The sequence below is a fragment of the Adiantum capillus-veneris genome, chromosome 13 (assembly GCF_014529385.1).
Source record: "Adiantum capillus-veneris isolate H3 chromosome 13, ASM1452938v2, whole genome shotgun sequence".
In the NCBI taxonomy this organism is placed as follows: domain Eukaryota; kingdom Viridiplantae; phylum Streptophyta; class Polypodiopsida; order Polypodiales; family Pteridaceae; genus Adiantum; species Adiantum capillus-veneris.
This window is the reverse complement of record NC_140943.1, coordinates 14,717,071-14,789,159: the sequence shown is the minus strand read 5'-3', so window position 1 is coordinate 14,789,159 and position 72,089 is coordinate 14,717,071. Positions and strand designations below refer to the sequence as shown.

General features: G+C 42.8%; 2 protein-coding genes and 1 pseudogene across 2 annotated transcripts; 2 read left to right on the top strand and 1 right to left on the bottom strand.

Moving 5' to 3' along the window:
- The first annotated feature begins 57,294 nt into the window (after positions 1 to 57,294).
- Positions 57,295 to 58,611, top strand: LOC147443632 (uncharacterized). The gene has a single exon (XM_086526436.1). It carries the CDS (start codon positions 57,295 to 57,297, stop codon positions 58,609 to 58,611), a length of 1,317 nt encoding a protein of 438 aa, XP_086382562.1.
- Positions 58,612 to 58,620: 9 nt separating this feature from the next.
- LOC147443631 (uncharacterized) lies at positions 58,621 to 61,716 on the top strand. Its single transcript, XM_086526435.1, has one exon. It carries the CDS (start codon positions 58,621 to 58,623, stop codon positions 61,279 to 61,281), a length of 2,661 nt encoding a protein of 886 aa, XP_086382561.1. The 3' UTR covers positions 61,282 to 61,716.
- Positions 61,717 to 61,834: 118 nt separating this feature from the next.
- Positions 61,835 to 63,282, bottom strand: LOC147443630 (uncharacterized; annotated as a pseudogene).
- Between the last annotated feature and the right edge of the window lie 8,807 nt (positions 63,283 to 72,089).

Here is a 72,089-nt window from a genome sequence, read left to right as displayed (position 1 = left end):
GCACCACTTTAGGCATACATGTTGCATAAATTCCGGGCAAGCATCATCAAGCACAACATCTTTCTCTAGTTCCCATCGATTAACAATATCATCGTGAATTTTGATGTCGTAAAATCTTCAATAGTGCTACATGCCTGCAAGATGCAAGTGTAAGTAATTGCTTTTGGAGAGTTGTCCCATCAAGGCTAGGCATATTATAAAAACTGCTTCCACATCGGCCTACTGGCATACACATCGGGCACCGCACTGCATTAAGCTAGATGAATGTGACTGATCAGAATGACCAAGGCGGTTCGAACCCAACCCCCGCCGATACTTAAATTGGCCATATCTTGCCAACTGAAACCCTGATTGACGAACTGAAAAGACCAACATGCTCCTGAAAGTGATCACTTCGGACTCATGCATTCCTATCATCTTTGACCTTTTATCAGCAGGTGCTCAATCCGGCTACTGACTCAACTTAAAACTGTCATAACTTCTTACCCGTAGCTCCGATTGACGAGCCATAAAGAGAGGCATGTAGAGCTTTTTGAGTACTTCAACTTGGATTAATAAAATCCCAGCTATAGCCACTTCAAGAATACTCACTATTTGGCATTACCAAGATATCTTCTGACCCTTAGAGCCGCATCTGACACACTTTCAGCTAAAAAATTGGCTTGTTAGCAAGCGCTTATAATTGCTGACTAACCATGCAGGATTCAAATACTCTTGATCAGCATTCCTTTGCTCATTTTCTTGTCATGGGATCAGAGTGGCATGACATCACGTGCGCGCACTTTTCAGGCAGATTCTGGATCCGAAGCTTGAAAATTCACACTCGGCGTTCCGTTCTGGAAGTATTTCCAACAGGTGACCTACGGTTTTACCACCCTTTTGAAGTTGTTTATGCCCTTAGAATTTTGTTTTGAGCACTATATCAAAAGATAGGTTTCAGCCGCTGCAAAGAAACCCATCTTGTGTAGATTGGCAAGCAGGAGGTGGTCGGCATCAATATTGGCATTGACATACATCACTCATTAGTCTTCAAAGCATCATCTATAGACAAGGTACACATATATATCATCAGATATATATATTGCAGTCTGCATTGCTACTTCTTGTGCTTGCCAGGTTCCAGGGGAGGTGTGGCCATACGACGGCTTGACACCACTAGCATGTATTTCAGATTGATGTACTGTGATTGTGGGTATGTTAGTTGTGAGTCACGCTAGCAGAAAGACCGCCGCAGCTGTCATAGGACAGTGATTGGTCTATTGTAGGATGTATGCTAGTTTTGGGCAGTTTGCTGAGCCATCTGAGAGGGTCGTGTGTGAGGTTTTTTGAAGCCAAGCACTGGGGGCTGGGTTACCTAGTGTGAGGTGGATTAGGTTGTTGGAGTTTCCCTCTACGTGCATCCTCTTCGGCGACTTTTATCCCATAGGATGTATAACTTTGTGTAGACACTGGATTGCATCTTATGCATCGGGCCGTTGAGGCATTGTTCAAGGTTCAGTCTTGAGACAGATACAGGTTCTGTGATCGCCGAGACAGGAGACAGTGTATGCTTATAGGATAGCATATTACAAAGATTTTTAGATTTGTCATTGGTCAGCTATTTATGTTTGGCTTGTTGTTTACAGCTTGTTTATTGTGTACAGAGGCCAGTTTACAGGGGAAACTTTGCCGGATTTTTCCTAGAAGTAAACAGTTTGGCATATATGGCATCTTCTCAAAGTGAGACTCTTTACAACATAAAGAAGTTAGATGGCACAAACTTTCCATTCTGGAAGAAGCAGATTTGGCACGTTTTGGTGCAAAAAAAACAAGTGAAGCCACTGAAGCTCAAAGGGGAGAGACCAGAAGGTATGGCTGAAGATGAGTGGGAAGAGCTTGATGAGTTAGCTTGTTCCACAATCATAATGACACTGGCAAAAAATATTTACTTCAACGTAGCAGAAGAGACTACAGCGTATGGCGTATGGCAAAAGCTATGTGGTATGTACGAGAAACAAAGTGCTACTTCTCAGATTTACTGGCTCTAGAAATTGGTGGATTTTAAGATGAAGGAAGGGACAGCCATGTCAAATCATCTCAATGAATTTCACACAATTTTCAGCCAGTTTAACAGCACAGGAGATAGTCTTTTAGTATTCAATGAAGGCTATGTTCTCACCTTGCCAGACAGTTGGGATACTTTTTTCACAGTGTTAAGTAATTCTGTCGCGCCAGAAGGTCTTACAAGTGCCAATGTAGAAGGCAGCTTTCTCACAGAGGAAGTGAACACGGGAAGAACATTAACAAAGGCAAAGGCAATAGTGCTTTGGTTGTTCGAGGGAGACAACAATCTAAAAAGAAGAAGGGTAAGAAGGCACAAAACCGAAGTAAGTCTCGTGACTCAAAGTCAAAGGATGACATAGAATGCTACCATTGTGGCAAGAAGGGTCACATTAAGAGAGACCGTACGAAGTGGAAACAAGAAAAAGGCAAAACAAAGAGTTCTGAGCAAGATAAAACGAAGAGTTCAGTGAAGATTGAAGAGGTAAATGTCACAGGATCTGGTTCAGACAGTGATTCTGGTATAGCAGCTAGTGACATCTTCCTCACAAGAAATCTTGATTCTGTTTTCTTGACTGCAGAGGATGGACATGCTATGAGTGATTGGATTATCGACTCGGAGGCATCTTTACATGTTTCTTTGCACAAAGAGTGGTTTACATCATATGTGGCTACTAAAGATTATGTCAGACTTGGCAATGAGAAAGTTTGTGACATACTTGGAGTGGGATATGTGTAGTTGAAGTTTCAGAATGGCTCTTCTTTATGGCTCAAGAATGTTAGACATGTTCCAGCAATCCAAAAGAGCTTGATCAGTACAGGGAAGTTGGATGATGCGGGTTATGTGACAGTTTTTGGGAACATTTCTTGGAAGATCTCCAAAGGTTTGATGACTGTAGCACATGGTAGCAAGTCAGTAACTCTGTACACTCTACATGTTTCAGAGGTTAAAAACCATATAATTAATGTGATTGAGCAGCTAAGTGTGTCACTGTGGCATCGTAGGTTGAGACATATGTCAAAAAGAGGAATGGAAATACTTTCTCATTATGGTTATTTTCTTGGATTTTCATTTCAAGATTTTGAGTTTTGTGAGCATTGTGTTTATAGTAAGCAAACACAGGAACCGCACATATCAAAGAGGAATCGTAGGGACAAACGGTTAGCTCTTGTGCATAGTGATCTATACGGGCCAATGCCTATTTTGTCACTAGGGGGAGAAGCGTGCTTTTGTACATTCATAGATGACTATTCTCGCAAAGTATGGGTTTACTTCTTGAAGCACAAGGATGAGGTACTCAAGGTCTTTAAGACATTCTTGCAACTTGTGGAGAATCAGAGTGGTAAGAAGCTGAGATGCTTAAGGACAGACAATGGTGGAGAGTACGTTTCCAAGGCTTTCCAAGACTTTTGTGAAGCAAAAGGGATAAAGGGGGAATTTACTACACCATACAATCCTTCACAAAATGGAGTTGCAGAACGTATGAATAGGACCATACAAGAGAAGGTCAGAAGCATGTTGTTAAATACTGAGTTGCCTGATGGATTTTGGGCGGAAGCAGTGGCTACAACAATCCATTTGATCAACATGTCCCCTACTAGGGTTCTGGATAAGAGTGAAGTGGCCGAGATGCTATGGACAGGCAAGGCACCTTCATATAAGCATCTGAGAGTCTTTGGTTGTGAAGCTTATAGCCATATTCCTAAGGAGTTCAGGAATAAGTTACAACCAAAGAAATAGATATGAGCTACAAGTTAGCCTTTGCTCATCTAGCTTTTCCAAATCTTTGAGTCTTTCTGACAATTCATGTCCATTCCACTCAAGATTTTGTGCTACCCTTAATGTCGGAAATAGAAATTATATTGGAAGTATGGCATCAAGACCATAAACAAGGTTAAAGGGTTTAGCATTTAAAGCTGTTTTGAATGAAACTCGATAAGCCCATACAGCAGCAGGGAGATTCATTTCCTAGTTTGTCCTTCCCGAACTAACTATTTTAGTTAGAACTGAGCTAAGAATTTTATTCGTATACTTAGCTTGGTTTCGTTTGCTTGTGGGTGATCGGAGATGATTTGTTATGGATGCCATAAACTCATTAAGCAAATACTCTATTACCTCATTGAGGAAATGAGTTTCCCGATCACTAACAATCTCTATTGGCAGTCCATATCTCATGAATACATACTCATATAAGACTGCAGCAGTGGTTCTGGCATCATTCTTTTGAGTTGCTTTAGCCTCGGACCGCTTGGTCAAATAGTCCGTGATATATTGAGCTTGGGTTCTATAAGCAGGTGGTTGTATCGGTCCAACAAAATCTATACCCCATTTTGCGAAAGCTCTAGCCCCCATCATTGGTCTTAACACTAGACTTGTAATGAGCCACAAAAGGGGCTGAAGCCACAAAAATGGCTTACATCAAGATTCTAGTAAATGAAACATAACTTTTGTATATGACATCAAAATTTCATGAAACTTCTTAAATGTGTTCAAGATATGAAAAAGGTTTCTTAATACACAATTTACATGAAAATCTCAAAAATAAAAAATTTTATTTTTTAAAATTAGTAAATTTTACGTAAAATTGCACTTCAACACTTAACTTGGAGAAGTAAAAAATGTCGACAATCTTTGTATATGGGTTAAAAAAGCTTGGTACTGCTTAGCAATGATTTGATTTACTTTCAAAAGAAAATAGAAAATTTTTGTACATTCGCACAATTTAGTTGTAGAAGGTGGCAATGGAAAGACACCTTTAGACCTTCATTTAGCTCTGTACTATTTTTTATCAACTCATATTGAGTGTTGGTCATAATTCTTTGAAACCATTTTCTATTTGAATAACTAACATAGTGTTAAGAAATTGTTTACAAAAGCCTCAAAAAGCCACAAAAGTGACAGGTTTTTTATAGGACTAGTGTTAACACTAGAATGGTAACCTAACAGGACATAAAAGTGTCCTTTCAGGGTTTTGGGAAAATTTTCCAAAACCATAGTAGATCCACTCATTTTGAAAAATCCTTTCATGAGCTTATAGTTCAATAACTACTACCTATGGAAAAAATGAGAAACTTGTAATTTTTCTCATCCCTTGGTCAATACAAGCCTCCAAAGTTGATGGACCAGTGCATTTTGCCCAAAACAGCAATTTCTTACGGTTAATTGCATATAAATAATAGTGGGGATGTTTGTAGGACCTGAGATCAAAAGCCCCGTTAACTTCAATGGGTTGGTGACCAAAACATATGGTTGCTTTTACCTCACTAATTTTTTTTTGGGTTAAAAAAAAGGTACAAAAAAGTTGCATTTTTGCCATTGTGCGGACCTATCGTCAAAGTTTCTATAGTCACGCTCAATAAAGATACTATATACATGTTTTCTTAGTTCCCTGTGGGCCTTTGGATTCAAAAGGAGCCATGGAGCATGTCAAAAGGATAATGGATCTCTTACAATTGGAACCTTGGGGGCAATGATAAAGTGCTAAATACAGCAAACATGAAAAAACTGGGTTTAGCATTATGACCTCTTGAAACCCATAGAAACTACTCAATATCTAGCCAAGTTCATAGTCTATGATTAGATATGGTTACTACCTACAAAATACACACAATTGTCCTAAGAAACTAGCAATATTGAGAAAGTTATACTTGCTACTCTAAAATGTATCGTATTCTTCAGCAATCAAAAAACTCAACTATCATCATATACTATGCTATATAGCATATTAGGTCCCCCAAAACTCAAGGAAGATTAGCTTTATGTTATACATTACACTCTCACAATCAAAATTGAATTTGGATATCAAGAAAGCCACCAAAAAATTCATAAAAGTGTTACTTTTGGCCAAAAAACAGGATTATGCAATTCTTGTAAATTGGTCATAACTTTCAATTTGAACACTTAGCTCTCCCTACAAGCATCAAAATATGTTGAGAACTATGAAGGCCTAACCTCTAGCCATCTAAACCTCACAAACATGAAGTTTAGAGTGGTATAGTTGCCAAAACTTGAAAAAAAAGCCAAAAACAGGACCCGTTTTTTCACACAGTTTAGGTTCAAACATGTTGTGCAGGAGTAAGGTTAATGGTGAGATCGATACTCCAAAAAAAATGCTAAGTTTTTTTCAGCTCATAAGGAAACTTTGTGGATATATAGCACCTAGAAATTCATTTTCATACTCTTCAAATAATTCAAGAAAAATGGTCACTTAACAAGACACAAAAGTGTCCAAGGACATAAAAGTGTCCTGTTACCATTCTAGTGTTAAGGACATGTTATCTACTCGTGTTGGCATTTTTTCTCATTGACAAGCATCACATCTTAGAACATATTCTTTAGAATCTGCAAAAAGTGTTGGCCACCATATGCCTGCCATCAAGATTGCTCTTGCGGTGGTCTCACTAGAAAAGTGACCTCCAGCTAATCCAGCATGTGCTTGTTCTATAATCGGAATATATTCTTTTCATTTGCACAAAGACGCAAATGTTGATCTTTACCTCTTCGACACAATTGGTTCCCAATAAGAGCATAGTCTCTTGCTTCAGTTTCAATTGCTCTTTGACGGTGTTTACTCATATCCTCAAGAAATGTTCAACTCGATAAGTAAGTAACCAGATAATTACTCCACTTACGAACAAGTGACATTTGAAACAATGTTACATGAGGAATGGGTGTTTGTTTTTTACAGTGAGGGCAATCCTTTACAAAACATCTAACATCTCTCCTCATAGTCGGCCAAAATACTCCAAGTCTCAAGATTCGTTGCATAGTTTGGTCTTTAGCAAAGTGAAGTCCTACTATGGTAGCATGTGCTTGACTTAGGTACTGTTCTTTTTCTTCAGGATTAATGCATAAAAGCAATACTCTATCCCAATTTCTTTTGTATAGCCTTCCAGATAGTAATTGATACATAGCCGATTGCTCGATTAATCTGATTGTGATAGGAAGTGGTATTTGTGAATCCACTTGAGCTATCGTCATTAATGACACAATGTTTTCTGACCATCTAGGTATCATTTCTATGGAGAATAAATAGGCATCTGGTAGATAATTGTCTACCCTTTAGGTGATTCTCCTGAAAAAATCCTTGAAAACTGATCTGCTCGTTGATGTGTATTGTCTTTTTTTACAACCACAGTGAAATCAAATTTGAGAGGAATGATGAACCATCTCACTATTCTCCCTGTGCTGCATGGCTTGTTAACCAAATACAACAAAGCTTGGTGGTCCACAAAGAACACAAACTTGCTGGCTAATAGGTAATGTCTATACTTTTTAACGGCATAGATCATTCCTAGTCCTTCTCTTTCGGTGGTGGTGTAATTCTTTTCTACCATGTTCAATTGATCCCCTCTCCTGGTTGAGCTAGTATACAACCGATAGCAAAATTAGAAGCATTTACATGTACGTGGAATACCTTATCCCAATCTGGTTCTTTCAATATTGGAGCTAAGGTGAGAGCTTGCTTAAGCTTCATGAAGGATTCTTCACAGGCCTCGGTCCATTCAAAGTGCGTAATCAAGCTATACACGGGTTTTGCAATTATAGCATACATGTAGATGAACCATCGGTAATATCCGCAATGTCCCATGAAGGCTTGTACCCCCTTGATTGTTGTTGGTCTAGGAAATCTGCAATGACATGAATCTTCTCAATATTAGTAGCTATGCCATTTTTAGACACTATATGTCCAAGAATTTTTTCCTTGTCTACCCATGAATGTGCACTTTTCAAGATTTAAGCAAATCCTATAAAGTCTACATTTTTCGAATACCTTTTTGAGATGTTCAAAATGATCAGCCCGGATTGATGAATGTACACATAGATCATCCATATATACTTCTAAGAATTTCCTAAGATACTCTTTGAAAGCATGGCTCATCAACCTTTGAAACATAGCTAGAGCATTAGTTAACCCAAATGGCATAAACCTGTAGGTAGATATATCCCATTCTGTTGCAAAAGCAGTTTTATGTTGATCTTTTGGGTCAACCAAAAGTTGATTGTATCCCGAAAAGCCGTCTAAGAAGCTATAAGCTTCTTTTCCTGCAACTCGTTCTAGAACATGCTCAGTTATCGAAAGAGGAAAGTTGTCTCTGATGGTAGCTGCATTCACCTTTTTGAGATTAACACACACTCGTAATTTTCCATTCTTTTTGGGTACTACCACAATTGGAGACACCCAATCGGTGTGTTCAATTTCGTAAATGAATTTGGCTTCCTTCAATTTTTCAATCTCTTCTTTTATTTTCCTGGAAAATATTTCGTTATATGTGTATGGTCTCTGTCTACTTGGGTTTTGTGTCATCTCATGGGTATGGTATGTTGACAGATGTCTGGATCAACACCCTTGAGATCCTTGTAAGACCAAGCGATGATATCCTGGTATTCCTTTAACAAGCTTAGCAAAAGATTTTCTTCTTCTTCTGTTAGGTCATTCGCAATGTAAGCAGGTCTAGGCTCTTCTCCTGGTTCAGCCAAGTCTATCCTTTTAGCATTTTTAAGTCCTTCGTAAGACTCGCCCTGTTTTTGTAGTTCCCTAACACGTTGTTCAACTTGTTGAGATGTCGAGCTCTACACCTTGAGCTGGCATCCACTACGGGTCTTGGCCGCTTACGGCATTTACTCACTGGCGCGTTAGGTGACCGACACGGAGGATCTCTGCCAATGATTCTACAGTTGGACTACACTTATAGTGCGAGCCTAGTACGCTTCTAGCGAGTTCACACTTAGTGAACGCATGTACATATGTGCTACTTTTCAGCTTTAGCACTTAGTCATTTTGTACTCTCTTTTCTGAGAAGAAGAAGAAGAAGCTTTCCATCTCTGTGTGTTTTGTGCTTGTCTTGTGTAGCTCTCTTGCATCCTCATTCTTTACATGGTATCAGAGCCTGGTGCAGGCAAGAGAGGCTAAGAGAGTGCAGTATACAAAGATTTACTGTACAAGTACAGTGGTTGTATGTACGCTTGATTGTGGACACTCGTTGAGTGTAGAAAGCGTTACAGGAACCACGATAGCAGGTTCAGCAGATTTGCAGGTTTTTGCAGATTGCAGCTATTTTGTCTTAGTGCTTCAAGATGTCTGACGGTTTCAGTCAGATTGTTACTGAGAAGCTTGAGAAAAATAACTACCCTGCATGGAAGTTCAGAATAACAAATTTCCTAAAAGGAAAAGGTTATTGGGACTATGTAGAAGGAGACAATGAAAAGGAACCAGAGATTCCCGAGGCAAATGCTACAGCAGAACAAAGGAAAGCTTTGAGGGACTGGCAACAAGGCCAGAGCAAAGTGATGTATTGGCTTTCTATGAGCATCACAGATGGCATGATGGGCTATCTACAGGATGCTGAAACCCCCGCCATTGCATGGAAAAACTTAGGCAGAGTGTTCGAGGTGAACACCAAGGCCAGGAAGCTTCAACTAAAGTCGGAGCTAAATCAGGTTAAGAGGAACAACCTCTCCATCAATGATTATGCTTTGAAGATCAAGAGTATCATTGAGGCTCTTGGATCTATTAAAGTCTCAGTGGAAGACGATGACATTGTCCGTGCATGCTTGGATGGTCTAGGAGATGAGTATGTACATTTTAGGTCTTCCATGAATACAAGAGACGACATCCCCGTGTTCCAAGATTTGATTTCTATGCTTATTCTTGAGGAGAAGAACCTTGACACATCTTCTTCTCATGGCATAAATAATTCTGAACGGGCCTTCTATTCTAACTCCAACAGAGGTAGAGGTAGAGGTCGTGGTCGAGGCCCAAGGGGTTGCAGGGGCCAATTTCTGGAAGGTCAATCAAATCAAAACAATACAGGTGGCAGGGGAAACCAGTCTCAATGCAGGGGGAGTCAAAGAGGTCGTGGTGCAGGATCAAGCAAGCAGCAACATACTCCAAATAGTAGAGAATTTTGGACTTGTGGTGAAAGAGGTCACATGTCACGTGACTGTCCAAAGGGAAAAGCAAGTAGAAAGAGAGAACAGGGCAACTATGCATCTACTAGCAGAGATGCAGATGACAGCAAAAACGAGCGCATGTTTGTTATGCAACATGTAATGAATACAATGACTGCAGAGAATTCCACCCAAGATGATGTTTGGTATGTGGATTCAGGTGCCTCTAATCACATGACGTCTCGTGGAGAGTGGTTTAGAGATATGCGCAAACCAGATGTGTCAGGCTATGTGCAGACAGGAGATGACACAGCTCACCCCATTTCTCATGTAGGGGACATACCTCTAAATATGAAGAGTGGGAAATCAAAGTACTTAGCAGATGTACTTCATGTTCCAAACATTACAAAGAATCTTGTTTCTGTTGGACAAATGGTTGAGCAGGGTTTGCAGGTTCGCTTCAATCCAAATGGCTGTTATGTAGAAGATTTCCAGAATGGCTGTAAGCTGATCACAGAGGGCAAATGTGTGGGCAGAATGTTTACGTTGAATGTAGACATGCCTGAGGTAAAAGCTGCATTATTTGCACAGGGCACAGGTGTTGTGGCTGATGTTGACATTTGGCACAAACGCATTGGCCATGTCAATGAGCAGAGATTGCGCAACATGCAATCAAAACAGATTGTAAAAGGTTTGCCCAAATTCAAGGTGGATGGTATGCATAAAGTGTGTGCAGCATGCCGGTTTGGAAAACAGTCAAAGGGCTCATTTCCACATGAGCGCAATGTATGTAAAAAGCCACTTGAGGTGGTGCACACAGATGTTTGGGGTCCAACCGATACTGCAAGTATACATGGTTGGAGGTATTATGTCTCTTTCATTGATGACCATACAAGGAAAGTATGGGTCTACTTCATGCGTAACAAAAGTGAAGTGTTTGGTCACTTTCAAGACTTCAAAGTCATGATTGAGAAGGAGACAGATATGAAAATCAAGACATTGAGGTCAGATGGAGGGGGAGAGTACTTCTCCAATGATTTTTCAGATTTTCTGCGAATGCATGGTATACACAGGCAGTTTACATGCAGATATACTCCACAGCAGAATGGGGTCGCAGAAAGGAAAAACAGGCACATTGCAGAGGTTGCACGTGCATTGATGAATGAGAAGAACATGCCTCATCATTTCTGGGCTGAAGCTGTAAATACAACTGTGTACATTATGAACAGGACACCTACAGCTGCGGTGCATGATGTAACACCTGAGGAAAAGTTTACAGGTACAAAGCCTGATTTGGCTCACCTGAAAGTGTTTGGCTGCATAGCTTACGTGCATGTACCAGATGAGTTGCGTAGGAAATTGGATCCTAAAGCAGAGAAATGTATTCTTGTGGGATATTCCCTTGAACAAAAGGGGTACAGGTGCTACAATCCTACTACACGAGAATTACGAGTGAGCAGAGATGTAGTCTTTGATGAGATGAGCAGCTGGTACAGTAATGCACATGGCACTATTGGGGCTGATGTAAAAGATGATGTGGTTGTACAAAATGTGAGGCCACAGTCACAGGTTTTGAGTGGACCACAAGAGTCCTCTTCTCGTGGCTCTGTTGAGAAACCATGGAATGGTAGACTACGTACGCAGGTTACTCCACCAACAGGTACAGGGAATGTATCACGAAAAGGAAAGGAAAAGGTTGATGAACCTCCCTTTATGGTTGATGCATCATCAGGTTTTTCACATGTAGACATGGATTCAGATGGTTCTGAACAAAGTCTTGATGAGGAATTTGGAATTCCGGCTGTCAGGACACCTGGTGTAAGGAAAGTACAAGAAGATGCTAGAGGGCAAAGGAGTGACCCAGGACCGCGCAGATCTAATAGAGTCAGAAATCCAGTTCAGAAATTGACTTATGATGGGTATCTAGCGCATCACCAAGCCTACATGGCTAAGGTGATACAGGATGTGGAGCCCACATGTTTTGAGGATGCAGTTGGAAATGTGCATTGGGATGATGCAATGAATGAAGAGATGGCTGCATTGGAAGCAAATGACACATGGGAGTTGGTGCCATTGCCAAGTGGCAAGAAAGCTATTGGCTGTAAATGGGTGTATAAAACCAAGCATAAGGCTGATGGTAACATTGAGCGTCACAAGGCAAGGCTGGTCGCAAAGGGTTATGCACAGACGTATGGCATAGACTATGAGGAGACCTTTGCTCCAGTGGCAAAGATGACGACAGTGAGAGCTGTCATAGCAGTGGGTGCATCTAGAGGATGGATTATGCATCAAATGGATGCAAAGAATGCCTTCTTGAATGGTGAGTTTCAAGAGGAAGTGTATATGGATCAGCCACCTGGTTATGTCGATCCAGGTTACCCAGATTATGTATGCAGACTTCTCAAAGCTTTGTATGGTTTGAAGCAGGGCTCTAGAGCATGGTATGACAGGATTGCCAAGTATCTTGTCAGTATTGGTTTTAGGAGAGCTCATGCTGATCATTCACTCTATGTACGTGAGAGTGATGTGGGGATTGTGGTCATTACCATATATGTAGATGACCTTATTATTGTTGGTGACAATGCTATGGAGATTGACCATGTGAAGGGTCTTCTCAAACAGGAGTTTGAAATGAAAGATTTAGGCGAGTTGCGCTACTTTCTTGGCATTGAAGTGATCAGGACTCCAGAGGGTGTATGGCTATCACAGAGACAGTATGCTTTGGACATGTTGTCAAAGTATGGTATGGCTGATTGTAAGCCAATTTCTATTCCCTTGGATGTGAATGCAAAGCTGAGTGCAGAGAAGGGTGATGTTGTTGAGGATGTCAACATGTACAGGAAGATTGTGGGTAGTCTAATCTACTTGACTATCACGAGGCCAGACTTGAGCTACACAGTAGGCTTGGAGAGTCAGTTCATGCAACTTCCGAGGAAGCCACATTTGGATGGAGTACGACGCACACTTAGGTATGTGCAAGGTACTCTTGACTACGCATTGTTCTATGCAGCAGATGCACCATTAGCATTGTATGGGTATACAGATGCAGATTGGGCAGGTAGCATTGTTGATAGGAGATCTACGAGTGGCTTCATGTTCTCTTTTGGGAGTGCTGTTGTTACTTGGAGCAGCAAAAAGTAGCCTACGGTTGCTTTATCGAGCACAGAGGCCGAGTACAGAGGTGCAGCAGTTGCGGCGTGCGAGGTAGCTTCGATATGCACATTACTTGAGGACTTGGGAGTGCAGGTGGACCAGCAGATTTTCATCCATTGTGACAACCTCAGCAGCATGCAGTTGGCTAGGAACCCAGTGTTCCATGCTAGGACCAAACACATAGAGGTCCATTACCACTACGTTCGAGAGCGAGTGTTGGCGGGCGACATCGACTTGGTCTACGTCAGCACAGAGGAGCAGATAGCGGATATCTTTACCAAGGCCCTCGGAGCTAAGAAGCTTCGACGTTTCCGGACTATGCTTGGACTCTGCGACATGCAGAGCTCGAGGGGGAGTGTTGAGATGTCGAGCTCTACACCTTGAGCTGGCATCCACTACGGGTCTTGGCCGCTTATGACATTTACTCACTGGCGCGTTAGGTGACCGACACGGAGGATCTCTGCCAGTGATTCTACAGTTGGACTACACTTATAGTGCCAGCCTAGTACGCTTCTAGCGAGTTCACACTTAGTGACCGCATGTACATATGTGCTACTTTTCAGCTTTAGCACTTAGTCATTTTGTACTCTTTTTTCTGAGAAGAAGAAGAAGAAGCTTTCCATCTCTGTGTGCTTTGTGCTTGTCTTGTGTAGCTCTCTTGCATCCTCATTCTTTACACAACTATGATTTTCCGATCTTGGAGAGTATACTTTTTGTAATGGGATGGAACATGCATTACATCCTTACCATCCTCTTCCATAATTTCCATTTTGGTTGTGTATACCTCCTTTAGAGCTTTTTTCAACTCTTGGTATTTATTTTTCTGCTCGACTTTACTCATGAGTGGTTTCTTATCCTGTGATTTTTCTTGAGTACCCGTCCTTGTCTTTCTCGATGTTTGAGACATTTCTGAGTTTTTGTTTGAAGGATATCTGCCAGTTATTTTGTCCTTGACACAATCATTAGCATCTATCTGCAATTTTGGTGTCTCTCTTTCGTCTATACCATTTTTTTCTTCTTGATTTTTGGTTTGGAAAGTCAAAAAACATTTCTGCCCCTCCTTTTAAAAGTAACTTAGCTCTTGTATGCTCTTTTTCTGACCCCGAATCTTTTGAGGTAGCTAAGTGTTCATCTAACTCATTAGCTGCATCGTAATAGAGGTCTGAAAATACTTGTTGAGCTTTCATTAAGTCCTTGGGTTCCTCATCTTCATTCTTAATGTTGAGGATTGAAATCATTTGGATGGGAATTATCTCGTAGCCATCCTCATTGCAAAATTGAGTAGGTATAGACATATTCACACATACATCCATTGTCACTAAAATTTGAGTCCACTCGAATGGCTCAAATAAATTCTCTGGAAAGGGTTCAGGTACGTAGGCTTCGTCTGTGCAGCCCCTTTCTAGGATACATTCTTCTCGTCTTAAGCTTCCATTTTTTGAAGCTCCACACATTCAAATAGGAGTGTCGATGAGACTGAATCAAACTCTTGGATTGGTGTTTTCAAGACATCTCTATAAGTGTGATCTTATAGATTTACTCTTGTTATAGATCCCACTTGCTTCAACTACAGATAGTTGTTTCCCCAATCTTGGATAAGCTGTACCTGTTGCATGAAAGGTCTTTTCAATATGATTTCATAGTTGAGTTTTTTCCCAAAGTCTACTATGGCAAAAGTGTGTAGATATTCAATTCCACAGGAATTGACTCTCACTTTTTCAAGCAGCCCTAATGGTCTCTCAATGTGTCTGTCAGCCAACTGCAATTTCATTCGAGTTTTTCTAATGGCTGGCTGTCCCCGGGATTCCCATACTGCTTTAGTGTCTATGGCTATGCCAACTCCACTATCCAGTATCTCCATGGTCTCAATGTCATTATATTTCACTCGGAGGGTGGTGTCTCCTTCTTCCCCTTCATAATATTCTCCAACCTTGTTCATAGGAACTGATCGAATCTCTTCTTTTTAAAGTTGTAGATTTGAGCTACTGTATTATGCTTGATCCCTGTTTTGGAACAATCAGCTACAAATCCTTGAGCTAATGTTTTCAAGGCCATGATTGACCTTGGTGGAATGTTTTGGAACAATGTCAATGCTTTTCCTTTGAATGTCATTCCAAACCCCTCGAATTGAGTATGGAAATTAAATATGTATAGCACTTGCTTAAAGCTTGCTAAGTGGTCATATGGATCCCCTGATCCACTGTATTTTCTGACGCATTTCTAAAAATCAGCTGGTCTGATGCGTCTGTTTGGTTCAAGTCCAAGTCTTCTAGGAGTTGGTCCTATTCCGAGTCCTTCAAACCAGTCTGTTGAAAATAGTGATTCATGTAGCCATTGACTGCCTTAGTGTTACCGGGTTTTCTACATGATGAGGTGGTTTCTGGTTTCTTCACATTAATCTCAGATGATCTCTCATGGTGTTCATCTCTTGAAATTGTTTCTTGTCGTTGCCCCAATATCCAATCCCATATGGAATACCCTTGGTATTTGGTTTGTTCTACCTCCTCAGGCGTCATTATAACAAAGTTGTTGTTATAACAATCCCTAAACAGATAGGTTAGTATGTCCGCTGATCCCTTATCTTTGGTCTTGAAGATATAGATGATCTTCATGGCCGTTAATTGTCTTGTTTTGGCATGAGAAGTCCACAAAAGATCTTTAATGTTTCTATCTTCCCAACAATAGACTCCGATCCTAGGATTATCCGTACTAAGCCGTTTCAAAGGCTTCAAGTCTACTTGATCGTATCCCTCGAATTCTAAAGTTGGTGGTCCTTCTTTTGCTGACATATCTGGGATTATGGTGTTTACTTCTAACCCCCATTTGTCTATCACTTCAGTGTTTTTGACTTGTAAATACTGAGTTCCGTTTCGATCCATGTACATTTTTCCTTGTTTGTTTGCCCTAACCTCTTCTTCAAACTAAATACCATGGTCATCAATGCGAATAGCATACTCCTCGTTAGGGTCCAAGTAAACTTGGTCTCCTAGACGGTGTCAAGAGTTTTTTGGAGCAAGGGATTGCACATATGTACATACCCATGCATGGTGCATCGAATAAAGAATTGCCCATTTTCCATAGCCAGGTGGTTACGTGGGGCCCACATGTGTACAGGTAGGACAGCATATACATAGTGCATCAATTTTCACTATCATCAGTACCAGTGTGTTTTTTCTGTAATAATGAGGAGCTGGTAGCGTGTAAAACTTCTCAAGGAATCTGTCCGCAGGCCGACGACATGAGGTAAGAAAGTGCGTCAGATGGCATCTAGTGGCGTAAGGAGGTCGAATGGGGTCAATATCTGCACGTGGATAAGTATGGGCACAACGTGGATGTTTTCTGATAATTATGCAAAAAGGTCATCATGAGGACCATGTTATGGGGCCACTTCACATGGTGGTAGGATGCATTATTGAAAAAAGTTGAGTGCCAGGTGTGCGGATGATGCAAAAAGGTGACAACTATGCACTACGAGGTCAGTTTTTGGCCTGTTTCGGGTTCGTTTGAGGTCAACTAAAAGGCCAAGGGTGCCCAAGTAATAAAGCTAAGTGTGGGAACTAAAAAACCAGAGAGAAGACCAGAAAAAATATGGAGAGAAAAGGAGGAACAACCACAACTGTGTTTTGCTGTTTTTGGAGCCTGTTTTGGCCCTAAACTGCTCATTTGAGATCGGATTTGATCACTTTGACATTGTAGACTGGGGTTTTGGGCCGTTTCGAACACGATGGTGCTATCCATTTTTCCAAATTACTCAATGTTTTTCTGCTATTTTGACTGTGTAAGTTTCTCCTATGAGCGAAGCTTCTGCTCCAATTTGTGATTGTATCTGGCATATTTTACCCATATTGTGTGAGCTATTCGTCCCATTGGTGTTGGCCCAACCTCAATTGTATCTAAACATCAGAAATTCGCCTCTTTTGAGCTGAATTTTTGGGTGTGTGTGTGTCTCTCTCTGTGTGTGGAGTGGGCAAATGGGTAATTTCTCTCCTCTCACTCCATTGGTGTGTTCCCTGTCTCGGCCAGGTGGGTTGTATAAGCCGAGTGGTGCCCCATAGTGTCTGTGTGTATATCATCCCAAGAGTGCGTGTCGGGTCATTATAGAGGCAGTGTGTGTGTTTCCATCTTGCTCACATTCTTTTGGCACCCCCAAGGAGGATCTTCTTCGAGTACCTTCAACTTCGAGATTACAGGTTACAAGTTACAGGGAAGGTACAGGTACGTACAGGTACAGGTGATTCAGATAGGTACAGGTAGATGGAGTAGAGTGATACAGTGGCAAGTGGGAGTCACTTGCAGTTGCCATGGGTATGCATCATTTGGCGCCTCTTTGAGCGCATTGTCCGCTGGTATTGTACGTTACTTGTGGAAACTGCCATTGTACGCCTTTGTGAAGCCATACTTGGTTTTATTTGGTAGTCCCAGCCATTTCTGAGACTTGGTCTGGAAGATAGTCATTTCTGAGACTTGACTATACGATATTTGCATAAGCTTTCGTGAGAGGGTCGATAGCGTGAGATTTTATTGAGCTGGGGGATTCTCAAATGTGAGATCCTTTCGCTGATACAGGTAGTTGGAGCACCCTTTTTGTGACCTCGCCATAGGCTATGTACTAGTGATTCCTACTTGATGCTCGGGTTCTATTGTTAGCAGTTTATGCATACGTATACAGTCTATATTTTGGGTTCTTACTGCTCTACTTATGGGGAAACTCTGCCAAAATTTTTCCAAGTTATGATGGCTGGTTTTTTGGTCTTTTGAGCCATTTATGATGTTATGCTGCTGAAATTCTGGCGAAATCAGGGGGTAAGTCAGGTGTGTCTTCTTGCGAGCTGCATGGTTGACTTTAATGGATGATCAAAATGGCCCTCAATTCACTCCTTTTCATTTAACTCAAAGAATCAAGATAAATGTTCATGTGTCCAGGAAGATTTTTTTTGAGCAACGCATAGTCTTTATGTTCGGGCCAAGAAGATTAAGAGAGATAATGGAATGCCCTTTGCCTATTGTAATTCCGATGATTAACTATGAAAACTCATATGATGTGCATGTGTTTTTCCTTATCTAAAGTTGAGCTCCATTGAAGTTTCTGGAAATTGAGTTAGTAAAAATTTTGGGTTCTTGCACGTGTGGTAGAAGGGGTTCTCAGAGCATTGAAACTTGGGTAGCCATGGCTTTCTCTTATCCGGAGTTTCATGGTAGAAGTGATGAAGATGTGGAAGACTTTTTGGAAAAGATGGAGGTTGCCTGTATTAGCAACCAGATTCATGACCTGGCGCAGATGTTATGTCTTCTCCAAATTTGTTTGAAGAGTGATGCACGAGTTTGGTCCAAAGCATTTGCAGAGGAGTTGCGTTGTTGTGCAGCTCCGCTCCCATGCTAAGAAATATACCAAGAAGATGCAGATCAAGCTTATTGAAAGCGTACTTGATGAATGGTCATTGTGAGGGCTTGTTCACAGGCCAAGTTTAATGATTAATGTATGCCTGATACGGCTTAAAAGGGCCAACAGATGCCTTAATGATGTAAAAAATGATTATGCTTGATGTGAGCACCGATGGAAGATTATGATCTAAAACTGCACTGCTTGAAGTGCTCTATCGGCCAGTCTTTACGGCTCATCGATTAGAGCTACGGGGAAGAAGTTATGGCAGTTTGAAGTTTGAGTTAATGCAAATCCGTACGGGATTGGGAAAATGCAGCTGAGGTGACAACATTGAAATAAAAGCACGAACTTGAAGAGCTCACTTTGTGGAGCGCGTCGGTCTTTTCAGATCAGCGGAGTTTTGATTGCCAAGATATTAGTCGTTAAAAATTCACCGGGGGCTGGCTCTGTACTAGTAGGTCCGCTCGGTCGAAGTACCATCTGGGAATTTTATAGCCTCAACGGGGTTTGTATGCATTTATGCAGTTTGAGAAGTCGAATGGAATTTACTGCTTGGTAGGCAGAGTCCGGTGTCAGTTGTCGGCACTGCTGAGCTGGGTAATTTTTGCATTATTCGAGATGTCCGAATGGACAATAAAATTCATGATGAAATTGTCAGTCGAGGGCGGTTGAAGAAAGACGTTGTCCTGGGCAATGCTTTAACTAATATGTACATCAAATTTGATGCCTATTGTGTTGCCTTGGCCAGCATGTATGCCCAAATGTGGTGCTCTTACAAAGGCAAGACCGACCCACATTCAAATGATCATATCTACTATGAGGCTACCAGCCTTCCTAATCATCTCTATGCTATGTTGTATCGATGTTACGCAAGCTCAACTGATCCCAAATCAGGTCGTTTCCACACTCATCTCTGCACTCAAGGATAAGAGTCGCTCAGTATGAGGTCCAAAGGCCACCCGAGAAAAGGGTTTTGGGGCATTGGCCTCCCATGAAATGGGCACCCACTTTAACTAATAAGTTTTTGAAAGTGTAAAAACGAGGTAAAATGGAGTGAAGTAGAGCAGGTAGCGAAAATGGACGAGGAGGGAAGAAGATCATGCTCGCGCAGGTCGTAGCGACGCTCAGAAGACCGCGAGCATGAAGAAAGAAGCGCTCAGCTCGCCCATGGCGTCCCTTCTCGGCACAGCTTACGGCGGGTTTCGTGAAGTAGGGAACGAAAGAAGAGAGGAGGGGGATATACACGACGGGAAGAAGGAGCTGAGGTCGGGGAGCTTGGAAGGGAGGCAAAGCTCTCCTTCTTCTCTTGTCCTCTGCTATCAAAGGAAGTGAAGGTTTTCTCTCTCTCGCACTCTCTCCTCGAACTCGACTTAGTTCAATAGAAGGAAGGGAGGAAGCAAGGCATCGAGGTTCTCGGCGAGGCAAAGAGTCAAGCAAGGAGAACGAAGGCGGCTCTCTCTCTCTCTCTCTCTCTCTCTCTCTCTCTCTCTCTCTCTAGTTCTCGGCAAGCAAGCAAGGGGAGAAGAAGAAGGCCAGTATCCAAAGGGAAGAAAATGGGCAAGGACGCAAAGAGGAAGGAAGGAGCTCTCTCTCGATCTCCGGATCAGGCAAGGAGGTCCTAATCTAAGCAAGGCGAGGAGAAACGAGGAGGATAAGCAAGGGAGATCTCTCTCTCTCTCAATCTCCAAACCAAGCAAAGGAGAGTCTCTCTCTCTCTCTCTCTCTCTCTCTCTCTCTCTCTAACTTGAAGGGTTTGCCGGACGAGCAAGAAAGCAACAAGGGTATCAAGCAAGGGATTTTGCCGGATACTACGTACTAATCAGCTTATAAAGACTCTAATGGCGAGCATAAGTGGAAATTTTACAATCTTGATCTAATTTGAGAGCATTAAACTCTCCTAACTCCATCAGTGCCGTTAACGGCAACCATTTGTAATCAAAATCCACTTCGGCTAATCATTAGCAGTTTAAACCATTTCGACTGTGAAGTTTAAGTATTAAAGTGTTGACAGAATCTTTTGCCTTGTGACGTGCGTCTTGTCTCTCTTATTTTCCACAGCAAGCAGCCCGCCGGTGCTGACCCGGCTCACCTCGCGAACCCATATCCTCGGACATCTTTGGTGAACCCGACGTGAAACGAGACGGGGTGGGAGGTAAAGATGGAGATGCCAGAGCAATTAAAGCAGTTTATTGACGATTTCAATTCAAATGGATTTGATAAAAATACAGCAGTTGCAGATTTGCCAAAACTGATGGAATTGGTTCAGGGGTATCTACAAGAAGCAAAAGCCATGCAGATAAAAAAGCAGATTGATGATGCTATAGAGCTAGCACTTGATGCTTTTGAGAGCAGTATTATAATTTTCAGGGATATGATCCAGAAGGTTTTATTGCATGTTACGAAGCTGAGATGAAGAGCCGAAATGTTCCAGAAGATTGGATGATTTGCAGCTTTTGGGAAGGTTGTAAACTCGGATTTTAAAAAGCAGGTTCAAGAACTGGCAGAAGAATATCCCACACGGTGGGAGTATTTTGCAGAGGAATTTATTTACGAAAGCTCAAGGATTCTAGATCGGGAAATAAAGGAGATTACTGAACGAAATAAAGTTGTCTTCAGTAAAGGTGAAGGGGATCAGATGAAAATCCTCATTTATGATGAATTCTAGGCGCATATTTCTGCAAGAACTAAAGCCAAAGAGAATGCTAAGCTGGAAGTAGCAGATTCAGTTTCAGAGGAGCTTAATTTGAGCAAAGAAGAAAAGGTAAACAATGATTTTAAAGCTGGAGCAGATTTATATGAATTTTTTCAAAGATTGCTTGCATAGACGCTACCTCTAATAATGGTTCAAGCGAAGACATAGACTGTACAGCAAGTGGTTCACAAGCTGCTGACCTTGACATGGTTTCTTCTGAAGGAGTTCATCAAGCAGATGAGCCTCTACAGGACATTACTGAAACTATTTGCACTATAGCCGAGCAGAATAACATGTCTGCTATATAGATGATTGCATAACTAAAGCTATTATATACACAGTAGCTGATGAAGTGACCAAGATTGTGGACCCAGCACAGGATGAGCCTAAGGATGTCAATGAACCTATGATTGCTACTAACAATATGCTTGTAGATGTTGCTATCACAGAAGAGGATGCTATAATCAGTGAATTTCTGTCTAGATCTGAAGGAGATGTTTATGGCAGTATAGAAGAGCTTTCTGATGTGTATACCTCTTCAGAGGGGGTGCCAGATGAGCCTTTACAGATCTATAATGTATTGCTAAGTAACATGGATGCAGATGAGGAAGCAGAGGATGATATCGAGGAGTATGAAGATTGCTTGGATCATATTGATTGTGAACAGGTTATCGACGACAGGGATTTTACATCTATGCTTGTAGATGGACTGCATGAGGAGATAACTCTTACAGTTTTGATTAATGTTGAGACTTCCAAGGGTGATTTTCTCGAGGATATTATGGGTGAAGATCTACAAGATAAAGTTGTTTTTCATGATCAACCTGAAAACCCAGCAGGTGAAAATTCATCTGATGATACAGGTCGAGAGACTCTCAAGTTTTTTCGTGATGGCTATGAAGCTAGAGGGGGTGATGATGCTAAATCATCCTTGATACTGCATAAAATGCACAGGGTTTTTCGTTTGCTTGGACAATGTGCCAGATGTGGCTGGATTTGGATGCTATTCCTATTGATTCTTATGTCTCTGATGTCTTGGCTGCCAGTAAAAGGGAGTCAGATTTCTTTAATGCTTTCTGGTAACAAGCTTAAGTTGCCAACAGTTTATGGGATGTGGGTGCTGCACTATGCTTCAAGTGAAGCTCTAGTATATTGCGGAGCCCATCAATCCTATGTGATCTCGATGGTGTTTGATCCAGGAGATTCTAAGGATATTCATAAGAAGATTCAATATGGATGGATACTGATCAGTATGCATAGTAATTGCATGCTATTTGAACCAAGGGTAGCATATTTTCACCAGAAATGTTTGATGCTAATTGATACAGGAAATGTATGCTCATGTGGATGTTATGTTGCTCCAGTGTGTGGGAAATTCCTTATTACCCCATTTGATCCTGGGGGTTACTAAAGTGCAAGTTGCAGATACGGAGGATACCAGATGCCTGATGTAGCAGGCTGCATGATTTAAGGTTTTGTTTACTAGATCTATGCTAAGTCAGAAGAGTGTTTGGTTATGCATTCAATAAGATTATACGATTGGCTTCCAACCACCTTCTTTGGACAATTGATGAAGTATCTTCACAACTTTTGAGTTGGTTCTGCTAACAGAACTTGAAGTAAAGAACTTGATGGCCATTCCGTGTGCAGACAGAGTAAGGCATAATTGAGCTTGACAGGGTTCCTTAAAAGACACCTTAATGGTCAATCCGTGTGCATCATTAACTGGAGCACTTGAGTCTGGCAGGGTTCACTAAATAAGTTATCCATGATTGAATGCTTTGAAGATACGACAGATACAGTTCATAGATTTTTTATGTGGACAGCTACCTAATGATTAAGCTAGAACATTGATGATAGGGTATAAGCCTTTTTTTTTTCCATAGGTTTACCACTAATGTGAGTCTGATGATGGAAAGGGCTTAAGGTACCTAAAGCAGATGTAGATTAAAGTGCAGTTGGCACAGACCGGACGCTGTGCAGGTTCAGAGGGGGTGGATGTCGTGCAGCTCCGCTCCCATGCTAAGAAATATACCAAGAAGATGTAGATCAAGCTTATTGAAAGCCTACTTGATTAATGGTCAGTTTGATGAGGGATTGTTCACAGGCCAAGTTTAATGATTAATGTATGCCAAATGCGGCTTCAAAGGGCCAACATATGCCTTAATGATGTAAAAAATGATTATTCTTCATGTGAGAACAGATGGAAGATTATGATCTAAAACTGCAGTTCTTGAAGTGCTCTACCGGCCTGTCTTTACGGCTCGTCGATTGGAGCTACGGGGAAGAATTTCTGGCAGTTTGAAGTTTGAGTTAATGCAGCTCCGTACAGGATTGGGCAACTGCAGCTGAGGTGACAGAATTGAAATGAAAGCACGAACTTAAAGAGATCACTTTGTGGAGTGCGTCGGTCTTTCCAGATCAGCGATCGGAGTTCCGATTGCCAAGATATTATCCATTAAAGATTCACCTGGGGCCAGCTCCGTACTAGTTCGGTCCGCTCGGTCGGAGTACCATCTAGGAATTTTATAGCCTCAACGGGGTTTGTATGCATTTTATGCAGTTTGAGAAGTCGAATGGGATTTACTGCTTGGCAGGCAGAGTCTGCCGGTGTCAGTTGTGGGCACTGCTGAGCTGGGTAATTTCTGCATTATTCGAGATGTCCGTATGGACAATAAAATTCATGATGATATTGTCAGTCGAGGGCAGTTGAAGAAAGACGTTGTGTTGGGCGATGCTTTAACCGATATGTACGCCAAATTTGATGCCTATTGTGTTGCCTTGGCCGGCATGTATGCCCAAATGTGGTGCTCTTACAAAGGCAAGGCCGACCCACAAGTTCAAATGATCATATCTACTATGAGGCTACCAGCCTTCCTAATCATCTCTATGCTATGCTATATCGATGTTACACAAGCTCAACTTATCCCAAATCAGGTCGTTTCCACACTCATCTCTGCGCTCAAGGATAAGGGCCGCCCAGTATGAGGTCCAAAGGCCACCCGAGAAAAGGGTTTTGGTGCATTGGCCTCCCATGAAATGGGCATCCACTTTAACTAAGAAGTTTTTTGAAAGTGTAAAAACGAGGTAAAATGGAGTGAAGCAAGGCAGGCAGCGAAAACGAACGAGGAGGGAAGAAGATCATGCTCGCGCAGGTCGCAGTGATGCTCAGAAGACCGCCAGCGTGAAGAAAGAAGTTCTCAGCTCGCCCATGCGCCCCTTTTCGGCACATCTTACGGCGGGTTTCGTGCTGGTCGAGATCCGACTTTGCCACGTCATAGAGAGGGGTTTTATGCCTCCCTAGCAATGACGGCATCGTCGTTGCTAAGGGAGGGGCACGCTATTAATAGCGAGAGGCCTTTTGCATGAAGGATATTGCAAGCAAACCAAAGCTTGGAAGGAAGGGAGGAAGAGGGCTCCGGAAGCAAAGTAGGGAACGAAAGAAGAGAGGAGGGGATATACATGACGAGAAGAAGGAGCCGAGGTCGGGGAGCTCGGAAGGGAGGCAAAGCTCTCCTTCTTCTCTTGTCCTCGGCTATCAAAGGAAGTGAAGGTTTTCTCTCTCTCGCACTCTCTCCTCGAACTCGACTTAGTTCAATAGAAGGAAGGGAGGAAGCAAGGCATCGAGGTTCTCGGTGAGGCAAAGAGTCAAGCAAGGAGAATGAAGGCGGCTCTCTCTCTCTCTCTCTCTCTTGAGCTAGTTCTCGGCAAGCAAGCAAGGGGACAAGAATAAGGCCGGTATCCAAAGGGAAGAAAACGGGCAAGGAAGCAAAGAGGAAGGAAGGAGCTCTCTCTCGATCTCCGGCTCAGGCAAGGAGGTCCTAATCTAAGCAAGGCGAGGAGAAACGAGGAGGATAAGCAAGGGAGATCTCTCTCTCTCTCAATCTCCAAACCAAGCAAAGGAGAGACTCTGTCTCTCTCTCTCTCTCTCTCTCTCTCTCTCTCTCTCTCTCTCTCTCTCTCTCTCTCTCTCTCTCTCTCTCTCTGTCGACCTCAAGGAGGATAATTGAAAGCACTCGAAGGGTTTACGGGACGAGCAAGAAAGCAACAAGGGTATCAAGCAGGGGATTTTGCCGGATACTTACGTACTAATCAGCTTATAAAGACTCTAATGGCGAGCATAAGCGGAAATTTTACAGTCTTGATCTAATTTGAGAGCATTAAACTCTCCTAACTCCATTAGTGCCGTTAACGGCAACCATTTGTAATCGAAATCCACTTCGGCTAATCATTAGTAGTTTAAACCATTTCGGTTGTGAAGTTTAAGTATTAAAGTGTTGACAGAATCTTTTGCCTTGTGACGTGCGTCTTGTCTCTCTTATTTCCCATAGCAAGCAGCCCAGTGCTGACCCGGCTCACCTCGCGAACTCATATCCCCCGACAGCGTGTGGCTGATCCACCTGTAAGATTGATTTGGGACAATCTAAGGCATGGGTTGGAAGTGGAGTTTGTGAAGACAGAAGATCCTGACAAAGTGTGGCAAGAAGTACAAGGTTTTTTGCAAAAGGAAGGTGAACCAGTAGATGCATACATACGTAAGTTTTCATTGGCATGGGAGCGAATGTGCAAGGCCTTAGCACCACAAGTACCCCCGCCTAACATGATGAAGAAGGAGAGGTTCTTGGCTGGTCTTTGGGACAATATACATTGGAGAGTGGAGCTAAAGAAGCCTAGGACATATGAAGATGCACTAGAGGTAGCAAGGAACAAAGAGTGGAAGGTGAGGAAAATGAGCCAGTTAGGGGTGGAATCTTTGCCCATGAGGTTTGAATTTCAGCCTATGGACTCTTTAAAAGGTCGCATGCCAGGGGTTCATCATGAACCAGTGGTTTCTATTACTCCTCAAGTTATGCCAGCATTGGTCACTACAGCAGTGCAAGATGATGGGCTAAGGCAAGACATGAGGCAAGTGGTAAATTTATTGAAGAATCTCAGCCTAAACATGCTAGGTCAAGTGGGAAATAATCGAGGTCAAGGAAGGTTTGCAAATCAGCCAGGAGGTGAAGAAAGATCTACTAAATGGTGTTGGACAAAGCAATGGTAGGTTCTGGAGGCAGACACCCACCCACATGTTATAATTGTGGAGAGTTGGGACACATCAGCCCGCAATGTGATAAGCCACCAAGGATGGGGGGAGACATGTATCCATTGCCAAGACAGGTTCTAACTAGGTCAAATGATTGTGGCATCGAAATTAAGGAAGAGGAAGGAACCAATGGATTAACCCAAAAGGAAAAGGGAAAGACAAAAGTGATAGGTGTGGTTACCTTGGAGAAGACATCAAAGATAGAGGATACATTAGTGATGCCTATTGGGAAGAGGACCACAGAGAAAAAGGAAGGAAGAAGTGCCCCAGGTCCTAGTAAGAAGAAGGGAAAGAGCCATGAAGGCGAGGATGTAAAGGCCAAGAGGAAAAGGAGGGCTCGTTGCAAGTTTCATGTTTCAGATTTTCCACTAGGGGATGGGCAATTAAGCTATGACTTGAAGGAGGATTTGACAAGCAGAAAGGTAGATGTTACATTTGGGCAGCGTATAGAGATGGTGCCTAAGCTAAAGCGACAGTGGAAGAGGATGGTTAACCCAATAAAGAAAGAACCAGAGAGAGGTTCAATAAAGGCGTTGGCAATGGATGAGCTACCAGAAATTTTTCCAATAGTAGATGTGTGGCACAAAAGAAAAAATTTGGGACAAGGTTATGTGGATGGTGGAGTCCAAATATGTGTCATAACACACTCATGGGTTGAGAAGATGGGTCTTACAGTGACTGGGGTGTCAGGCTTCCGGATCAGATTGGCAAAGCATAAAAAAGTAAAATGTTTGGGTGTTGTAAAGAGCTTAGAAGTGGAGGCGTATGATGCAAAGGCGATGGTTGATTTTCATGTGATGCCAGCAAGGTCGGGAGCATATACTATTATAATGGGTAGACCATGGTTACGTGCAGTGGGAGCTGTTCAAGATTGGAGACGTGGTACGATTAGCCTCTATGGAAATACACGTTCCAAGAAGCTATATAATATGGACACAAGGAAACAATTGGAGGAGATTTATGAAGATGAAGATGAGTCTAGTGGATGAAGACTATTCCACAGTGTCTGACGAGGACAGTGATAGTACTACCAGCAGTGATGAGGATGTTGATGTTGCATTTCTTTTGATGGATGGACAAAGAAATCTAGGAGTCTGGTTTATTCGCATTTGCAAATGAAGTTGAGGATGAAAGTGAAGGGCCTTATGAAGTGATTGAAGGGATGATGCCAACCAAGGTTGAATTGTCAAAGAAGTAGGAATTGATGACACAAATGATCAGTGGAGACCTCTCAGCTATGGAGAAGGAGATATATTTGCACATGCTGGCTAGTTTTCCTGATTTTTTCATTACTTCATATGAAGAGATTAGAGGGTTCAAGGGCAAAGAGATGCATATAGAGCTGAAAGAAGGTGTTAAGCCAGTGCGGAAAAGGCTAAGAAGGATGGGACAAGTGCAGATGGAAGCCTTGCGAGAAGATGTGGACAAGTTATTGAAGGCACGTTTCATAGTGCTAGTGAAGACCACGGAATGGGTGTGTCCAATAGTAGTCAATCCAAAGAAGGATGAAAAGTGGAGGATTTGTGTAGATTTTAAACCCTTAAATGTAGCCACTAAGAAGAACCCATATTCTCTTCCATTCATTGATCAGATCTTGGATTCAGTGGCAGGTTATGAGAGGTACAGTGTGTGGGATGGTTTTTCAGGCTATTTTCAATTGAAGATTGCTCTTAAAGACCGAACAAAGACAACTTTCATTACGCCATGGGGCTGATATTGCTACACGGTATTGCCATTTGGGTTGTCAAATGGACCATCTTTCTATCAAGAGAGAGCAAATTGGGTGTTGGAACCATTCATTGGTAGTTGTGTTAAAGCTTTTATGGATGACTTCTATGTCTACAGCAGTAGGGTTGAACACTATGAGAAGTTGCAGATGGTATTGGCTCGATATGATGAATATGGAGGACAACTTAATCCAAAGAAATGTCATTTAGCACAACCAAGGGTGAAGTTATTGGGCCATATGGCGTCAAAAAATGGCATTGAGGCTGATCCAGACAAGGTTAAGTCTATTATTCGTCTTCCATCACCTACGAGTACAAAGCAATTGGCAACCTTTATACACAAAGTGAAGTACATGGCATGGTTTATTCCATTGTCTTCAAATCTCCTTTATCCTTTACAACAAGTGGAAAAGCATGATCCATTGCAATGGGATGACAAGTGTGAAGAAGTGTTTCAAGAGGTGAAAGAGGTGTTAGGGGAGTTGTCAGTCATGCAGGCTCCTGATTGGGAGAAAGCGATTTATGTAAATCCATCAGTAGGGGATGATGCCATTGGAGCCATGCTATTGCAAAAGGGAAAGGGCAACCATTATATGAGGCTAGTGTATTGTGCAAGCCAAGTGAAGCTGGTAGCAGAGAGGAAATTCTCGGAAGTAGAGCTAGTGATGGCCATTGTAATATTTTCTTCTCGATGATTTCGTCATTACTTGCTACCATGACCTTTTGTTTTCTTGACGAGTTATGCCTTTTTGCCACAGTTAATTAATGGCACTAAAATGTCAAATGTGGTCAAGAAATGGGTAATTGAGCTGCAAGAGTTTGAGTTCTCTTTTTTAGTGGAAGACAGTACAAGAGCTACCCTAGCCGATTTGTTGACGTACAAGGATAATCCCCTTATTGTTAAGGAAGAGGTGGTGAGGAAGGTAGTTGAAGAAGTGCCACAGATCAGCAATGCACATGTTTTGTTCTTTGATGGCTCATACAGAAAGAGCCATGATGCCGCTTCAGGGGGTATAGCACTTTATGATCCAGAGGGGAAGCTAGTATGCAAGAGAGGGTTCAAATTGGATTCTCATAGTAACAATGAGGCTAAATATTCTACTTCAGAAGCCGGCTTACACGTTTGTTTGAAGCATGGGATTAGAAGGTTGAGCATAAAAGGTGATGGCTTGTTAGTTGTGAAGCAAGTGCTAGGGGTGTGGAAGAGCAAGAACACTTCTTTGAAGGAAATGTGTTTCAGAATTAAAGGCCTGTTAAAAAAGTTCGAAGCATAGAGCATCAGACACATTGAACGTGCTCTAAATGGAGAGGCACATGAAGAAGCTCAAAGCATGATTGGGGAGTTGTTTGTGTTGAGGACCAATTTACCTCTTTATCATGGCCGGGAAAGTTTGGCTCAAGAAGAGGAGTTTTTGCTAACAGGAATCATTCCAAAGGACATTCAGAAGTCTAAGAAGTATGGTTTTGTGCGTAGAGCATACAGGTACAAATTGATTGGTGATGTCTTGTACATGAAAGGGGTTGATCTTTTGTTGAGACGTGTACCTTGGAAGGAGGAGCTTTACAGAGTGCTGGAAGAGAATCATGAAGGCACATGTGGCGGACATTTTTCTCTAAAGATCACCTTGCATAAGATCTTGCAAGAGGGGTATGTATGGCCCAATTTGCACAAGGATGTTCACCATTGGTGTAGGTCTTGCAATAGGTGTCAAGCATTTGGGAAGAGAGTGTTGAAGCCAGAGCTACGAAAAACCATCATGGCGTTTGATGTGTTTGAAAAGTGGAGAATTGATGCAATAGGTCCGCTACCTATCACAAGCAGGGGCAAAAGCTATATTTTGACTTCAATGGACTATCTCTCTAGATGGGCAGAGGCTATAGCAGTAAAACAAATCATTGCAAAGGATGTGGCAAAATTTGTGTACGATGAAATATGTTGCAAGTTTGGGGTGCCACTAGAGCTACTTTCAGATAAGGGGCCATGATTTAGAGCTAAACTGCTAAACTTTTTATGTGCAAAGATGAAGATTAGGCACCAGCATACCACTCCTTATTACCCATAGTGTAATGGCTTAAATGAAAGATTCAATGGTGAGTTGGTACAAATCCTTTCGAAAGTGACAGAGCACCAAGGAAAGAATTGGGATTTGGAATTGCCTAGTGCATTATGGGCTTACCGTACTTCAGTAAAGACAGGTACAGGGTTTGCTCCATTTCATTTGGTATATGGAAAGGAAGCACTATTGCCAGTGGAAGTAGAGTTGCCTGCAGTCAAGATGTTAGAAAAGTTGCTTGGGCCACTTAGTGATGCATTCAAAGAGAGGCTCTTACAGTTACAAAAGGTTCAATTGGATAGGATGAGTGCATTGGAACATTATGGGCAGATGCAGGATAGGGCTTTAGCAAAGATAAATGAAAAGGTCAAAAGTAAGGGTATCAAGAAGCATGACTTGGTTTTGCGCTACAATAGTAAGTTGGACAACACCTTCCAAAAGAAGTTTCAAATTAAGTGGGAAGGTCCTTTCAAGGTAGTGGAGTGTTTTCCGAATGGTACATATCAGCTGGCTAACCTAGATGGGATTTTACATAAGTCAAGGGTAAATCGATTGAGTCTTAAATTATATCATGCCAGGTTAATGATGGTGGAGCAAGATGAGTTGTCTGCAGAACAAGTAATGTCTGTGAGGGATAAGGAGAACTGTGACGCGGCGACTCTCATGTCTCTTTTTGCTGCTGCTGATCATGAATGATCTAGCAAGTTAGGGGATGTGCAAATTATGTCAGGAGTTTTTTGGAGGAAGGGATTGTGCATATGTACATACCCATGCATGGTGCATCGAATAAAGAATTTCCCATTTTCCATAGCCAGGTGGTTACGTGGGGCCCACATGTGTACAGGTAGGACATCATATACATAGTGCATCGATTTTCACTATCACCAGTTCCAGTGTGTTTTTTCTATAATAATGAGGAGTTGATAGCGTGTAAAAATTCTCAAGGAAGCTATTCGTGGGCCGACGACATGAGGTAAGCAGGTGCATCAGATGGCATCTAGTGGCATCAGGAGGTCGAATGGGGTCAATATCTGCACGTAGATAAGTACGGGCACAACGTGGATGTTTTCTTGTGATAATTATGCAGAAAGGTCATCATGAGGACCATCTTTCGGGGCCACTTCACATGGTGGCAGGATGAATTATTGAAAAAAGTTGAGTGCAAGGTGTGCAGATGATGCAAAAAGGTGACAACTATGCACTACGAGGTCAGTTTTTGGCCTGTCCGGGGTCCGTTTGAGGTCAATTAAAAGGCCAAGGGTGCCCAAGTAATAAAGCTAAGTGTGGGAAATAAAAAACTAGAGAGAAGACCAGAAAACACATGGAGAGAAAAGGAGGAACAATCGCAACTGTGTTTTTGCTGTTTTTGGAGCGTGTTTTGGCCCTAAACTGCTCATCCGAGGTCGGATTTGAGCACTTTGACATTGTAGATTGGGGTTTTGGGACGTTCCGGACATGATGGAGCTGTCCATTTTGCCAAATTCCTCACTAGTTTTTGCTATTTTGGCTGTGTAAGTTTCTCCTATGAGCGAAACTTTTGCTCCAATTTGTGATTGTATCTGGCATATTTTACCCATATTGTGTGAGCTATTTGCCCCATTGGTGTTGGCCCAACCTCAATTGCATCTAAACATCATAAATTCTCCTCTTTTGAGCTGATTTTTTGGGTGTGTGTGTGTCTCTCTCTCTGTGTGGAGTGGGCAAATGGGTAATCTCTCTCCTCTCACTCCATTGGTGTGTTCCCTGTCTCGGCCAAGTGGGTTGTATAAGCCGAGTGGTGCCCCATAGTGTGTGTGTGTATATCATCCCAAGAGTGTGTATCGGGTCATTATAGAGGCATTGTGTGTGTTTCCATCCCGCTCACAACGGTTAGTCTTTTAAAAAGATAGTATATGCTTATAGCGCACTCGCGTTCGGGTTTGCGAGTGAGTCGAGTAAGAAGACATTTCGGATGTTGAATTTGAAAAGTGTCTGAGACTTCTTCAGGAATTGTGTGCAAGGAATTGCCTTGATTCACGCTTTCTTCGATAGATACTCTACTAGAGGTTTCTTCGAGTATGCCCTGATTTCCTAGTACCCGACCAAATCTAAGGTTCATATAGACTTATGAAGCTCTAGATAGAGTACTCACCTTTGGATTGACTTGTCGTCAATTTCCACCTGATTCAATTGCAACTTTTTGTCAAGCCACTGATTCTTCATCTACAACCTGATTCCTGTACAAATTTGATCAAGTTAGCTATTCTTCTATAAGGACAGTAGAGTTTTTGCTATTCTCGTGATTGATCTCTGTGTATCACTTGAAATCGAGCTATGAGAGTCAAAATTTGACTTTAGCAAAAATCAAAGGTCTAATCTGCAACCTGTACATGTACCAAATTTGATCCGATTGAACCCAAAATTTCCCTGTGGCTTTATATTATGTTGGTCTATCACTGTATAAGTTTAAAAGTCAAAATTGATGTCTCTTGATAGCAGAAGTAAATAAGCACGATTATTTACTTTTTTTAATTTTTTGCACATTTTTTATTGGTTTGGCAAGTATACAACTTGTTAGAGTCCCTGGACAAGTTTCAATAAGTTTGGACAAAATCTGATCAAGTTTATCAATTGTTTGGTGTCTACAGGCTCTAATTTCAAGAATCTGGCTTAAGTCTCACTTTTGGGATCCAAATTTCACCAAAATGGATTTGTGAGGTCTACTTGATGTGCTTGACCTTGTGGTATACTCAAATTTGCAAAATCATCAAGTTTTGAAGTAGATGTAAATAATCGTGATTATTTACTTCAGCTATATTTTTGCAAGTTTTTGCCCCAACTTTGGCATAGATCTGTTAAGCACCTTTAATTAAGGCCACTAGCCAATTTTCATCAAGTTTGGACAATTTTTGGTCAAATGGTCATCAATTATCTATCCGCAAACTACCTTTGCAATTTTAGTCACAAATTTCAATCCACTGATCCAAATCTCAACAAATTTGGTTTGTGGGCTTATTACAACATGGTGAAACTAGTGGTATGCTGACTTGGTCAAAAAAGTTGAAAAATAGGGCAGATGTAAATAATCACGATTATTTACTTCTGACAAATTTTTGCAAATTTTTGGGCAACTGAGCATGTACACATATTTATCACATCAACATAAGCCTATGAATCAAATTTCAACAAGTTTGGATAAATTTTCCCCCAATTTATACTCAAGATTCAAAAAGTCGGTACAAACTTTAGTTTTTACCCAGTTTTTTGCATGTTTAGTGATCCAAATGAACCTTGGTCAATTTAGAGTAGACAATTAATAATCGTGATTATTAACTTTAAGCTTGAAATGAGCACTTTTTTGCAATTTTCTCAAAGACAATCTTTATATGAGCTATTTTAAGCCTATGAATCAACTCAAAACTTAATTTGGCTTAAAATGTCAAGAAAAAGTAAATAATCTGAGTTTTGACCAACTCTTGAAATTTTTACCTCGAAGTGTCTTTGAGCTTACCAACTAGTTCAGACAAGTCTTAGGCTTACTCTCTAGTCGAATTGAGTGGATTCGACTCTTTTCGAGCTATTTCTAGCCGTAGACCTGAAATTCTGCAACTTCCAATAACAACTCACACTTGATTCTTTTAGATAGAGCAATGTTTTGGAATCCACCTCGGATCCTACTTACCCTACTCCTAGATTCTCATGCAATGGGGTTGTGGAAAGTGTCCACAAACACCCGTTTTCTTGTGTTTTTTATGTTTTTCAGAGCCTTGATCTTAAGACTTGTCTCGTCTACCAATCATTCTCCAAATCCTAATCTAAATCTACAATCCTACAATCCTAAAGGTACTTAGCAAGTACGATTACTTCCAAGCTACCTCTACACAGCAAAAGACGACAATCTTAAGCTATGCGATTTCTAAAACAAAGCTTTGAACTCTAGGCAAACTTAGAGGAAGTTAAAGGACAACTACACAAGACGCTCATGGTTTCCCTAGTTTAGGTCTCTTCGATCCCCGGCAGCGGTGCCAAATGTGGGACTCATGTCTATCCTCACCATCCTATCTTATTCAGTATTAGCGAGAACCACGATTAGTTTGTCAATCCATGGGACGAAGCTGACTCAACTAGTTCATAGAGGCTACAAGAGGTTGTCAATCTCTCGAAAAACAACTAACAACTCGCATCTAACTCAAGCTATACTCAAGTCACTGAAATCACCAAAAGCCAATCGCTCATCGGCAAGAAAATCACATCTGTTATAGCATCAGGTGAGATACAAGCATAACGAAACTTCTAGGACAAGTTTATAAGACCTAAGCACACATGCTTATGATCTCAAATCCCACTTTAGGTCAAGTTCCAAAATCGTGATTATTAACAAAAGTGGATTTTTGACCTAGTCGTTTTTGACCCAGAATGCATCTAAATGCTTAGCAATGATGCCCCAATACCCCGCCTATGCTTAGTTTTTTATTTAAAAGTGTAAATTCCTAGTTATGATGAAATTAAGCCACGGATTTGGCGACGCCAAAAGCTACGAAATACTATGAATGGCTTACATCAATGCGTCGAGCTCTTACCTGCGGCTGTAATGCAACAAATGCAATCGCAATGTGACAGCCAAAGAGGGAGTATGAAGCGCGAGAAGGAGAAAAGTGAGCGCCGTTAGCTCACGCTGTGTATTTCTTATCCAAAAACTTCAAAAAAACGTACAGAAATTGGGTTTTATACCTTAGCCAAGGTTTTTGGGTGGTCAAAACTAATAATCTGGAGTCCTACCAAAGCTGGGTGATGACTGGCTGATACAATTTGGAAGCTTGTAGCCCCGGCTCATTAATTATAGAGTTTATCCGAGAAAATAGGAATTACAATATTTCGGATTTATCAAAATAATAAATGTTTTACAAAGAGAACTCCAAAAAATGGTGTTTGTGTTAGCTTGCTGCTAACAGCCATAGCCAAGAGGTGTTGGTGTAGGCTCTCAACTTCTCAACCTTGGAGAAGGAGATGGAGTTCTTGCTCAACACAATGAGACACTGTGTGAGCGTGTGTGTTGGTGAGAATGCATAAAGAAAGCCCCTTTCTTGCCTTGGTCGACCTTTCTCTCTCTCTCTCTCTCTCTCTCTCTCTCTCTCTCTCTCTCTCATACTTGATCCCCATTGGCCCTTGCCAAGCTTGGACAATCATGTCTTGTGGTCATTTCAAGCAATAGGGGTAGCATTTGAACAAGTGTCCTTCTTTCCCCTTTGAGAGAGAGGTCTTGAATAATGCTTGACTAATTAATTAATTAAACTAGATTCTCATTGGACCTCTCTAAAGGTCATCCAATAGGCTTTAGCACATTATGAGGAAAACCTTGCCAGGGGCTTGACATGTGTCCTATATAGCTCTTGTGGAAGGGGTGACACTTGAGAGACTGCATGTGTGTTCTCTCTCCTCCCGTACCTCTTGGGCTCCTCCCCTCCTTTGTAGGCACCTTTTTGACTTCAAGCACCTTAGTCATTAAGCACCTCAAGCACCTTAGTCATGGAGCACAAAAAGTACCTCAATCATGTCAAACACCTTTAATGAAGCTAACCCTAAGGTCTTATAAGATCTATTACCTGTTGATTGCTCTTTGGTAGACCATACCCCTTTTGGACCCTTAATGAGAAGTAGCCTTCTCTCCCTTTTGGTCCCGTGATGAGATAGTTCTAAAAGCACATAACTATATTCTAACTCTTGCTCCCATTCACTTTTCCACATTAAATGATCATTTCATTATGAGAAAATCATTTGGGATAGCTAGATATTAGATTTTATGACACACATAAAGTTCTTAACGATCTTTCTATCCCAAATGTAGATTGGAACATGTTGATTGCAAGATATGCCTACTTTGATTCCATTACTAAAGCATATAAAGTTCTTTCATTTTCTCGACAATTCTTAATGAGCTTTTTATTCGAATGTAGCTTGGAACATGTTGATTGCAAGATATTTTAGCAAGAATGAAATTACAAGAAAGAAAAACACTTGGCTGTGGCAAAGACTTGACTACCAAATTATCAGAGAAAAATTCAGGTTTTTTATCTTTTTCTTGAGTACCATGACTATGTAGTACCGGGCAAGACGCGGCTTTTGTGTCCTATAAATTTTGGAGAGACATTGTGCCGACTGTCCACCATATTTTTGTATGGCACTCACATAGATCGCACACTATCTACCTTTTTTATATCATTTCAAGGTTTTCTTAGTACAAAAAGTTAATCGGTGTTTTGGTTTTTCTTTTGTAGCCCCTTTGAGGCGAGATTTTTTCTCTACAAACTTGTTCAAGTTAAAACATTGCTCATAAGGTTAGTGCTATGTCTTGATGGAGAGATTTTCTTTACAAGAGAATGACCTTTTGATTTTAAAATGTGCTTCACACGATCGTCTATATTTATTTTGAGTTACATTTTTGTTTAGAAAACTTAATTAACAATCTAGCTATAATACTCTATTTACATAGTAACTACCATGGCTATCATATTTTTTATTTAAAAATGTTAATAAAAATTTTACCCATAGTTTTCTATGTACAAAGTATGTATCAACAATTTTGAAGAATGATTTTTTCTATGATATCTTGAAAGATGCATTGTAAATAAGAAAATGGATTGGAAGGTTTTATAAAATTGATAATCAACACCTAAACTACAGTCTACATGATAGTGCATGAGGAGGGCATCTTGGAAGATCAACACACCATGTGAGCCCGAGCCCTTCAACTGTCTCTTGGTTCTCTCATTCTCTCTGCGTTTTGTAGTCCTCACGCTCTTCTTGGGCATCCTTGCCTTAGGTAGGACTCGAAACTTCTTATAGTCGGCTTCCATCTCGCATGGTCACAAGTATTCTGAGCTGCAATATTCAAGAACCTTGGGATGATGTCTTGCTTCTTTCTTTTCCTAGCATTCACTCGATTATTCCTTATGTGAACTATCCCGCTCCCTTATGTGTTTACTTGGTGAGTAACCACCTGACTATCATTTACACATTTAGACCAATTCACAAATTTACTACGATAACAAAAGTTTCGGAAGGGTATAGGTAAACCCCCAATTTAAGAACCCTTAAGCGGATGCCAAGTGGAAATCATGGTTCCTACACAATTTGGCCTTCTCTGCAGCATAGAAGGTCGATGGGACACAGGTCGATGGTGCCTCTGGTAGCATGCGTGACAACAACAAAATTTCTTGTGCTTATTCAAGGACATGGATGCCACACTGATTTGAACTCACTCACAGCCAATAGATTTCCGTGGTCATTCCCATCTATACTATATATGAAGCAGCTTAAAATTTTCAAGGAAAAAGAGGGCCTCCATGTGTCACTCCCTGGTTCACTTCAAAAAAACTTACAAAACTTGTAATCTACAATGCAAAGTGAAAGGGAAGACTATAAAAAATGACAGCCTTTTGCATAATGTAAGAAATGACAAACCTTTTCAAATGTACACTCAAAGACTTTCTATTCTACATAGACATAGAAATCTATATCTATATCTATACTATATATGAAGCAGTTTAAAATTTTCAAGGAAGGAGAGAGCCTCCATGTGTCACTCCCTTGTTCACTTCAAAAAAACGTTACAGGGTGCAATTTTTGGGCGAGCAAGTTTTGGCGAGCACTTTTTAAGAATCGAGTGAGCAGATTCCCAAAAGATCCTTTATCTACCCCCCCCCCTCTCTCTCTCTCTCCCTCTCCCCCCCCTTTTCAACTAAAATTTGATTGTAGGTTCACAGCCAATGTACATTCAAACAAAAACCACCATGGATGCATTCAATACACTATTGATAAGACACAAATAAGTTCCTTACACGCAATTATGGTCTATTTCGTAAAGGAAACCCCAAATCTATGTGTTCCATTGCATCAAAAGTAAATAAATATGGGGGGGATACATCATGGGTGAGGTGGATGAAAGAAGGGCGGTAGGGGGCCATATGCTCCGGGAGGAAACAAAGGTCGTGCCAACGGGGGCAGTCCACCAAATGGTGGGGGAACTCCTCCAAATGGCAGAGGGTATGAACCATATGTGGGGGAAGGTGTACGTAGTGAAAGAGGCAATGGATCAACTCTGGGCGGGGCCTCAGATGTGGAGGCACTAAATGCATTGGGAGATGGTCTAGTTGCACACCATGCCAAAACTGTGGCCGTGAAAGTAGTATATGAAGCTTCTACTGCTCCGCACTGACTGCTAAGTGGTGTCGACAAAGGTGGCTCCAGCGGATGAATCTGCTTTGCCACTTGCTTCGGATGCTCAGTTACCTGAACTCTGTCACTTCTACAAAACATCAATGTCGAGCCTAAACCAGAAGGTAGGCATTCAGCGGCTCTAGACAAGCACTGAAAACTCACCAATCCTTCTAAAACCTGATGTAGTGCCTGCATAGTAGTAAACATTGTGTTGCCAATGTCCCCACTCCTGCAAAACAGTCCAGCACAGCATCTCCCATGTTTGTGAAGGTACCTAGTAGCCATCTACAAAACAACAAAAATTTTTAGATTTGTTATACCTCCAACATTTTAGGAACATAAAGAAAAAACATCCAATAAGTTTCTAGCACCTGGCAAATGCTGGACTCCTCTCAACACCTCTACAATAAGGCCTGCCCATACGATCAAGCGTCCACTGTGTGGAATCTATACCTGGTATCTTCTCCCACAACATATCGTCATCTGTAGAGAAGCCACGTACATTTTCTGCAATCTCTCCATCCGCTCGATCATACCTCGAAAACCGACACCCACCGGTTCTAGGGGGTCAAAAAAGGACTAGCAACAAAGCACCAACCTACAAATAACATTAAAATGTAGATATTTTGAGATGTGAATATCAAAGATACTATTCAATATCAAAGCAAAAACTAACATACCCCCTCTACATAGTCTTGAACAGTCGTACAGCTAGACTCCGGAAACCGTATGTACAATATCCTCAATAACTGGAAATGAGCTCCCCCTACCTTCTAAGTGAGAATGGGCAGATGTTCTGCACGACATGTCTCCACAACCATGCCATGAACCAAAAGAAACTCGGTTGCCAGAAGGACTGCGGCATCCACAAACTCACTATCCCATTGGTTCCATAAAGGAACCCCACCCGTGCTAGCTACATGTGGCCTAGTGTGTAAGGGAAAGGCCATGCACATCAAATGTATGCCACCCAATCTCAAGCTTGGTTTCATCTGCCATGTTTTTGCTAGAGAGCCCAAGAATCTATGTAGTGACTGCATAGAATTGCGGTCAATCTTTGTTAGCACTAAAATTGTGGACATAACTATGAAGGTAAATTAGCATGGCTTATATGTCATTCCACAACACATTTGGAGTAGCTTTTGCCAACCACTTGACACTAGCATGCACTGCAAGGTGGCGTGGCTCGACATGCATATCTATATGCTCAACATAAGATCAAATATATCTTTTAGGCAATTCTAAAGAGAACAACACAATATTAGCCATTTTCACGTACCAGGAGGGTTTTCTCCGACCACTCTAGCCATGTCCGGTAGGTCCTCTACAGCCATGCCATGTGATGGTGAACATGGAGGGGACTCCTGAATGCCCCCTACTAGTCTCAAAGTGAAGGAAAGTGTCGGCCCACAATGGCTCATAGCACCAACACTTTGAGCACTATCGTTGAATTCTACAGAATAGTCCTCAACCACATGCTCGCTCTCACTATCATTGGAAGCAAGAGCTCTTTTCTTTCTCTTCCCACGTTGCCGGTCAGCCAATGGTGCTTGCGGGGCCAATGTGGAGCCAATGTTTGGGTCTTTCTTTGAGGTCTATTTCTTTGAGTCCGGTTTCTTTGTTGTGTTTGGATATAGTGTATCCTCTATCACAACATCTTTTTTCATGAAGCAGATGCTCCGCTATTAATTAAAAAAGAACAATTATTGTGCCCATGTCGTATTGCATGGAAAAGGTAAAATCTACATAGTACGATACGTATGTAAAGTGCTTCCTCTTTAGGTGGTTATTCCTTGTGCGGGTAATCCAGCCACCAAGGACACTTGAGCCACGCTCCCTTTGGCCGCAATTCATCTATCCAGTCGTTTGGATATAAGCCCGTCTCCTCTCTCTCCGTCCTGCACCATGCATCACTAGCCTGCTCGGGAATAGGGAAGACTAGAGCATATCTCCACCATCTACAAGACAACAAGCAATGTTTTGAGCCATCGTGACAAGATTAGTGTATCCTACAACATTCATAATGTGTTAATCAAAGATGTCCAACCTGTACAACATGCGTTGTGCCGTGCAAGCAAAGTGGGATTGCTCTTTGGGATCTTGTGTGGACTTGATCCGTGCACTCCACTTCTTGAAGGCTTTGTCAAAGTAGTTCCATGTGTATGTCTACAATGTGTGTGCAAGTGTCCAACCATGCCACTCTTCAGCCTTCTCGTGTTGGATAGCAACCTGCTAATTCTCTCCCTCCATTTTCTCGGCCATCTCAAGCACTCTCCTACAACAAATAAGAGGACACAAATTAGATTACCAACAAATTGATTTGAGGACATAATCACTTGATCCCATCTTTCCAACGTTATGTATGGCTGAAAATTATGACACCAAAAAGAGCACCCAGTTTTGTAGCCGGTTGCTACATTCTTCATCATGATTCTCCCTTTTATGCTTGCATGGATAGAGATCAGCCATTTTTTGATTTGGAAGACGGCATTTCTTATTTCAAAGGTGAAGGTGATGTTATTGTATTTGGGGATATGAATGCTCGCACAAAAACATTGCAACACGATACTCAACAAGTTGATATGCCATACATTTCAAGGGAGTTGAAGGAAGTTCACTTGTATGACGTTCTTCAATGGATGAGAAAGACCGGATCACTATGGAAAGTTACTTTAACACATGTGTAATAGCACGGGTATGCTCATTGCCAATGATGTATCTTTGTGGAGTGGAACCAATGGATTTACATGTAGGAGACATAATGGGGATAGTGTGATTGACTATATGATACTCTCCAAAGCCATCATGTATCACATAAAGAGTTTTATGTTTGGCCAATGGACCCCAGAATCTGACAATCGAACCTTATGTATTGACCTTTCATGTGGAGAAGCAACTAAGCATGATAATTTTAGCCAAAGGAAAGAGAAATTATCACTATGTATGGATTTCAAACGGGCACCAATATACATTGAAATGGTTGAGCAAAAGTTATGGATGAAGAAGCTTCAATATGATTCCCCATTGGAAACTAAATGGGAAGCTTTCAAGAAAATTATTTATTCTTGTGCCGAAGAATGCTTTGCTATAAAGCATCTCCATGGTATCAAAAAAGATAAATCACGCAAAAGGTGGTTTGATAAAGAATGTCCAGATGCTCAAAAGTACTTGATAAATCTTGATGCAAGTATGGACAATGACAACTATCAAAATCATTTGAATACATACAAGGCATTGATTTAAAAGAAGAGAAGAATATGGGAAGTAAAGCAACAAATTTTTCAAGTCCAAGAAAAGGCACATGCATGTGGAAGATTTTGGAGAAACTTGAGGAGCTGCAAGCGGGTTGAGAATTTTGCAATGCGGGAAACATCAAGTGTTGGGTTCTCAAGAAGTATCTTTTTGATGCATTGGTCTTCTTTATGGAGTTGAAGTGTGGGGTGGGAGCATCTCAAAGTCTACTTGAAAAGAGTTTGAGAATGTCCAAAAGCATTTTCTTACAAACTTTCTCCAAGTGAAGACACAAAGACCATATTTGCTCCTACTTCTTGAGTCGGGATGTCTTGCAATTGAGGTTATGGGCATGGAAAGGGTTGTAGAGTACATGATAAAGATGCATCAAAACCCCTCACGTCAACTTCCTACAATTGCATGGGAAGCAGGCAAAAAAGTTCAAAAGACACATAAAAGCAAGATCTTGAGCACGGGATGGATGCAAGACATAAAGAAGTGGTTTGGGAGATGGGATGCATTACACTTGCTACATGATGCTTCAATTGACTCCCAAGTGAATGAAGATTTTCTACAACGCTAATGTATTACGGCTTGGGAGAAATCCGGTGGGTCATGCTTCATACATTACACCACCCATATTGCCCCCAACTACAAAACCATGTTCTTCGCTGAAAAAGGAAATTGTACTCACACTTACATGCTTGAGCCTATCCCCTTGTCGGCGATACGCACTATCATAGCCATTTGGCTTAGCTCCCATTTCCTTTGATGCAAAATAGGGCATTGGGGCAATGGAGAAGAGTCAAATCGATTGTTCACATTATGCTCATTGCAAGTTCGAGAGTCTGAGTACCACACACTACTAGAGTGCTTAGATTTTGGTCACATCCGAACTTGCTTCTCTCACATTTTCAGCCATAACTTAGACCTACACACTTTCCTCTCCCAGCCAAAGTGTGGGCTCTCCATGGCGACTCTCATCACCACAATTTTGGAGCATCGAGAGTCACTCATCAGCCATACACATACTACATCACATGTAACTTTGATCCCATAGGTCATATTTGACCTCCGAGGAAGATAATAAAATCTCTCTCTCTCTCTCTCTCTCTCTCTCTCTCTCTCTCTCTCTCTCTCTCTCTCTCTCTCTCTCTCTCTCTCTCCCCTTAGTTTTGTCCACATGATCAAATTTTGATGTAGATGATTCGTCTCAAGCTCCGTAAGCATGTCAGCTTGGTTATCTCTCTCTCTCTCTCTCTCTCTCTCTCTCTCTCTCTCTCTCTCTCTCTCTCTCTCTCTCTCTGTGTGTCTATGTGTCTCCCTCTTTCTCTTCCCTCCCTCAATTCTTCCTCATTCTATCCGTGATGTGCACACACACACACACACACACACACACACACACACACACACACACACACACACACATAGTATATCTCCCCCTTTCCCTCCTCATCTTTCTCTACTCTCTGTTTTTGCTACATGGACAAACTAGTCAAATTATTTCTATGTACTCTCTTTATGTCAGTGAATCCCTCTCTCTGTCCCCCCCCCTCCCCACTCTCTCTCTCTCTCTCTCTAACCCTCACTTTGTCCACCTGGTCAAATCCCTAGTGGGGATGCTTGCCCTCACTCTCCCCATGTGAGTGAGCTTGCCTCCCCTACCCCCCCCCCCGCCTTCCATCTCTTTATCCTTGATTTTTGTGCACATGGTCAAAATTTCAATCACAATGTTGCTCCTAGCTCTCCCTTATTGATTGATTTTGTTCTTCTCTCTCAATTTCTCAGTATTGTGTACCCCTTTCAAATCTTTAGTGAGGATGTTTCTCCTCTCTCTCCTCAAGTTTTGTCCAACTCTCAGATTAGTCCACCCAGTGAAATATCTAGTGACAATGTTTCCCTTCACTCTCTCTAAGTGAGTTCTCTCTCTCTCTCTCTCTCTCTCTCTAACTTTACTAAAAGCGCACTTGCAATGGAGAATGGCACTTTAAGAGTTCTTGTTGTGGAGAATGAGAACCTCAAGAAGGTTCTTGAAATGCAAACAACACGCTTGATGCATCTTGAGAATGAAGCTCAAGAATGTAAGCGCTCTCTTGTTGACATGAATGTATTGATAGAGCGCTTGATCAAAGTTGAGAGTGATCATGTATTCAAAGAGGGAACGATAGATACAATACTACATGATGTATGTGAGATGAGAAATGCATCCAAATCATGGGTTGCTATATGTAAGGATAATGTGGTTTCTACATCTCCTATCATGCAAGCCATTGTCCAAGCAAAGAATGTAGATAATGTGGACACTCAAGAATTGCAAGAACGGAAAAAACACTCAAAGAACATCGTCATTCATGGAATCAATGAGGAAAGCATGGAAACACCCCAATCTTTTGCGGTTTCTATTGAAGAGTTTTTGGCTACATACTTTGGCATGCCTAGAATCATGGCTTATGGTGCACATCGAGCTGGAAAACGAGGAGTCCCTCGCTTGGGAGAAAGACCTATTGTATGTACCATGGTTGATGAGGTAAAGAGAAAGATCATCCTTGACAATAGTTGGATCTACCTCAAAGGAACAAAATGTACGTGGAAAAGCATATGAGGAAAGAAGCAAGAAGGTTAAGGTGTCATCTCAATAAGAAAAGTCACTTGACGAGGATGCAAGTCCACCCAACAAATAGGGACACATGATCTATGAGACCAACTCACGCTTGCGAATAAGCTTTTGTAATTGTAACCGGTATCCATGGAATGTGGGGATTGGCATTCATAAGCTTACCAATGACTCCGATGTGATACTTCTTGTCGAAACATGGGAGCAATGTGCAACCAATTCTTGGATTTGACAAATACGATGTGCATTCTTTGATGTGGGCCAAAAATGCAAAGCAACGTACAGGCCAAGGAGGCATAGCATGTATGATCAAAAAGGGTTTGAAAGATGTTTCAATTGTCAAAGAAGATAAGTATAAACGCTACTTATGGCTGAAAATCAGCCCACCAAATGGTCAAGTCATGTTTGTGGCTGGTTGCTACGTTCCTCAATATGACTCCAACTTTTATGCTCACTTGGATATGGATAGAGATCAGCACTTTGTTGAACTAGAGGAAGACATCTCTCATCACAAGGACCAGGGTGAAGTCATTGTATTTGGAGACATGAATGCTCGCACAAACATGTTACAACACAACACACAACAAGTCGACATGCCGCATGTCTCAAGAAGAATGGATGACTCATACATGTAGTTCTAATGATGCAAAATATGTGGATCACTATGGAAAGTCGCTTGTACATATGTGCAATAGTATCATAATGCTCATTGCAAATGGTGTATCTTTATGGCAAGGCACCAATGACTTTACATGTAGAAAGCACAATGGTGATAGTGTGATTGACTATATGTTGTTTTCGGAAGCAACTCTAAAATGCATACAGAGCTTTAAACTTGGTGAATGGAATCCGGAATCGGATCATACGATGTTATGTATTGACCTCAAGTGTGGTAAAAGACCCGAGCATGTAGCCTCCAATCATGATGTGAAGTATTCATACCTACGTCTTAACTTCAAACGAGCACTTATATATGCTGATATGGTGGACCAAATGTTAAGCATGACAGAGCATCAAGAGAGCCAAACATTAGAATGCAAGTGGAAAATTTTCAAAGAATTAATTTGCTCTTGTGCAAAGGAATGCTTTTTGGTGAAACACATGTCTTGCAAAAGGTCTAAGAAGGGTAGCACCAAGAAGAAATGGTTCGACATGGAATGTAGTCAAGCCCAAAAACACTTGCTAAGGTTGGATGCAAGCAAAGACAAGGAAGTCTACTTGGAACATGCACACACATAAAAAGCACTTGTTCCAAAAAAGAGGAGAAGGTGGAAGTCAAAAAACAACTTCTTTTAGCGCAAGAGAAAGCACATGCATGTGGCAAGTTTTGGCAAAATCTAACAGGCAAGCGTGTTGAGAGCTTTGATGACTTGACTCTTGAAGATATGTATACAAATTGCACGAACCTCTATGAGCATCCCAATGTTGATAAGAAGGAGTGTTGTAGCTCCCTTCCGTTTATGCCTCCGTTTTTTACCATTGAAGATGTATGCCACGCGCTTGAGAAACTTGCTACTCCCAAGGCAGGGGACCTTCAAGGTGTCAAAGCTGAAATGATTACATGGACAAGCAAGAAAACACGATATTGGATACGCGATATGTTTAACCTTGCACTTTAGCATGGCATGCCTCATGATTGGAGTGAAAATTGGATCAAACCTTTGCACAAAGGAGGAGATGTAAACATGTGAGCAACTATCGCACTATAATGGTTGGTTATTTGATGGCAAAGTTATTTGGATATATCATGGAGATGAAGATAAGTGAATGGGATGAAAAGAACGGCAAACTTATGCTTGGCCAAGCAGGTTTTCAAAAGCATCATAGCACTATTGATCACCTTGTCACTCTTGGAGTTCTTATGGAAGCATCTTGATTGAAAGGAAAAAAGTTGTATTGTTGCTTTGTGGATTTCAAGAAAGCTTTTGACATGGTACCACGAGAAAATCTCTGGAGACGTATGCAAAGGCTTCAAGTGCTGAGAGAATTCATGCATGTAGTCTTTCGCATCTACCAAAAAGTGATATGTCGACTACTACCATTGGTGTCAAACAAGGATGCCCACTTTCCCCAACCCTCTTTGGGCTACTCATTCATGAATTGGAATGCACGATTCTTGATTTGATGCAACAAGAAGGCATAGAAGAGGTTCAGATCGAAAATGCAATGATCGTGATTTTGCTTTATGCCGATGATGTAGTGCTCTTGGCACATACCTTAGAAGATGCACACAAGCTTATGAGTGTCTTGGAGCTCTTTTGCCTACATAGCGGGCCGATTGCTTGTGTGAATGGATCCAAAACTGGAAAGGTTATGCTTGTAAAAACCCTCAATGATGAAAATCCATGCATTGTATACAACAATGATCAACTTGAAGTGGTAGATAGCTTCAAATACCTTGGCCTTGAGGTTCCATCCAATCATAAATGGTAGGATTGTGTTATGCATCGCTTGGAAGCTCGAAAGAGGGCTTATTATGCATTTGAGAACATGTGCAATGCTGGACAGATCAAGTGTTGTGCTCTCAAAAAGTAACTCTTTGACACATTGGTGACACCGGTGCTTCTCTATGGAGTGGAGCTCTGGGGTGGTAGTATCGGAAAGTCTACTTGGAAAGAGTTTGAGAATGTCCAAAAGCATTTCTTCACCACCCTACATGCTCTTACTTCTTGAGTCCGGATCACTTCCCATCGAGGTCTTGGGCATGCAAAGGGTTGTGGAATACATGCTTAAGACACAACGTAGTCATTTGTATCGACTTCCTAGAATTGCATATGAAGCAAGTTAAAAGGTCCAAAAGACATGCACGAGAAAAATACTAAGTTCGAGGTGGATGCTTGACATCAAGAAATGGTTTGGAAGATGGGGATGCATGTCACTTGGTCAAGGATGCGCCGATCGACTCCCAAGTTAATGAGGCCTTCTTACAACACCACTGTATCACGGCTTGGGAGAAATCCGAAGGTTCTCGCTTCAGCCATTACAGTACACATGTTGTCTCTCTTCTTCTCCGAACGAGGTAACCGAACCCAGCCCTACATCCTTAAGCGCATCCCATTGAGTGCAATTTGCGCCATTGCCTCCATTTGTCTTAGCTCCCATTCTCTACACTGCGATACAGGATGTTTGGGCACTGGCGAGGAGTTTCGTCGACTTTACACCTTATGCCCTTGTCAAGTGCGAGAGAGTGACTACCACACACTACCTGAGTGCTCATCATTTGACCACATTAGGTCCTCTTTTCTCCATATATTCAGCCATGAGTTGTCCCTACATACCTTCCTCTCCCAACCACAATGTGGACTCTCTATTGTGACTCTCATTTCATCCATTTTTTAGCATCGAGAGTCACTTATGACCTCCACTCACACCACGTGACATGTTCATTTGGTCCCTTAGGTCATATTTGACCTCCGAGGACGATAATATAACTCTCTCTCTCTCTCTCTCTCATCCTTAAGTTTTGTGCAATAGTCAAACCTCCACACACAATATTGCTCCTAGATCTCCCTAAATGTATGATTTTGATCATCTCTCCATCTCTCTCTCTCTCTCTCTCTCTCTCTCTCTCTCTCTCTCTCTCTATCTATCTATCTTCCCCTCCTCAATTCTTCCTCATTCTATCCGTGATGTGCACACACACACACACACTCTATCTCCCTCGTTCTACTCTCTGTTTTGTCCACATGGACAAACTAGTCAAATTGTTTCTCTATACTCTCTTTATGTGAGTGAATCCCTCTCTCTCTCTCTCTCTCTATCTATCTATCTCCCCTTCCTCATTCTTCTCTAACACAATCTCTCTCCCCTCTCTCTCAGTCTCTCTTTGTCTCTCACCCCACACCCCTAAGTTTTGTCCACTTGGTCAAATATTTCATGTGAATGTTTCTCCTATCTTCCTAAATGAATGAGCTTACTTTTCTCTCTCTCCCTCTTTCTATTTCTCCCTCTCTCTCTCTAGCTACAAACTACAAATCCATTATTTTTGCCATTTTTTGCAACCCTTCTACATCCTTGAGCTCATCCCATTGAGTGCGACTTTCAGCATCACCTCTATTTGTCTCAACTCCCACTCTTTACGATGTGACACAAGATGTTGGGCACTGAGGAAGCCATCTCCCTCTCACTATTCATGTCTCTCTTGGTTTCTTAAAACCTTCTTATTGAGTTTGAGAATCTTGTACTTGGATTTATGTCTTTGAGCTTATGTTTACGAGAAAAAAATTTACTTTTAAGCAATAACAGTATTGGTTTAAGAAAAACACACATATACAAACATTTGACCATTGACACATCCCTCTCTCTCTCTCTCTCTCTCTCTCTCTCTCTCTCTCTCTCTCTCTGTTGTTGGATAATCACACATACAATAAATAATAACCAAGAGATTGGATTCATATAAATTCAGAGCTAAGCAGTACTGTGTGTGTGACAAAAGTAGGAAAAATCAGAGAGATGATGAGAGAGAGAGAACTCACACCAATATCAGAAGTTGTATATCAAGAAGATGCCCAATACAAGTTCTCCAAAACAAGACTCAGTACAATCCCGTCCTTTCAAAGTTCCCCAATCCCCAATATAAAGTTGCGGCCTAAATTCAGTTAACTGTCTGATTCTTGGCATACAGTAACAATATCTGATCAGGCTTACAATATCCGACTAGCTACTAACATTTAGACAATACATCCGATATCCGACTGCATATCCAAATACATATCCGACTTTGTATTTACCCTTCAACTCTCTCTCTCTCTCTCTCTCTCTCTCTCTCTCTCTCTCTCTCTCTCTTTCTTCTCGTCCATCTCGCTCTCCCTCTCCTATGAGCATCTTATTGAGTTTATCTAGTATTACTTCACATATACAAACATTTGACTTTTGACACATCCCCTCCTCTCTCTCTCTCTCTCTCTCTCTATCTCTCTCTTCTCGTCCATCTTGCTCTCCCTCTCCTATGAGCATATTATTGAGTTTATCTAGTATTACTTCACATATAATCAATGGACTTAGCTCCATTTGTCCATAACACCTTTGACAAATCGCAAATTGGAATAATTGGACATATTGTGTAGGATAGCTACAACATGAAGACATATTATTGACCATCTTAATCTCTCTCTCTCTCTCCCCATTAGCACAAATTGTATATGCACTCGTGTATAGGATGCATTACATAGTTTGAGAAGGTTGGCTCTAGATTAACCAAAGCCTCAAGTTTTCACCCTACCACTAAGTCTTGGAACCTTCAACACATCAACAAAAGTTTAGAATCTTGAGTAGGTTTGAGTTTGAACCACAAGGAATCTCAAGCACAAAACTCATAAGGTGTTTTTAAGCACCACCCATGAAATTTTTTATCAATGGCTTGCATGAACCCACTTACCACCATAACATGACCAAAATCTCTCCATAAAATCTATTTCCTTTGCAAGGCGTATTCAATTCCTAAGTTCCTATGAAAGACAAAGCAAAGAAAAAATGTGTACTTCACTAAGTTCCAAATTAACAAAACTCCCAAGCAAAGTCAAAATTCACAAAAGGCTGTTTCTAAACACCACCCATATATGAAAGATTTTATCTGTGATTTGCATCAAGCTCCTTATCATAGCATGCAAAAAACTCCCACATAGAGTATATGCACTTGTTAGTGAGGTTTATTTTGGTTCCTTGATAAGACAAAATGGAAAAAGAATGCATACTTCACTAAGTCCCAAATTAACAAAATTCGCAAGCAAACGGGATCCATTTTGATTTGGGATTCCCAAAATGTCTCTAAAGTCTCAAACACTTTAATTAGGTGTTCATGACCTAGAAAAGAAAAACACTAGGTATACACGGTCCACCAAGGAGAACAATGCTTTCAAAAAGATTAAAGAGAATCTTATCTCTCAACATGTGCTTATACTGTCGGATCTCTCAAATTCGTTTGAGGTCCAATGCGATTTTGCTTTGGAGCTGTTTTGCTTCAAGAAGGACACGCCATAGCCTACAAAAGTCGAAGGCTCGACCCTGTTGAGCAAGCTCTAGGGATATATGAGAAGGAACCCTTAGCCGCTCTACATGCTCTAGACTCGTGGAAGCACTATTTATTGGGGACTCCTTTAATTCTTCGAACGAATCACCAAAGCCTTAAGTACTTCATGACACAGACCAAGCTCTTCGACAAAAAAATGAGGTGGCCAAATTTCTTTTTGCAATTTCACTTTCATATTGCTCATATTGCTAGCGAGCATAATCAAGTGGCCAATGCACTCTCAAGACGACCGAGAGTGAACGCAGTATCCATAGCAACTCACAATGATCTATCTTCTATAATACATGATTACGCTATTGATCTTGATTTCAGAGATGTGATTTCAGCCCTTGCACTAGGGAAGAAGGAAGAACCATTTACCATACAAGATGGTTATCTTCTCTATGGCTATAGACTATGCGTTACTAGCTCACTACATGAGTAATTAATGTATGAATCTCATGCTCCTCCTTATGTGGGGCATAGAGGGATTCACTCTACCCTAAAAGGGTCAAAAGCATACTTCTATTGGCCTACCATGAAAGCAAACATACAAGAGTAAGTTTCAAAATGTGTGGTATGCCAAAAGAAAAAGTTTGATAGAGGGAAGCAACTTGGATTGCTTCAACGTTTGCCAATTCCTAATTCACCATGGGAGAGCATATCCATGGATATTATCTTTGGATTGCCCAAGTCTATCCATGTGAATACAAGAATATGGACGATAGTAGACAAGTTCGAAAAACAAGCACATTTCATACCTGTCAGAAAGACTATTAAGGCCCATCAAATGGTAACCCTCTTTATATGACAAATTTTCAAGTACCATGGCTTGCCAATGTCTATAGTGTTGGATAGAGATCCTAGAATGAACAATAATTTCTGGAAGGGTCTCTTTGAAATTTAGGTACAAGGCTAGACTTCTCTTCAGCCTATCATCTCCAAATGGATGGCCAAAGTGAAATAGCTAACCTAACAATTCTTGATCTACTAAAAGCTTATGTCACAGAAGTAGATCAAAAGTCCCAATGGGAGAAGTACTTACCTTTTGAGGTGATAGAGGGAAGATAAAAAAGTCCCCTACTACTCAGGTACATGGGAAGATCTATAGCCGAGACTTGCAAGAATCTTTTCAAAAGATTAAGGATGCTTTATCTATCTCTCAACAAAGGCAAAAGGCTACTACTGATAAGCAGAGAAGAGGCCTAGCTTTTAAACAAAATGACTAGGTCTTGCTTAAGTTTCCCAAGGCTCAATTAAGGCACACGACCGGCAAGAATCCTACGGGACATCAAACAGTCTTATGCTAAGTTAGCAAAAAGGTACTATGGTCCCTTTCAAATTCTTAGGCCAATCAATGAGATGACCTATCAATTCAAGTTTCCCAACCATTGGCTCTTACACAATGCTTTCCACGTGAGCTTACTAAAGCCTTACAAAGGAGAGCCACCTCAAAGAAGCAACCCTTGAAGACCCACCAGAGATCGAGGACCAAGAAGAGGTGTTGCAGCCCGAGGCCATTCTCCGACATGAAGACAAGGTATTGAGAGGTGGAAAGTGATGATATCTTATTCAGTTTAAAAATTATCCTTTTGAAGATGCTAGATGGATGCAAGGCACACAAGTAAAGGATAACCAAAACCTTGTCAATGCTTACAATGATTCCCTAGAGTAAGCATATGTAAATATGTTTAAATGAATAGTCTTATAAGACTCTCTGTTTCTTTATTGTGCACAAATGTTAGTCAGTATGCATGTTTAGGATCATGTTTGTGGAGACGACGTCTCCCAAACACCAAGTAGAGCTTGTGACTCTACTATGGAAGATTGATACGTAATAGATAAGGCTCTCAAGCACCAAATGGACTAGTTATCCATTTTGGAATGGTGTCGTAGGGTAAAAGAGGGATCCTCTACCCGCTGGCAAACGGACTAATGACTAGGCTTTATCTTCTCTACCTCATAGTTGAGGATGACTATGATTTCAAGAGAGAGGTAATGTCATAAAAACTAATATCTAATTCTCCCAAATGATCTCATGTTAAACTGATCATTTAATATGGGGAAGTACTAGGGGAGTAAAAGCTAGAATATTGGTAATGCTGCCAGACTGGTCTCTGCAAGGATTAAAAGGAGAGACAATAGGGATCCAAAGAGGGACAATTTGCAAAAGAGCAATGTGCTTCAATGGGGCTTAAAGACCTAAGGTTAAGCTCCATTAAGACTTCCATAGGCTAAAGTTCCTAAATTTAATCCAATTGTCCAAAGGCGAAAGTAGGGGAAAATTGGATGGCCATGGGAAGACTAAAAAGTCTTCCCACATCCCCAAGAAGGAGGGGACGAGTCCTAATGGTAGGATATGAGAGATAAACACATACACACACACACACACACACACACACACACACACACACACACACACACACACACACTCCCAAGCTCTCCCCAAAGGGAACAATGGACACATGGCAGGCTCCTAGGCCAGTTGCCCCCAATTTCCCCTGAAATCCTATTGGATGGCCGTAGAGGTCGACCAATGAGAATTAATATAGAGTAAAATTAAGATAATTAATTCTAAAACGCTTGATAAAAGAACCTATAGAAATTAATCACCCCAAAAGGCTATTGGATAGTCTACCAAGGGGCCAATGAGCATCAAAAGCAGCCCAATGGCTTGCCTGATACCAATTGGCCAGAAGACGAAAGGGTCCAATGAGAGTTTAATAAATAATTTTAATTACCTAAACCTCTCACAAAAGGAAAAAGGGGGAGAAATGTGACAAGGCTATCAATTATGCTTCTAATTTGTGATTGTTTGGCTAAGCTCTACAGGGGCCAATGGGAATCCATCATGAGTAATTGGGAAGAGGGGTCGACCAAGAAGAGAGAGAGGGCTGCATTTTAGTATAACACTTTGCTACACACACACACACACACACACACACACACACAACTCATCTGTGCAAGAAGAATTACATCTCCTTCTCCAAGCATTGAGAAGTTGAGGCCTACACCAACAACTCTTGGCTATGGAATGCAAATCCAACCAAGAGCCAAGCTTCAATGCATGGTCATCTCCTCTACCATGCTAATTACTAAGCTAAGCTATGCTATTAGAGCGATTATGTGAGGAGAATACTTCTATCTTGTAAGATACATCTTCTTCCTCTCAATCTATCCTCATTCCTTGCTAGCTCTCACCATTTTTGAAGGTGTGCACGAGGTCTTGGGACTGAGGCTAGGGACACTAGGTGTGTTACTCAAGCATAATTTGGTGCATGAAGCTTCCATCTTCGTTGCACCAACGAGTTTTGTCAAGGAGCACAAGAACTTTATTGTACAAAAAGTCTCCTTTCATGGGAGAAGCTATAATACAAAGCCTTTATGGAGGGGGGACCTACTCCATGTAAATCTGGTCCTCAACTATTGTCAATTGTTCTATTTATCTCTCTTTTCAAGTATTGTCAATGCCGAATTAGCTAAGTGTAAATTGCTATGTTGCTTTTTCAAATTAAGTACTTTCTCTATGCTCATGAGGAATTTGTTCTTAATGAAATGCTCACTATGTTATCAATTTCCGCTACACACAAGTTACTAGTGCATTAAATGTTACATGGAGGATGACTAATTTGAAGATGATGAAGCCAACGGCATCCACAAACAACAATTCTATTTCTCTCTTTATTGATTTAGGAGCCATGGGCTTAGAATTGGATGACGCTTCTTGTAAGGATCTTTTGGAAGATGATTCATAAATATTTTGTATACTTTAAGTTATGAATTTTTTTAGTCGTGTCATCCATTTATCTCTCTCTCCCCCCTCTTTCTCTCTCTAATTTTGTGAAGCATGCTAAATTATGTTAATCAAGTGATAGTGATTAATTTAATTGATAACAAAAGTGTAAACCATGTGCACACTGCTACAAAATAAATCTTGAGGAAACTAACATAGGTGCTACCATCTCGTAAAATGTGGTCACACTTCACTCTATCATGCTCATGCCTCAACACAAGATGTCATCCATGTTTAGCTTTTCATCTTTGCCGATGCTTGCTTTACGTGGATCAGCCGCATGCATTCCTTTAGGATGGAGCAAGCTCTTTGTTGTTTCATGTTTATATACATAGCTAGCTATTGTTCCATGTTTTTATTTTTTTTGAAAATTTCTTATAACGTTCTTTAATATTTATTAAGGGGGAGGGAACACCAAAACAAAGGGAAACACTAAAATTTGAATATTTAGGCGCTAAAGCGGGTTTCTAGAATAAACGCGGTAATTTTTGTGGCAATAATAGAGGCAACTATCGCAATAATGAGTGCGAAAATAAACAGGACAATATTTGAAATGAAAAAAAAGCCCCCCTTCCCCCCCCCGCCCTCCTCTCTCTTCCTTCCTCGGTTGATTTTGGACTCTCTCTCTACAAAACGTGGGAAAATGCCATTGCAAACAATTAGAGATTTTCATAGTGACGCTTACACTTGGAACCTATGACATAGAAAAAAGGTTGCACGTCTGCACCTCAACTTCCTTCGCAGCCACCCGTGCAACTCTATGGCCATCTCTGCACCTATATCCAAGAGACTCTCGCCTCGACTGTTTTTGCCTATCCCCTCCAGCTCGTTTGACCGCCGCCCTCAACCTCGGGGGGTTCACCATTCAGTACCCCGTATAGAACGTGCGTTCGTGAGGTGTTTAAAAAACCCCTTTTGTAACATGTTTGAATGAATAAAATGACCCCTTATTTTAGGATTTTTTTAACGATTGAATATTAAACCCCCTTATTTTAATGCATCTCTGTTAAATTGCCTAATTTTTTCTATTTTAAAACTCCTCCTTTCGAACTCATGTGATACATTAACATGATTACATAGTGCACCCCCCCGAGCCCTCAACCTCTGCGGCCACCCTGCCCTTCTGCCGTGTCGCGCTTCGCTCGCATCTTCCTTGATTCTCAATTTTTTCTCAATTTATCCCAGCTTGTACCCCTTCTTCTAATTACTCGCTCCTACTGGCTACATGTAAAAAAAATTCATTTGCTACTTTAATAGACTCTCTCCTTATCTCTCCGCTTTCCCTCGCCATCGCTAGCATTGTAGTGCAACCAGTGCCCGCCTACGCATCCTCTGCCCCCTCCTACCTCCACCTCTCCTCACTCTTTCCTCCCTCCTTCGACCTGCACCTCCTCACGCTGCACATATATTGTTGCTGCATTTTCATCGGGCCCGACATGGAGAGGTGATTGCTTCTACCATGTGCATCATCTTCACCTCAAAGAGAGAGAGAGAGAGAGAGAGAGAGAGAGAGAGAGAGAGAGAGAGAGAGAGAGAGGAAGAAGAAGAAGAAGAAGAGAGTTTTAACGTCGTAAGAGACTATCCTAAGAGACCTTAAAGATCTAGCAGACGAGGAGAGTTGAACTCAAGACCTGTTTTTGAGAGAGAGAGAGAGAGAGAGAGAGAGAGAGAGAGAGAGAGAGAGAGAGTCTCACCCTTCCCTTTTCCCTCTCAATCTTTCACCCTTCCCTTATCCTTTTCCGCCTAATAGGGGATTTTTTTATTTTTTCACAGGTGGTACCCCTCACAACTACTTGGAGAGGGAGAAATGGTAACATCCTACCACATTTCGAGGACAGAAAGATTATCTGACTTTTATCTTCTTATTCACGCACAGAACAAGACTTTGGATTAGATAAGTAGTAGTCGGAACATAGAGAGAGAGTGAAGTATGTGTGATTATTGTTACGGGTCTCCTTCTTGGGGAGTAGTTCGGGATCCCCCACCTCTCCTCGGACCCTCGAGACGAGCTCAAGTTCATGACCCGAGGCCTCGAGGGCTCCGAGCCGACGAGAGGCCCCCGGTGTGGGAAGGCCCTTTAGTGGAAAGGGGCATCGAGTGCGTGTCGGGGATTGATACGCGGGAACGCCCTTTGGTGGCTTTAAGAGGGTTCGGTACTAAGGCCGGATGTGAAGGCAATCTGGAGGCGCCTAGGGGATTAAGGCCCAAAGCCATGCAGAAGCGGGGGTTATCGAACCTTCGGGTTCCGAGGTCACTACACAGTGAAGCAAACAGGCTCCATCGCCCGGGCCGCGAGAGCGCGCGCCTGGCGGCCTTCTATCGTGCCTGCTCAGAGGCGGGCAGTGTCAGCACCTTGCGGGGTTGTCTTGGCCGTGAGCTCGCCCGAGAGCGGGAGCCATGAGCCCTTGCATCACAGCTCAGGTGCAGTACGCGGGGTAGCCGAGGGCACCCTCTGCGTAGTAGATTCGGGGCAGCAGGCCTCAGAGCCGCGCCATCCACAGCTCAGGTATTGAGCACAGCCAGCAAGCCTCTTACTCCATCGGGGGCTGTTTTCGGAAAACAGGTTTTGAGGGCTGACCAGCAGGCCCCTCACCCAGAGGGTACTGCCCTTGGTGACCACAGGCAGCGCGAGGGCTGTTGTCAGCAAAAGCAGGTACCGTGCGCGGGGCAGCCGGTTGAGGGGTTGCTCTCTTACCATCCCAGATTGGATCCGCCGGCCATCGCTGTTGGTACAGGCTACGCGTGTGATTGTTTTACAGCGGGTATTGTGTTCAAAGACGACTCTTGGGGCTGCGTATCACATGCGAGACAGTCGGAACAGCTTGACAGGCTACTGGGCGCAAGGCCCCTACATTATGTTGGTTTACTGCTGATGCCCGCAGTGGGCTGTAATACACCCGTAGTGGGTTGTGGATCATTGCTCCCCGCCTGGGCTCCACCGAGCCAGAGCGCCGAAGCCGAATATACCCGTAGTGGGTTGTGGAACCTTGCCTTTCGCCTGGTTTTTCACTGAGCCAGAGCGTCGGGGTCGAATACTCCCGTAGTGGGTTGTGGGTTATTGCTCTACGCCTGGTCTCCGCTGAGCCAGAGCGTCGAGGCCCTGTGTGGCAGCTTTTGCATATCCACCTGGTCTCAGCTGAGCCAGAGTGTCGAGCAGGTTTTTGAAGTTTTGGCTGGTCTCTCGACAGAGACTCGAGCCCATTTTGGTTGAATGCTATACGGGTGAGCCTGAGGCTCCGAACTCGATTGTACTTCCTTTTTTGGATTGAGCCGAGTAGGCTCCCGCTAGTGACGCCGGCCACTATAGACCCGGCCATGGTTTGCTCTCGGGCCTGAGAAGCCCTCGTGTATCGATCTCTGCTGGAGCTTAGTGTTTTCCCGTCTTGTGAGACGAGGGGCCTTAACATTTGGTATCAGAGCCAGGCAAATGGCTTCTTTAAATGCTGGATTTGATGTGGAAGCAGCAGTGTTTTGCTTCGATATGGCGGTGAGCCTATTGTGCGAGAAGTTGGACAGGTGGGGCAAGTGTTTAGCATTGTCCTGGAGTGAGGATGAAATGGAAGAGCGCGTGAACCGCGGGAAGGAAGTGAAGGAAGCATTATGCAGGCTGGATCACACTTGTGACAGGAATAAAAGGCGTTTTGATTGGGACTGTGAAGAGATGCGTCGAGGGCGAAGACGAACCAGGAAGGTCCTTGAAAAGAAGAGGAAAGGTATGCAAGAAGAGTTGAATAGACAAGAGCTGGAGCGGAAGGCACTCCACGATGGGATGGTAACGGTATTGGGACAAATAGACCGCGATGAAGAGATGAGAATGCTTCGTATGCTGGACCGTGATGTAACGCAAAAAATTGATGCTTTGGCTCCCGCCGAGGATACTCTTCCCGGAGGGGATTGGCTGTATAATGCGATGCACGATTGTGCGAATGGAGAGTATGATGATGGTACGCTTGTGCCTGAGCCTTGTATGGCTCCAAACGCTCAGCTGGGCGTGATTGAGGGTGAGGGGCAAGCGGTAACCCCTATCGTATCTGGTCCCCTGTGTGTGGACGAAGGAGAAGAATGCATGAGTGAAGAAGAGTGGACGAGGAAATTGGATGCGATGTTTCCTGGGTATGTCGAGGCCCGTTATGAGGAAGAACTACTGCATGCTACCGGAGGTAATGCTGGTCATACCCTGTTGGATGGGAAGTGGTCGGCTTGCGAGCCATGCTTAATTGATGGGTATGGTACCCGTGAAAAAATGGAGGAGGAACACCAGGTGATCCTTGCTGACCCCCATTCCCCACATGAGAGGGGAGAGCTGGAACACGAAGCATGTGGCGGACTACAGGCTGCTGCCTTCGAATTACCCGAGAAGGGGATTGTGGAAATCCGTGGCGATAAGCCAGTTGCATGCGAAGAAGTGAGAGGAAATGTGGTGAAACTGGAATGTGGCATGTCGGTTGTGACGCCTGGGCGTGAAGTGAATATAAAGGATGTGAGTCGGGTGCGAGTGGTCATTGAAGTGCGAGGCACAGCAAGGTCTGTACTGACAGTAATGCACGACGATTGGGTCACGACATGGGCCAGGGAGATCCGGTTGGGGATGTCTCCGAAGTGGCCTTATAGGCGGAATGCGAGTGAAAAGCTGGCTGAAGTAAAGCCAGTAGGATCAGTCAACGCGGGGTTACGATGTGGCTGCGAAGAACAGGTCCTAGTGGGGACCTACCGCCATGGGGCTGGAGACGGCAGAACTAACTAGTTCTCATTGATGTTACCCTCGATGAGGGGCTGGTTGGTGAAAGGCGCACGAAGCACGACTGTGGGAGGCTTGAGCTTCCTGGACTGGCCTGCCGAGCCAGAAATAATGCAATTAGAGGGCCAGGTGCCCCTTTACCCGAGACGCCTTGCGATGCGGCGGGCGATCTCCTCGAGGATCGAGATGTTTCAAATGAATGCAACCTGCGCTGGGGAGTCGGGCAAGCTGCAGGAAGGTAACCAAGGAGGTGCAGAGGGTGTGCCCGAACATGACACTATGTGGGGACCTTGGGATAGAGGACCCATAATTTTTTTTGTACTAGGATACTGGTACTGGGACAGTATGCTCGCGAGGAGCAGCATCGAATGGGACAGCCTACTGATTGATATGAAAGGGCGGGGGTCTACGACTTCCCACCCATGCGCCCCGTTGGGCAAGCGGGCCCTGAGTGGAGACTCGAGAATGATGGTGAAGACGCGTGACTGCCCAAGTCGGGCATGGCGACCTGGGCTGCTTGGAGTTGTGGCTTACGAGTTAATCAATGTGACCAATGAAGACCTTCCGGGTGTGAGAGTATGCGTATGGGACCCGGGAGACTATTACTCCTGCAAGGATACTTCCGCTTGTGGAATGCGCGAAAGAGCTGAGTGGACAGCATGCCGGAGCACATTGGGCCGAGGCGAAGTTAATTCAGAAGAGTTGGAGCTGTTTTCTGGTTCGGATATGCAGGATGTAGCAAAACAAGGGCTGGCACAAATGCTGCCTACGGATGGCCGATGGGTCCCACCTCGACAGCCAGAGGCTAACGCGAGTAGTCGGGAATGTATCACGATCAGGAGGTGTCGAGCTGAGTCGGAGGATCAGCCAATATCTCAGATGCGTGGTGGAATAAGTAGGTGCAAGAAAAACCACACGTTGGGGCAAGATATGTATGGCCGAGGTTTGTCCCCTAGGCAAGGTGGGCAGTCCAACGAAGGCGTATGCAATGAAAAGACACAGCGCGAGAAGGCGGGCTCCGGTGAGCACCAGCCCGCCTTTCTTTCAGGTAGCTGGGCTAGCCGAGTAGTTAAGCTCTGGCTTTTACAGGTTATCCACTGCTGGTTCGAGTGGGCTCACGGGACACCGAACAATAGGCAGTACATCAGGGGTCTCTGGACGAGAAGGCTAACAGGGCTACGGGCGTGGCCCTCCCAAATGCAGAGTGGGGTCTCACTGGTTCTGGTCATGATGGTCGCATGGTTGGCACTCGAGGAGTGTTGCGAGGAAAGTCAGTGCAGAGGAAGGCAGTTCAGCGGGGAGAGAATACTGCTGAAAGCTACACAAGGCATAACCGAATGGGAGACGAATGCGCATTGGGGGATGCTACCCACAACCATAGATGCGCGGTGGATTCCTCCACGCCGCACTAACTGTGAAGGTTCGGAGAGGAGCAAGGGACAGCTTCCTAAGGTCAGGGGACATTTCGGTAGTTCGTTGAGTACTGATGGTGGGGATGACTCAGAGACAGGAGATACGGCTGTCCAGCTCAAGAAGGGGGCAAATGACTTCCCTTGGCTGGTTGCTTGGATCACGTATACGTCAGAAAAAGGTGTGGGATTCATACCTGCGAGTGATGCTGGACGATGTAAGCCAAATGCTGAGATTGAAACACATTGTTGTGTGGGTAACGTATGTATTCTCGATGAGGACATCGAACTTTTTTGGGGGAGGGGAGAGTGTTACGGGTCTCCTTCTTGGGGAGTAGTTCGGGATCCCCCACCTCTCCTCGGACCCTCGAGACGAGCTCAAGTTCATGACCCGAGGCCTCGAGGGCTCCGAGCCGACGAGAGGCCCCCGGTGTGGGAAGGCCCTTTAGTGGAAAGGGGCATCGAGTGCGTGTCGGGGATTGATACGCGGGAACGCCCTTTGGTGGCTTTAAGAGGGTTCGGTACTAAGGCCGGATGTGAAGGCAATCTGGAGGCGCCTAGGGGATTAAGGCCCAAAGCCATGCAGAAGCGGGGGTTATCGAACCTTCGGGTTCCGAGGTCACTACACAGTGAAGCAAACAGGCTCCATCGCCCGGGCCGCGAGAGCGCGCGCCTGGCGGCCTTCTATCGCGCCTGCTCAGAGGCGGGCAGTGTCAGCACCCTGCGGGGTTGTCTTGGCCGTGAGCTCGCCCGAGAGCGGGAGCCACGAGCCCTTGCATCACAGCTCAGGTGCAGTACGCGGGGTAGCCGAGGGCACCCTCTGCGTAGTAGATTCGGGGCAGCAGGCCTCAGAGCCGCGCCATCCACAGCTCAGGTATTGAGCACAGCCAGCAAGCCTCTTACTCCATCGGGGGCTGTTTTCGGAAAACAGGTTTTGAGGGCTGACCAGCAGGCCCCTCACCCAGAGGGTACTGCCCTTGGTGACCACAGGCAGCGCGAGGGCTGTTGTCAGCAAAAGCAGGTACCGTGCGCGGGGCAGCCGGTTGAGGGGTTGCTCTCTTACCATCCCAGATTGGATCCGCCGGCCATCGCTGTTGGTACAGGCTACGCGTGTGATTGTTTTACAGCGGGTATTGTGTTCAAAGACGACTCTTGGGGCTGCGTATCACATGCGAGACAGTCGGAACAGCTTGACAGGCTACTGGGCGCAAGGCCCCTACATTATGTTGGTTTACTGCTGATGCCCGCAGTGGGCTGTGGGCTGTAATACACCCGTAGTGGGTTGTGGATCATTGCTCCCCGCCTGGGCTCCACCGAGCCAGAGCGCCGAAGCCGAATATACCCGTAGTGGGTTGTGGAACCTTGCCTTCCGCCTGGTTTTTCACTGAGCCAGAGCGTCGGGGTCGAATACTCCCGTAGTGGGTTGTGGGTTATTGCTCTCCGCCTGGTCTCCGCTGAGCCAGAGCGTCGAGGCCCTGTGTGGCAGCTTTTGCATATCCACCTGGTCTCAGCTGAGCCAGAGTGTCGAGCAGGTTTTTGAAGTTTTGGCTGGTCTCTCGACAGAGACTCGAGCCCATTTTGGTTGAATGCTATACGGGTGAGCCTGAGGCTCCGAACTCGATTGTACTTCCTTTTTTGGATTGAGCCGAGTAGGCTCCCGCTAGTGACGCCGGCCACTATAGACCCGGCCATGGTTTGCTCTCGGGCCTGAGAAGCCCTCGTGTATCGATCTCTGCTGGAGCTTAGTGTTTTCCCCGTCTTGTGAGACGAGGGGCCTTAACAATTATATCAGATTTGGTGTTTATCTAAGAAGAGTGTGTGATGAAGTTGGCCAGTCACTGTATGTCTCAAGATGGTAAGAGTGACTCAAGATGGTAAGTATAAGACTCACTGTCCTGTCCGGAGGACAGGCTCGATGAATATTCAACGCGCCTGAATATTCTACTACATAGAAATTTTCACGAAAAGTGAGTGGTGCATCCACAAGGCGCGGGCATTCCTGGTCGACACCGTCGTAGTAGCGAGCGGTAGCATAGCTCCAGTGCAGATTTCCAGAAAGCCAACTGGCTATGCCTTCCAGATATCGGGCCATTCCGGGATTTTCCGTCAGAGCCCTGCACCCTTGTGCCTCTTCTAGAAGGCTTGCAAAGTCCTGGTCTCTCTGTTCAATCATATGCACAGAATGTTCACGCTTTTCTGAAGGTCTGATCCATAGCCAGGGTTGGATGGTTGAAGCCAAATTACCGCAAGTATGTTGCAGAAGTCTGCATTCTGGACATACTCGCTCTTGAGGGAGAAGAGGTCGTTCACCCAGGAGACATGGTCGGTTGCTGCGCTCCTCAAGAGCGTTAAGTCAGGGTAGTCTAGCACGCTCCTGTCAGACTGCACGCCGAGGCCGGTCTCAAAGATGTCGAAGCAGACCTCGAGGCCGGCGCAGTCGCGGCGATGGACTATGTAAGTGTAGAGGTCGGGAATACAGGCAGATTGGCGCCAGGCGACTTGGGTGGCGGCAGAGGCGGCGTAGCGAAGGAGGTTTTGGCGGAAGCGGGCCTGGGAGGCGGGGCTCACAAGTGGGCGCGCATCTCGCTCCACCAGGCCAGCCGCAGATCAAGGACGGCGATGGCCATGTGGCGTTCTGCTACATTAGAGGGCGCTGCCACTTTCGCCTCCCCTATAAACAAGGCCCTGTCAAGCACTTTGAGGAGCGCGTCTGCTGCAGCATGAACCCCTCCTAAGCCCTCTTGCACATCGTCGTGGATGTCGTCAAAGAGGAAGGTCCAGGCCAGGAATTTGGCGGCCACAAGGCAGATAAACGAGGCTTTCCTGCACGTCCGCATAGGCTGCGAAGGTAAGGAGGGGGAAGAGACTATGCATGAGTCTTTCTTCCTCCCGAGTGGTGGAGGCCTTCACTGCGGAGAGCATCCATGCGTCGGCCTTCATCCGGTAAGAGGGGTGCAGGCGCAGCGGCTGCGAGCATGCAAGCGGAGGAATGGTAATTGAGCGTGGAAGAGCATGAGCCGGGCGGCATGGCTCTAAGCCAGTGCTGCCGCTCCTTCTAATTAATGTTGGCGCAATATTTTGCATTATGTCCGTGATATTGCAGAGAGAGAGAGAGAGAGAGAGAGAGAGAGAGACGTTGCAATATATATACACGCGAAGACTCTTGGGAAAGCACTACCCTCCTCACTAATTGACACCTCCATTTGGAGGTCGCATCAATGGCTCACGATCATTAGTTGATCGTGACCGTTGGATTTCTTACGGAATGCAAAAGATTCTCACTTTCTCGGATCTGAGACTTGAACCCACTACCTTCTCTCCCACGGGATTGACTCTAACCACTAAGCTAACGCGCGCTCGTTGAAAGGTGTGTGTGGGATAAGCTTATAGATCACGACGTCGCGGGCAGGTTTACACCTAGTTCACACCGAGTTCGCACTGAGTTCATACCAAATTTAGTGTGGTGTGCAGGCCCTCCCCAGTTCACACCTAGTTCACATCGTGTTCACGTCAAGTTCACACCAAATTTGGTGTGGTGCACATATCTCTGAGTTCACGCTTAGTTCACACCTAGTTTAAATGTCGATCGGACGGCCCGGATTGCACCCGCCTCGCGACGCTTATTGTGGGCCATTGATCCCACCTCCCTAGGGAGGTGTCATTTAGTGACGAAGAACCACTCCCTCATAAGGAATAAAAAACATACCAAATTCAATAAAAAACACTTGCTCCCATTTATAGAAGTTTTGAATAATTGTGGGTTTTTTGTCACAAGCCATAAGTGTAATCTTCTTCAACCCCATGATCATGCGTGTTGGCACTTTATCAAAGAAAGTAACATCATGTACAATAAAAAGAAAGGTGAAGACGAGACTCATTCTAAGAGCTGGGTCGCACTCATGGGCAATGGGGATAGTGGGAAGAGTGGCTTCGCCATATTTGGTTGGTGTCTGCTACAATAAAGGCAATGAACTCGAACGCAGATGATAGCCCTACTAGTACTTTGAAAAAGGAGGGGGCTAAGCTATTTTTCTGGCCGACAACGACCCGTCATGATTATCGTCATCTTTGACCAATGAGGCAGCGAACAATGTATTTCTTTTTGGCTAAATATCGCTAAGGTGGTTAAAAACACAATTTGAGCCCAGGGTTTTGGCTATAACTAGGAGTAAAATTTTATATATTGTCGCCAAAAAATATGAGCATGAGGTAAGATGTATAAACTTCTATAGCCAATTTGTAATGTTTTATCTAGAGAACTTATTGTACATTAGAAAAATATGCTAAGATTTAGAAAATTACTTTTTATAAATGAAAATCATACCACAACATAATAATCATTTTGACTTAAATAGTGATTGAGAAGCTAATTTTGCTTTTAATGCTATTATAAGCCTTGAAAAAAATTGACAAATTTTCTCTAGAACTTGTAGTTTATCGCCAAACAGTTGAGCAAAAATCTTAGAGTCTGCCCCAAAAAACAAACACTGGCAGTGAACTCCAGCTCCACTTTTCAACAGGTTTTTCGAGATCTTTATGAAGAATTTGTGGGTGCGACCAAAGTTTTGATAATTTGCTGTTAACCTTGCTGGTGCTGGGGCGACTCGGCTCTAAGTGATGGGGAATTTGTGCCACACGCAAATCCACTAAAAGGATTAACACATTTTATAGAACGCAGCAAACGCACTATGAAAACCTCAAAACGTTTACCGTGCCTTTTTACTACGTTTTGTAGAGAGAGAGAGAGAGAGTCCAAAATGGGCTGGGCAAGGAAGAGAGAAAGGGGGAGGGGAACATTTTTCGTATTTCAAATATTATTGCGAGTATATTTGTCGTTATTACCGCGTGTATTATCGCAATTATAGACACTAATATTATTGTGTCTATTACCTATCGAACCTCGATTACGCGCTTAAACATTCAAACTTTGGTGTTTCCCTCTGTTTTGCTTGTGGAAAAAACTAAAGAACATTATATAAAATTTATAAAAAAATGAAAAAAATAAAATTAAAACATGAAACAATAGCTATGTGGATAAACATGAAACTACGAACAGCTTGCTCCATCCTAAAGTTATGCATGCACCTCCATGTAAAGCGAGCACTAACAGAGATGAAAAGCCAAACTTGGATGACATCTTCTGTCTTCGATGCATGAGGATGATAGAGTGAAGTGTGCACACATTTTACCAAATGATAGAAACTATGTCAGTTTCTTCAAGCACTATCTTGCAACAATGTGCATGTGGCCTACACTTTTGCAAGAGTCTTTCTCTTTCTCTTGCTTGTCGCGGATATTTTTGCTTTTATTATCGTCTTTATTTTTGCTTCTACTACTACTGTACACACATTTCACCTGAGTGACTGCATCCATGCACTCTTGTGTGTTCTGAAAGGCTTTATATAGTGGTGCCAAAGAGCTCTCCTGTCATGAAAATGTGTTGAACAAGGAGCACAATTCAGAAGCTCTTCTTCAAAGCACTCTCGCACTGTGCACAACACAAAATGCTAGCTCCACGTGTGTCCATAACGCTTTATATTAACAATGCTCAAATTACTCATCATCCATCTCATCATCATCATCATCATGGCAATCATCCTCGCTAAGACTTGCGGTCGTGGGACTTGAGTCATCGATCTCTTTCTCCTGTGTCTCCCCCTCATCCAAAGTAGTAGGTGGGAGAGGATTGAAGATGGTCTCCACTTTATTAGTGACAAAAATGGTTCTCCCCCAAGGTGTTATGGGAACTACGAACCAAAGTTTTGGTTGGTGGATTGGTGGGATATAGATGACCTATAGAAAAGAAGCTTAAAGTGATTAACATTGGTATAATTAATTCTACAAGAAAATAAGGATAAAGAAGGTAGTCACTCACCTTCTCACAATTGTGTGGTAAAACTAAATTGTCATATCTCCCTCTGTGATGTACACTAGAGTCCACCATGTAGAGACCATTCTCATCCCGTCTCAACACATTTGCAAACCACTTGCACACTAAGATGAAGGTTTAAAAGGTTCTAAACTTAACCTTTATTATCCTTTCAATAGTCCCACAGAACCTCACTTCATCATCATATGTGTCAAAGTTGCCCATGATGCCACAATTCATGGTGATCTGACACTCGCCAATGTGGCGTGTACGAAATTGTTGACCCTTTGACCACATAGAGTTAAAGGAAAGACACTACAAAATAAGAAAATATATTTTATCAATTACAAAGATAAAATCAAGAATAAACTATACAATATTTTTAAACTATATGAGTACCTTATCTTTGGTACCTAGTCTCGTACATACTCCCATTCTTTGTTGATGATGCACTATAAGAGGAGTAATCCACAATCGCTAGCATTGTTGCGACAAAACAAAGGAAAATAGAAAGAGAAAATATTGAGTACGCAAAAATAACTGCAGCTAAAAATGAATAAATATGGTAATAGTAGCGAAAATATACCTGCAACTATTAGCACGTTTCTTGCCGCTGATATTACCACGTTTATTACTGCTAAGCGCCTATTAAAAAATAAAGGTGCTTATTTGGGCCACCCAAAACTGAGTGTCTCAAATGAGCACTTTATTTTTGACCTGCATAAAACAATGAAACATCAATTGTTTTTTGAAAGAGTATATAGAAAAAACAAAAAATTGAAATTGAATTTACTTCATCTTGACAATTTAATGTGCAGAAGATCAACTATTTAAAAAAGTTACAAATAAAATGAAAATAGTAGTATATACATTGGGACTTTATGAAAGTTTGGACAAATATTCTTATATCTAATCCTCCTTCTCCTCATCTTTGTCCACACGCACGTACGTTTGATCACCTTGACTCTACTTAAACCCAAACCAAATTAAACAAATATCAACAACTCAAAACAATTGATACAAAATTAATTGTTTAAACTTACCTCTTGTAGCGATCCAACCGCTGCGTCGAATTGCTCGCAAGATATGTGGTTGTTCTCGAACAACCATCGCCAAGTTTCAAATTCTGTATGCCGCTCTTGAAACTTGACCACCTCTCGCGTTGGTCTACTAAGAGTGATATTTTCCTAAGTTACCAATAACAATAACAAATCATCAACTATAATCTTTATAATCACCAATTTAGATTGTAATTTAATCAATCTTACATATTTGTCCTTCCATGCTGCTTTGCCTCTCAAGCCATAGTGCATGGGAGTTTTTCTACCTCGAGCTTCACGTTGTTGTTTTTTAAGATGAGCCTGTTGTAGCTTGCATTGCCTACTCCACATCTGCCATGTTTCCACCATGATAGCTCCTATCTCGATCTCTAACTTTGGTTGGCCACTGCGCACCGTACATTGGACTACTTGTTTTTTTATAAAAAAAAGTAGCCCTCCAACCACTGTTGCATTTGGAAATCTAGCATGCAACACGTCCTCAATGTAGCATGTATGATCAGGCACTTGGTCTCTAAGCTTTACAAAAAATTTCTTATAAGTCGAATGTATAAGAATCTGAAGATGGCATCGAAACGCCTTGCCCTGTGTTGTACCGCAGTCCACCTCCTCGCCATATTTTACCTTGTGGTAGCATCCATGCGTGTTTGACACGGGTGCGGTAGTATCCTCTTCCTCTACGTCAAGGATGAGACGCACTGAAATAGGGGACTCCATTCCCTCCCACTACCAAAACAAGCGAAGCCACAAGATCCCCCGCCGCTTCACCTCTCTCGACGCTCGCTGCCTTGAGACAAGCATCGACGCGCGCCGCTAGAATAAGTGCATCGACAGTGTTTTGGCAAAGCAGGAGTGTAATGGAGTGACGTGGGACCTTGTGAGGCCATGGGAGTGGGACCCTATGATGGAAGGGGAGTAGGAAGATAAGAAGGAGCCATAGGCTGAGGTGCCATCGGTGTGAGGCTCTGGATGTAAGGAGTCCCTCCTTGAATCCCCCATGGTGTGGACTGCGGAGAAATACCGTAGGTCGCAAGCTGCTCTGCGGAGTGTACACACACCTACTCTGTGTGTGTGTGTGTGTGTGTGTGTGTGTGAGAGAGAGAGAGAGAGAGAGAGAGAGAGAGAGAGAGAGAGAGAGAGAGAGAGAGAGAGAGAGAGAGAGACCGTCCAAACAATGCATCCAATCGAACGGAGGTACTGGTTCCATAAAGAGATAGCCCATTGTAGGTCTGTATCTACGACCGGTGGTGGAACCTGAGTAGAGTAGGCATAGGATGGTCATGCCTGTAATTAACAAAAATAAACATGGTTTAGTGTTAACTAGCCACAAATAATCTTTATTTCTTTGCTTGGTCTCACCTAGGATGTGAACCAACCAAAAGGAGAGCGAGATGGCTACTCCCCAGCAAGTGGTCTTGACATCTACATTACAGAGAGCAATATGAGATTTTGCTTCCCCCCCTTACTCACTCATCTATACATATGTACACAAGTATATATGCACATAAGCACGTAGATACATATACATACTAGTAGACCCATTGCCAAAGGTCAAGTGGTACCTCTTTAGACATCATCACAATCTCAACCGTGGTAAAAACAAAGGTACATTGCGATACATATACATACTAGTAGACCTAGTGCCAAAGGTCAAGTGGTACCACTTTAGATATCATCATAGTCTCAACTGTGGTAAAACCAAAGGTACATTGCGGTAATCGATGCATGAGTGGATCAATGATTGCAACACCACGGTTAAAAAAGGACTATACCCAGGAGGAAGTATCTAACCTTCGGGTGCTATGCTCTCGTACTTAGTGCGTATATACATGCATAAACAAATATATATGTACACCCCCCCTATAATTCAAGTATATAAAATTACGTACTCTTTATAATTAAGTATAATTTAAGTATATATAATTACGTAAATGTAGCCATCATTTTGAGTAGAGATAAAGAGATATGGCTATAAATGTAGCCATCATCTTGTGTTGTGGGTAGTGCGAGAGTGCTCTTGCTTCTGTAGAGTGCTTTGAAGAAGAGCTTCTTTATTGTGCTTCTTGCGTAGCATCTCTTCACAATAGCTCCTTGTTCAAGAGATTACTGTGCACATTGCATGCCTTCCTCCATTCTTAGGTACGATATCATTGAAATAAATCCAACCTAATGCCGCATCCATGGGGAGAAAGAGAGGGAGAAAGAGAGAGAGAGAGAGAGAGAGAGAGAGAGAGAGAGAGAGAGAGAGAGAGAGATGCATTCTTGGATGTGGGCCAAACTTTGCAAAGGAACGTAAAGGCCAAGGAGGTGTAGCATGTATGATCAAAAAGGTATTTCCACTGTGAAAGAAGACAAGTATAAACGCTACTTATGGCTAAAAATCAGCCCACCAAAATGGTCAACTCATGTTTTTGATTCGTTGCTACATTCCTCACTATGACGCTAACTTTTATACTCGCTTGGATTTGGATAGAGATGAGCCCTTTGTTGAGCTAGAGGAAGACATTTCTCATTACAAGCACCAGGGTGAAGTCATTGTCTTTGGAGACATGAATGCTTGCACAAATACGTTACAACACAACACACAACAAGTTGGCATGCCGCATGTTTCAAGAAGAATGGATGACTCATACATGTATAGTAAAAGTTCTAATGATGTAAAAGAACTAGATCACTATCAAAAGTCACTTCTACATATGTGCAACAGTACCAAAATGCTCATTGCAAATGGTGTATCTTTATGGCAAGGCACCAATGACTTTACATGTAGAAAGCACAAATTGACTATATGTTGTTTTTGGAAGCCACTCTAGAATTCATACAAATCTTTACACTTGGTAAATGGAATCTGGAATCAGATCATAGGATGTTATGTATTGACCTCCACTGTGGTAAAAGACCCGAGCATATAGCCTCCAATCATGATGTGAATCATTGGTACCTACGTCTAGAAGTCAAACAAGCACTTATATATGCTAATATGGTGGACCAAATTTTAAGCACAACAGAGCATCAAGAGAGACCAACAGTAGAATTCAAGTGGAAAGTTTTCAAAGAAGTAATTTACTCTTATGTGAAGGAATGCTTTTCGGTGAAACACATGCCTTGCAAAAGGTCTAAGAAGGGTAGCACCAAGAAGGAATGGTTTGACATGGAATGTATCAAGCCCAGACACACTTGCTCATTCTAGATGTAAGCAAAGATAAGAAAGTTTACTTGGAACTTTCACACACATACAAAGCACTTGTTCAAAAAAAGAGGAGAAGGAGGGAAGTCAAAACAACTTCTTTTAGCACAAGAGAAAGCACATGCATGTGGCTAGTTTTTGCAAAATCTAAAAGGCAAGCATGTTGAGAGCTTTGGTGACTTGACTCTTGAGGATATGTATAAACATTGCAAGAACTTCTATATTGAGCAACCCAATGTTGATAAGATGGAGTGTTGTAGCTCCCTTCCGTTTCAGCCTCCCTTTTTTACCATTGAAGATGTATGCCACGCGCTTGAGAAACTTGCTGCTCACAAGGCAAGGGACCTTCAAGGTGTCAAGGATGAGATGATTAAATGGACAAGGGAGAAAACAAGGTATTGGATATGTAATATGTTTAACCTTGCACTTCAGCATGGCATGCCTCACGTTTGGAGTACAAATTGGATCAAACCTTTGCACAAAGGAGGTAATGTAAAAAATGTGAACAAGTATTGCACTATAATAGTTGGTTCTTTGATGGAAACGTTATTTGGATGTATCATGGAGATGAAGATAAGTGAATGGGATAAAAAGAATGGCAAACATGTGCTTGGCCAAGCAGTTTTTTGAAAGCATATTGATCACCTTCTCACTCTTCAAGTTCTTATGGAAGTGTCTCGGTTGAAAGAAAAAAAGTTGTATTGTTGCTTTGTGGATTTCAAGAAATCTTTTGATATGGTACCATGAGGAAATATCTGGAGATGTATGCAAAGCCTTCAAGTGCCGAGAGAATTTATGCATACAGTCTTTCACATCTACCAAAAAGTGTCAAACAAGGATGCGAAAGACTGTGTCAAACAAGGATGCCCACTTTTCCCAACCCTCTTTGGGCTACTCATTGATGAATTGGAATGCATGGTTCTTGATTTTATGTAGCAAGAAGTCATAGAAGAGGTTAAGATCGGAAATCCGGTGACCATGCTTTTGCTTTATGCCAATGATGTAGTGCTCTTGGCGCATACTTTAGAAGAGGCACAATAGCTTATGAGTGTCTTGGAATGCTTTTGCCTACATAACGGACTGATCATGAATGGATCCAAAACCAATTCTATTCTTGTAAAGACCCTCAATGACAAAAATCCATGCATTGTATACAACAATGAGCAACTTGAAGTGGTAGATAGATTCAAGTACCTTGGCCTTGAGGTTCCATCCAATCATAAATGGAAGGATTGCGCAATGCGTCTCTTAGAAGCCAAAAAGAGGGCTTATTATTCATTTGAGAACATGTGCAATGCTGGATAGATCAATTGTTGGGCTCTCAAAAGGTACCTCTTTGACACGTTGGTGACACCGGTGCTTCTATATGGAGTGGAGGTGTGGGGTGGCAGCATTGAAATTCTACTTGGAAAGAGTTTGAGAATTGAGTTTGCCGATGACTCAGCCTTGTACTTAGATGGCCAGGAAGCCAACCTTCACAGGTGTGAGCAGGCTCTGAAGACCTTATGTTGTGCATCGGGCGCACTGATCAACTGGAGAAAGACAGTGTCTTTCTCAATTGGTAGTGCTCTTGTGCTTGATTGGATGCAAGGAGAGGGTTTTAGGTGGATCCCCCCAGGGACTGCAGTTCGGTACTTGGGCTGTCAGGCTGGTTTGGACTTGTCTCTCGAGCACCAGATTGCTCCCCTCCTCCTATCTATCAAGAGGAAGTTGTTACATTGGAGCTCAGCACGACTTTCTTTGGCTGGCAGAGTAGTAGTGGCCAACCAGGTGTTGTTGGAGACTATGTGGTACATCACTTCTTGCTGGATCTTCTCGAGTTCTTGTATCAGTCAGATAGAGAGGATAATCAGAAAATTCCTTTGGTCAGGACGTGACACTACGTAGCCCGAGCCAAAGTGGCTTGGTAGGTCATCACTCTTCCTTGTTCATAGGGAGGTCTTGGGATCATTGACCCAGAA

Excerpts from the sequence above, each read along its gene's own strand:
- LOC147443632 (XM_086526436.1), top strand. The coding sequence starts at position 57,295 with ATGGCTTCTTTAAATGCTGGATTTGATGTGGAAGCAGCAGTGTTTTGC.
- LOC147443631 (XM_086526435.1), top strand. The coding sequence starts at position 58,621 with ATGTTACCCTCGATGAGGGGCTGGTTGGTGAAAGGCGCACGAAGCACG.